This window comes from Helianthus annuus, chromosome 12 (assembly GCF_002127325.2).
Source record: "Helianthus annuus cultivar XRQ/B chromosome 12, HanXRQr2.0-SUNRISE, whole genome shotgun sequence".
NCBI classification, from domain to species: domain Eukaryota; kingdom Viridiplantae; phylum Streptophyta; class Magnoliopsida; order Asterales; family Asteraceae; genus Helianthus; species Helianthus annuus.
Genome location: NC_035444.2, coordinates 22,517,110 through 22,588,286, shown reverse-complemented (window position 1 = coordinate 22,588,286; position 71,177 = coordinate 22,517,110). Strand labels below are relative to the sequence as shown.

At 35.8% G+C, this 71,177-nt stretch overlaps 7 protein-coding genes and 1 pseudogene across 41 annotated transcripts in view; 7 read left to right on the top strand and 1 right to left on the bottom strand.

Moving 5' to 3' along the window:
• Window positions 1-4,867, bottom strand: part of LOC110894370 (50S ribosomal protein L21, mitochondrial) — a 5,206-nt gene extending 339 nt beyond the window's left edge. The window contains exons 1-5 of the mRNA XM_022141590.2: window positions 4,342-4,867; window positions 4,179-4,259; window positions 1,108-1,209; window positions 371-445; window positions 1-22 (exon numbers count right to left, since the gene is read on the bottom strand). The exon at window positions 1-22 is cut by the window's left edge and continues 339 nt beyond it. Coding sequence (XP_021997282.1) covers window positions 1-22; window positions 371-445; window positions 1,108-1,209; window positions 4,179-4,259; window positions 4,342-4,782 — 721 coding nt within the window. The 5' untranslated portion in view covers window positions 4,783-4,867. The remainder of the gene's footprint in view (window positions 23-370; window positions 446-1,107; window positions 1,210-4,178; window positions 4,260-4,341) is intronic.
• A 5,160-nt stretch (window positions 4,868-10,027) lies between these two features.
• LOC110894369 (putative SNAP25 homologous protein SNAP30) lies at window positions 10,028-13,414 on the top strand. The gene is made up of 6 exons (XM_022141588.2): window positions 10,028-10,180; window positions 10,964-11,437; window positions 11,864-11,954; window positions 12,414-12,553; window positions 12,681-12,778; window positions 13,061-13,414. The coding sequence occupies exons 2-6, from the start codon at window positions 11,021-11,023 to the stop codon at window positions 13,158-13,160; spliced, it is 846 nt and encodes a 281-aa protein (XP_021997280.1). The 5' UTR covers window positions 10,028-10,180; window positions 10,964-11,020; the 3' UTR covers window positions 13,161-13,414.
• Window positions 13,415-14,261: 847 nt separating this feature from the next.
• LOC110892593 lies at window positions 14,262-14,999 on the top strand. Its single transcript, XM_022139750.1, has one exon. It carries the CDS (start codon window positions 14,262-14,264, stop codon window positions 14,997-14,999), a length of 738 nt encoding a protein of 245 aa, XP_021995442.1.
• Window positions 15,000-22,092: 7,093 nt separating this feature from the next.
• LOC110894368 (putative RNA polymerase II subunit B1 CTD phosphatase RPAP2 homolog) lies at window positions 22,093-28,668 on the top strand. 5 transcript variants are annotated; one of them, XM_022141587.2, is made up of 6 exons: window positions 22,093-22,863; window positions 25,683-26,117; window positions 27,346-27,458; window positions 27,554-27,811; window positions 28,225-28,377; window positions 28,449-28,668. In XM_022141587.2, exons 1-6 carry the CDS (start codon window positions 22,317-22,319, stop codon window positions 28,545-28,547), a joined length of 1,605 nt encoding a protein of 534 aa, XP_021997279.1. In that variant the 5' UTR covers window positions 22,093-22,316; the 3' UTR covers window positions 28,548-28,668. The 5 variants fall into 5 exon arrangements, with proteins under 5 accessions (XP_021997279.1, XP_021997278.1, XP_035836734.1 ...); XM_022141586.2 differs by having other exon boundaries at window positions 27,322-27,458; XM_035980841.1 differs by having other exon boundaries at window positions 22,095-22,863; window positions 28,452-28,668.
• A 4,039-nt stretch (window positions 28,669-32,707) lies between these two features.
• Window positions 32,708-32,793, top strand: LOC118485319 (annotated as a pseudogene).
• A 1,113-nt stretch (window positions 32,794-33,906) lies between these two features.
• Window positions 33,907-43,570, top strand: LOC110894367 (protein TAB2 homolog, chloroplastic). 29 transcript variants are annotated; one of them, XM_022141583.2, is made up of 12 exons: window positions 33,907-34,192; window positions 34,411-34,483; window positions 34,567-34,652; window positions 34,832-34,928; window positions 35,010-35,098; window positions 35,176-35,224; window positions 35,454-35,522; window positions 40,091-40,262; window positions 40,504-40,660; window positions 41,811-41,875; window positions 41,999-42,186; window positions 43,262-43,570. In XM_022141583.2, the coding sequence occupies exons 5-10, from the start codon at window positions 35,067-35,069 to the stop codon at window positions 41,827-41,829; spliced, it is 498 nt and encodes a 165-aa protein (XP_021997275.1). In that variant the 5' UTR covers window positions 33,907-34,192; window positions 34,411-34,483; window positions 34,567-34,652; window positions 34,832-34,928; window positions 35,010-35,066; the 3' UTR covers window positions 41,830-41,875; window positions 41,999-42,186; window positions 43,262-43,570. The 29 variants fall into 29 exon arrangements, 5 of the variants coding, with proteins under 5 accessions (XP_021997275.1, XP_035836732.1, XP_035836730.1 ...); XR_004874553.1 differs by adding an exon at window positions 35,325-35,354 and having other exon boundaries at window positions 39,142-41,875; XR_004874554.1 differs by adding an exon at window positions 35,325-35,358 and having other exon boundaries at window positions 39,789-41,875.
• A 1,835-nt stretch (window positions 43,571-45,405) lies between these two features.
• Window positions 45,406-47,355, top strand: LOC110892592 (pentatricopeptide repeat-containing protein At5g66520). Its single transcript, XM_022139749.2, has one exon. The coding sequence runs from the start codon at window positions 45,534-45,536 to the stop codon at window positions 47,085-47,087; it is 1,554 nt and encodes a 517-aa protein (XP_021995441.2). The 5' UTR covers window positions 45,406-45,533; the 3' UTR covers window positions 47,088-47,355.
• A 9,289-nt stretch (window positions 47,356-56,644) lies between these two features.
• Window positions 56,645-61,572, top strand: LOC110894366 (clp protease adapter protein ClpF, chloroplastic). Of its 3 annotated transcripts, none has more exons than XM_022141581.2 (8): window positions 56,645-56,780; window positions 57,698-58,142; window positions 58,362-58,456; window positions 58,562-58,734; window positions 59,009-59,121; window positions 59,298-59,343; window positions 61,028-61,068; window positions 61,199-61,572. In XM_022141581.2, the coding sequence occupies exons 2-8, from the start codon at window positions 57,765-57,767 to the stop codon at window positions 61,352-61,354; spliced, it is 1,002 nt and encodes a 333-aa protein (XP_021997273.1). In that variant the 5' UTR covers window positions 56,645-56,780; window positions 57,698-57,764; the 3' UTR covers window positions 61,355-61,572. The 3 variants fall into 3 exon arrangements, with proteins under 3 accessions (XP_021997273.1, XP_021997272.1, XP_021997274.1); XM_022141580.2 differs by having other exon boundaries at window positions 57,682-58,142; XM_022141582.2 differs by having other exon boundaries at window positions 56,650-56,780; window positions 57,701-58,142.
• Window positions 61,573-71,177: the final 9,605 nt, after the last annotated feature.

Sequence of the window (71,177 nt, the reverse complement as noted above, 5' to 3'; positions counted from 1 at the left end):
TTATCCTCAGCTTTGTTAATTCCTGAACACCAATATGAACGGGTTGGGTAACGGGTCAAAACATATTCAGGTCAAAATCAATAAGTTCTTAACGGTGTAGGGTTGACTAAAAAGACTTCTTTGTCCACCTTTTAAAAAGAATATAACCGACACTGTAAATATGATTAAATAATAAACGATCATATTACAATATAAATTTAAGTGGTGGAGAAAGCACTTAAGGAGTGGGTGAATAAAAAATACGCTTCGGACAATTTAGACTGGCTCGACCAGTTTCCCTTTATTTTTTTTATTTTTACCAATTTGACCCAATAGAAATAAAACATAACCCAGATCGACCCATTTACGAGTAAATGGGATCTGATTTTACCTGTCTATGACCTTTTGTTCGTCGATAGTTCTTTCTTCTCTTTTTCTTAAATATGATTACTTTTGCATCCAAAGCCTGCATTGAAGAGAAAAAGAAAATGAAATCTGATTTTCATAATAAATTCAAAACTATTTGTAAGAACCTACCAAACTCCGTGAATCATTCATCAAATAAAGACAGTGACAAACGTTCCTCGTAATAAAACTTCATTCAATTGGGGTCTTGGTGCCATTACATCAATAGCTGCTTCCGGTTATCCTTCGTTTTCCGGTGATTTTTAGTTCTTACCAATAATCAAGGTTTAAAAGAACGGAAACGAGTTTCGAGGCGTTTTCCCTTCGCCTCACGAGACGTAAGCCTCGAGGCATAAGGCCGAGGCAGTATTAATAAATAAATAAATATAAAAATTATACATATTATAAAAATAATAATACTACTAACTAATTTCATCATCAGATTCATCAAAAACACACTTAAAAAGACATGAAATGCTTGAAATTGACACAAAAAGTCAAAAACATCAAAAACAACTATCTGAGGCGCATATACATTAAAAACACCATGAGGCGCGCCTCAGACTCGTTTTTTGGCCCTTGAGGCGCACGCCTCAAACGTTTTTTAAAACCATGCCAATAATCATATAGAATTTAAGTAATTTGATAATTAAACAGCTTCAATTTTATGTAACTATTATTATACGGGAAGAAAGGACATTTCATAAATCATAATGTTCTTACATGCTCTTCTACAACTGCATGAACAGCTGCCTCAGGCAATACAGGTCGACCAATCATCGTCTGAGTCTTGGAACCGAGCATGAGAACCTTATTTAGAATTATCTGCATCACAAAATTAATTGATATTGATTAATATATGAAATGTTTATATCCATAAGTGATAACTAAATAAATAAATAGCATTTGAACTGAATATATAATTTATAAGATCACTCAATACACTACAACAAGTGCATCAGCCAGCACCTATGGAAGGTGCACTGTGAAATTAAGCAATGAGATCAAAGCTCACAGAATAAAAAGCAATTCAAATAATAAGTAAAATCAAAACAATGTGACAAACAACAGAGTTTTTTTTCTAATACCAATACCTGTGTTATAAATATGAAAAGTGATGATTTCATTTAATATTATTAAAGTTTTCATCTCCTTGGCTTTACATAGCAGCGATAAGTGTATCGAGGCAACAATGGCTAAAAACAAGGCACAAAGCGCACCGGTGTGTACGCGCAGCGCAAGGTGCTTATATAATTTTTTGTATACATCTCATACGTTTTTAGCATCCCCTACCTAAAATTCAGCTATAAATATAAATTTATGCACAAATTACCTACATGTACAACCTAAAAAGCTTGTTGTACGACATCTTGATGCACAAAAACTCCCAATGTGCAAGAAACAAGCGGATATCGGTCAAGGACCGATATTTGAGATATAGGTTATTAGGTTATCGTGGTGGGATATCGGTGATTTAACAATTTAACACTAACAATTCAGTATACTCTCCTACCATTAACAAACTAACCTTTAATATCATGCAGTATTAATGTATATAGCAAGTAGGAACTGATTAAGACTAAAAACACTAATATCAGCAATAAGAAGCAGAGTTATCAAAGGCGTGAAGCACACAAGGCTCCGCCCATGGCCTAGGCGAAAGGCGCAAAAAAAGCGTGGGCTTCAGAAAATAAAAGCGCATTATTAAAAAATAAAAATAAAATATATTTTGGAATGGAAAATAACACATTCTTCAAATACCAAAATATCAATAAAACATAATCTTCAACATAAAGTACCGAAATCGTGTCAAGTACCAAAATACTCTAAAACTAAAATGCTCATAAACAAATAAGTAAATACTCGTCTCAAATACCAAAATACTCTAAAACCAAAATTTCATAAAGAAATAAATTAATACTGCAGAATTAAATCAGAGAACAAAAAACCACGAATACTGCAGAATTCGAACCTCGTAATACGAACTGGGATCTTAATACTTTGGTGATATATATATTTTTTTTGAAAGGCCGATACTTAGTGATATAAGCAGTTGCCAATAACCCATAAATACTGCAGATAACGAGGAATTAACGGATTTAAAAAAAGAGAGATTAATTAGCATTTATCAGTATGATACGCTCTAAATACCTGGGAAGCAGAAGTGCATTCAATGCGCTTCGCCCAGAAAAATTGCCTAGGCGCCAAAATCGACTGATTTTGATAACTATGATAAGAAGGAAGACGAACGGTAGAACTAAGAAGAAAGGTCCTGATATCGGGAAAATCGATGAAATATCAGTCAATATCGCTGAAAACATCGATACCGCTATTTTACATGGAGACCGATAACCGATAATAATTGCATAGCAAGCCATTTGTCGGTGCACCTTATAAACAACTCGCGCCTTAGGTAGTAAAAAACGTGGACCTGCACCTAGGCGCGTTTTTTTAAAACCAAGACTTGATCTCAAGAACCCAACTCCTTGATTAAAAAAAAAGAACAACTCTTTGGTAACTAACAAACGTTGGTTATGGTGGTTTCATGAAAATGTTTTCGTTATTTGACTTGTTGGGTAACATAATTAATTACAAGCAAAAACTGGACCAAAAGAAGATATTTGTAATGGCATAAAATGAAACATACAGATTGCAAAAGAAACATGCTACATTCACAAAATTGGTTAAAAAAATAATTACTTAAAAACAAAGAAAAGTATAACAGGACAATACACTTGCAGGAGACGAGTAATGAAGTGTAGAAAAAAAGAATAATAGCGGCAAAAGCAACTTGCCAAAATCTAGGCATCCGTTTCTTCTTAATAAAACTGAAACGAGTAGCACCCACCAAAGCATTGTCGACAACGAAACCAATAAACCTCTCGCTGCTTTTGTCGTCGGTAGGGATCTAGTGGCCGCTACTCGTTTCGATTTCCTTAATAAGAAGAAACAAATGCCAAGATTCCGACAAGGTGCTTCGGCAATTGTCCGCTCATTTCGCCCCTATACTACCTTTGCTGCTCCTCGCCCTACAAGTGTGACTTCCTTTCTATAGTCCTCTTTTTTCACAATTATTTTCTGACCCACATTTATTGATTTGCTAATGTTGCGAGTTTCTTTTACAATCAGCATGTTTCATATTATGCCGTTTTTGTTTGTAAGATCATTCCATAACAATAATCCCCCTTTGGCGGAGTTTTTACCTATAACGTTGCTATCCGTTGCAAATAACTAAAGTATCTTCATGAAGCCATCGTAACCAAAGCTTATTAGGTACAAAAGAAAGTTATTTGATGAAGAAGTACGAGTTTGGTTCATGAGATGATCCGATGCTATCAAAGCTTTTTCTAATTCTAATTCATGATCATGAGACCATCTTATACTAATCAAATTTTCATGGAGACGTTGGGCGGTATAATTTTTAAAATTTTTGGTGAGAAATGACAAGGTCGACAATCGAAACCAAAATGACAACTAAACAGTGATAACAACTTACTGTTACATACATTCTACAAAATTGTCATATACACATATCCTACGTTTCTAGGTTAGTTTTCCTTCTTGATTGCTAGTAAGTCTACGTCTCAACTGACGAAATGTCATCATTCAAAATTTGTAACCTTAATGCTTGACTTCAGACTTTTTTGATGCAGGCACATCATTTCAATCACCTTAAACTATACGATGCCAAAATCTTAGCTATTCATATGGTTATAATTCCTTAGATAACAACAACAACTTATAAAAGAGTACAAACATGATCATGTTTTAAAGTGAACTTGAGCTTAGCTCACCTTGTCATTCACTTCACAAAACTTCAACTTCTCCGTGTATACGCAATCCCCATTGCTCACCTTAAACTGATGTGCCCCAATCTACACCAACACAAACAAATCATTACACCTATACACACATTAATATATAACAAAATATTCAAAACCAAGAACTAAATACAACCTGAATAACAGCAAACACAGCTTCATACTCCTTAAAAACCCGGTCCGACCGCTCGAGCTGCCCAATCACCTTATATCCAATAGCAGCAGCCTCACTTTCTTTCTCTTCCGGTGTATACTCTCTCTTCGCAACACAACTCACCGAATTCATCTCCATTTCATCATCATCATCATCATCATCATCGAACTCACTTTCATCTTCTTCGCTTTCATTGTTATTATCAGATGAAAAATGGCGATACGTAGTGAGGTTAAAAGATGAAGAATTGAAATTAGGGTTTGAAAGCGTGTGGTGAGAGTTAGGGTTGAAGGGTTTTAGGGGAAAATTGGGGATCTGTGTTAGGGTTCTGAGGTGTTGAATGAGTGGTGGTGGGTTAGGATGAAGGTTTGATTTGAAAAGTTGTTGAGTTAGGGTTTGGATACATCGCCGATGATTCGCCATTGCTGATTGAAGCTTTGAAGTTTTTGTTTTCTCTGTTGTTGTTCTGGTTTTTGAGTGTGATAATTAGGGTTTATGGGGCCCTACAAGTGAAAGACTTCAAATATGTTTTAGAGGTTTTTAACACATAGTTAAAAATCAATATCTTTAACGCCCTATAGTTGTTATAGCTATTTTTCTTAATCATTTAAGTCTAAATTTTTAATTAGGGTAAATGATTTTAACTAGTTGGGTCTAAAAGCAAAAAATTTAACGACTTGAGTCCCTGTAAGCATTTTCCTTAATCATTTGAGTTCTTTTGAGTACAAAATTTAACCTTTTGAGTCCAACTTTTTGGACTCAAATCGTTATAAAATAAACAAAATTGGACTCAAAACGTTATAAAATAAATGGCTAGGAGCGTTAAACTTTTTGATTTTGGACTCAAATGGTTAAAACCACTAAAACATAGGGACTCAAAAAGTAATTTACTCTTCTAATTAAACACTATAAAAAAGCAACTTAATTATGCATATATGTGTTGTAATGTTGGCTTTGAGAGTTTTTCAAAAAAAAAAAAAATGAAAATTTTCCTTTTTAACCCTAGAGTTTTAGTGTTTGACAATTTAAGTTTAAACTTTTAATTTTTGTTTCCTTTTTAACCCTAAAGTTTTAATCTTTGACAACTTACCCTAAAGTTTTATTCTTTGACAATTTAAGTTTAAAATTTTTAATCTTTGTTTCCTTTTTAACCCTAAAGTTTTAATCTTTGACAATTCAAGTTTAAAGTTTTAATCTTTGGTAATTTAACCCCTTTGATTAATTTGATTTTTTTACTTCTTATTCAAAAGTTTCCATCTTTTGCGATTTAACCACTTTGATTTTTTTTTACTTATGTGTTTTAATCTTGGCTTTGGGGGTTTTTAAAGAAAAAATGGTTATGCATATGGTTGTTGTAACCTTGGCTTTGGGGGTTTTTCAAAAAAAAAAATTGATTTTTTTTTACTTTTCACCCAAAGGTATTTCATAAATTACTTTTAACCCAAAACTATTTGTTTTTTTACTTTTAACACAAAACTTTTTATCTTTTGCAATTTATCATCACAACTTTTTTTACTTTCAACTTTGGTCTTTTATAGTTATCATTTTCCGTAAATTTTTCGCTTTATGTTTCGTTCTAAATTTTGTGACTTAACACATCGCAACGTGCGTCTTTCGTTTAGCGTTTTTACGTTTCATTCTAAATTTTGCGAGTTAACACGACGCAACGTGCGTGTGTGGTTGAACGTTTTTACATCGTCTATTTTTTTCCCGTTTGACAGGTTCAACATAAGGTGCGCCTCCTAAATCGACTTAGTTATAACTAAAGAATCTCCGCCGCATTGCGGCCGGTCGTAATTCTAGTTCTATTTAAATTTTATGTTAATTTTTCACTAAAAGACTAAAATACCCCTGTATTATATTATTATTATTATTATTATTTTATTATTATTAAAAGTAAATAAATACTCATTCACACACAAACCACTTCCCTATGTATATTTTTTCTCATTACCCTCCTTCATCTTCACCACTGATGCACCACCTAGCCACTACCACCTCACCATTATTAAAAGTAAATAAATACTCCTTCACACACAAACCACTTTCCCTCTATATATTTTCTCTCGTTACCCTCCTTCATTTTCACCACTGATGCACCACCTAGCCACTACCACCTCACCACAACCGCAAATCACTTTCATTAAAATTGATTTCAGATCTAACACATGCATCTGAACCCTAACCCCCAACTTGATTTCAGATCTAAGCAAGAGAGGGTCGTGTTGCTGCTACTGAGAAATCTCCTACTTTCTCTCGGTCCATGAAGGATTTGGCGGTCCCTGCAGATACTCGGGTCAAAGTTGTCACTGAGATCTGTGATCAAACTAAATTTTCAAAAGTAACAAAGAAAAGTTAACTGTCATTTTTGTCCCTGTGGTTTAATGGAAAATGCCACTTCAGTCCAAAAAAAAATTACGCCAGTTCCATCCTCAACTATCTTGAAATGTGCCCCTTCAGTCCAAAAAAGATAACGCCTTGCGCCAGTTCGGTCCTTAACGTTTTTAACGGCGCGTTATATTTTTGGACTGAAGTGGCACGTTTCAAAAATGTTGAGGACGGAATTAGCACAAATTTTTTTTGGACTGAAGTGGCATTTTCCACCAAAGCTTTGAAGTTTTTGTTCAATCTGTGGAATATGGTTATCAATTCAGAAAACAAGAAAGAATGAATGTTACGCATACGAACTTAATACGTACTCTTTTGCCATAGCTATAAAGCGCGATTATATTTGGGACGATATGTAAAAAAGTCCTTGTGACTGAAAGCAGAAGTTATCATAGTATGATACCGTCCGCTGTTAAAGTTATCCAGATGTACCTGCACAGATGAAATAACTTGTACAGAAGAACAATAATGTATATTTTATACGGGTCCGGTTGATACCTTTTTTGGCCCAGAATAAACTTTTGGCAATCATGCATCATGTGGTGGCGTTGATAACTAAAAGACAAAAGGGTACATGCATTAATCAGTCTTTATCCCGATTGTTGAGTGTTATGTGCCTTATGTCCAAGGCTTGTGTCACACCCTGACTTTTGCGGAAGCGTATGATGAGTGACTTGTTCAATACCATTGCATTCAATTATAATAAACAACTATATGATCAAAATGATGTTCATCCATTCATAAAGTTTAAAATATTACAAACACTAGTCAATTAAGTTTCAAACGATACAACCTCTTATTAAGTTACAATCCAACAAAAGTGGATAACATCTAAACTTGTTATTCATATCCCGAAACAACACCTGCGCCCATGATCCAACTTGTTTCCTGAAATACATGTAATTTTGGAAACATCAACAAAAGTTGAGCGAGTTCATGCGTTTTGTATAAATACTGATAAACTTGTAAACGTTTGAGAGACTCATTTGAAAACAGGTATGAAAAGCATCTATGAACAGATCAAATTAATGATTTGCAAGGACATTAATGTATGTGAAGACATAGGGAGCACTCAATATGAGTAGGCTTATACTCTCGTCGAATCCCCTCAACTGTGTCGAATTCCCCTCGACTGTGTCAAATTCACCTTGACTGTGTCAAATTCCCTTGACCGTATCAAATCACCTTGACTGTGTCAAATCACCTTGACCGTTGTCAAATCACCTCGACTGGGACACCAAAGCACTCAAAGTGGTCACATAAGGACCATGAGTGGGGCTCGACCGTACCCTTAGATCTAACCTTTGTCCATATTTCTTATGGGAGTTAATGGCATTTCTATGCTCACATGATCTAATAGTTCATTTCATAGTCAAATCATACCATTTGAACATTCGTAACATGTATTCCACCCCCGAGAGTTATAAAACCGAAAACAGTTAAGAGAAAAGGGGGGACATGAACTCACAAGTTTGCGTCCTGCTATCTCCTATGCTCAAGGTCCTCCTATGAGTCGTACAACTACCTACACATGTGTCATATTTTATTAGACGCTTAGGTCGTGTAACGACTCTTTGTCTTAGTTATTCATTAAGACTTGTTTTGGAATTCTTGGTGTATTCTGAGTTACGTCATTGATGTATATCATACAATTATGCGTATGTGTTCCCCCAAGGATAGGTATAGTCATACTTGTGTATATTAGACTGGTGTATTGGCCAAGTATTGATGGCGTATTCCGGTGTATATTTATACGTATGAGGATACGTATTCTTATTGTGTTTATTTAAGAAAATATATATTTTCTCCCGAAAATAATATATCTCCTAATAATTGAATCGATACCGACTAATTTCCACCAGAATTCAATTGCTTAACACTTAACACAAAAAATTGATTCGTTAACAAGTACACATAAAGCCAAAAACAATATTATTATTCCATATATAAATAAGCAAGTTTTTTTATGCATAACCACTTCTACTTTGTGCTTTGAGAGTTTTTTTTTTTTTTTAAAAAAGAAAAACTTAATTTTTAACTTTTAACCCAAAGATTTTTAGCTTTTCTAATTTTAACCCTACATAATTTGTTTTTTTTTTAACTTTAACCCAAAACTAAACTTGATCTTTTACTTTTAATCCAAAACTAAACTTGATCTTTTACTTTTAACCCAAAGGTTTTTATCTTTTGCAATTTTAATTTTACATAATTTTTTTTAACTTTAACCCAAAACTTTTCATTATTTGCAATTTAACTTTACAACTTTTGTCACTTATACTTTTCATCTTTGGCAAATTTTTGTTTTACGTATAGTTCTAAATTTTTTGACTTAATACAACGCAACGTACGAGTGTGGTTCAACTTTTTTATGTTTTGTTTCAAATTTTGCAGCTTAACACGGCGCAACGTGTATGTGTGGTTCAATGTTTTTACCTCTGTTTTTTCATGTTTGACAGGTTCGTCGCAACACTCAGATCCTAGGTCGAGTCAGTGTTGGTGGTCGATGACGGTTGTGTGACATTAGTACTATTTGACACCGTTTTACACCCCGCCGCAACGCAGGGTGTGGTTTGGGGGGGGGTTTCTAAAGAAAAAATGGTTATGCATATGGTTGTCGTGACCTTGACATTGGGGGTTTTCCAAAAAATATTGACTTTTTTACTTTTCACCAAAAAGTATTTCATAAATTACTTTTAACTCAAAACTATTTGTTTTTTTTACTTTTAACCCAAAATTTTTTATCTTTTGCAATCTATCCTCGCAACTTTTTTTACTTTCAACTTTGGTCATTTATAGTTTTCATTTTCCGCAAATTTTTCATTTTATGCTTGGTTCTAAATTTTGTGACTTAACACATCGCAACGTGCGTCTTTGGTTTGATGTTTTTACGTTTCGTTCTAAACTTTGCGAGTTAACACGACACAACGTGCGTGTGTGGGTTAACGTTTTTACATCGTCTATTTTTTTCCCGTTTAAAAGGTTTAACATAACGTGCGGGGTCCTAAATCAACTTAGTTATAACTAAAGAATCTCCGCCGCAATGCAGCAGGTCTCAGTTCTAGTTAGCTATAAAAAGTAATAAAAATTGAAAAATAATTCATCAATTGGTTAGAAAAAGTAACGAAATTGGAAAATTATTGAAAAGAAAATGCATGGAAAATGAAGACCAACAAGGGTGAAGAAGCCTCCAAATATGGAGGAACAATCAAATTTATTGAAGCCAGCAGGAATTGTCGCAATGCCTCTCACTAATCTTTGTGATTTCAAAACCCCAAATTTAAATCCTAATCTCCCACACATCTCTCAGGTCATTTATTCACCGGAGAGAAGACTCTTTGGTTGTTTTCTCTCCCCGTTAACCGAAAATAAATCGATTCACCGGAGGTTAATTGTTACTTGATTCTGTTTTTTGCTCTTATTTTTACAGATTCAGGTGATTATCTTGTTTATTTAAAAGGTTTAATTTAATGCATGTATCTGAATTTGATGATTCTGCTACCAATGTTACAACAATATCTAGTGATTTCCATAGATTCATGTGACACCGAGCGAGATCACATATGATAAGAGATAAGCTTCGGGTTTGGTAAACATGCTAAATGTACCTCGTATTGAGTAAAAGTAGAGAGATGACACTAAGGTGGTGTTTGTTTTATTAAAAAAGATCTGTATGCTGTTTGTTTTTCCAAGACGTTTCATTAAAAAACGTCTGCGCAAACTCTTCTTGGTGCAGACTTGGCCCAGTCACTGCTAAGATCTTCTAAGGTCTGCAGAGGGTTAAGCACCACCACCACCGTCCACCACCAACCACCACCGTCCACCACCTGCCACCACCGTCTACCACAACCACCGTCCAAGCGTCCAACTTGTTGAGAGTTTTCGGTCATATCTTATGGGCCATGTAACTCCAAACGGAGCGAAATTTATGTCTGTCTTAAGTTGGGCCTTTTTCCAGTCCACTTGCTTTTATCCGGGTCGACCAAATATAAGTCATCTAAATGTTGCATTGGCTTTGTATCACCTCTAGAGTTATTGTTCATGAAAGAAATTATATTATTTTTCATTATGGCTGGACAAATAACATCTGTTTTGCGTATACTGCTTAATGAACACGATCGGATTGTCACACCTACGAATTTCCCTTGCAAAACCGAGTTATATCAGGTTCAAGTTCGACATAATTTACTCATTATGCATTTGTTTTATAAACTTTCAGGTAACACTCCTGAAGAATCTAGTCTTAGACTATAGTTATAACTAACTAGTAAAAGAAATGCCTTTGTTTAGAAGAGCCGCTACACCCGCTCCTCCAACGGAGGGCGAGACAGAAAAGAAAGAAGCGCCTGCACGAAGGACTTCTTCTGAACCACCCCCCATGGCAGACTCCAAAAAAGGGAACAAGTTTGATGATGATGACGACGATGATGACTTTTTTGGAAAAGCGAAAACAACAACAACCCGGAAGGGACAAAAGAGTAAAGCTGAGCTGGATAACATGTCTACTCAGGAACTAGAGAACTATGCGGTGGATCAGGCTGAAGAAACTACAAAAAGTGTACAAAATTGTTTGAAAATAGCAGAGGATATTAGAGAGGATGCTAATAAGACTCTAGATACTTTGCATGCTCAAGGGGATCAGATTCATAGGACCCATGAGAAGACCGCCGAAATGGAAAAAGAATTGAGCAGGGTGAGTTTTTGCATTTGATTAGTGTGTTATGTTATAATGCAGAATCCTAATATACCCACAAGTGGAAACAAGTAACTTCTTACTATCAAATCTTGTGCGGAACCTTCAAGGGGTGACGCAGTGGTAAGCGACTGATTCCCCTTGAGCAGAAAGGGGAATCAGGTTTGAATCCAGCTTCCACTGGTTTCTTGCCTTAACCCCTTGAAGGCCACCTCCCCAGCGTAAACTGCGCTTTACATGGGCCCACTGTAGCATGGCATTGGTGGGCCCAATCATGGTTACCAAAGTTTTTATGACTATATAAGTTTTTAGGACTTTATCATCGTATGCTAAAGAAAACGATCTAGTTGTTTCTTGTTTAGGCATGTGAAGTTAGTTTTGGAACATAGTTAAGGAATGCGTTTTTTATGTACATGTTTATAACAGGGTGAAAAGATATTGGGGAGCCTTGGAGGCATGTTCTCTATGACTTGGAAGCCAACAAAGGGCAAGGAAATCAAAGGGCCAGAGCCAAGAGGTTTGCATTTCTTCCCTACATGCATAAAAAGTCTAAGTAAATGCACATATCATAAATCATAGCTAAAATAGTGACATCATATAAGAAAATTACTACTTATTCCCGGTTTCATCGAAGCTCGTTTGATAGATGTCTTAATTTCAATCCGTTTATATGGGTTGGTACGGATTATGTTTCTATCTTTAACGGTCACAAGCGTAAAAAAAATTCTAAAAGGGAAACAGGTCAAACGGTTTGAAACTTGAAAGTCATAAGAGAACTTTTGATACATAAATATATTTTAATTTTTTTTTTTTGTTATTGAAATAATATGATTTTTGGATAGTATTTGACAGATTAATTACTTAACAAAAATCAACATTTTCTTTGAAGAAAGTGTTATCCGGTCAAGCCAACCCGTTTCGACTGTATAAAAAGTTACCATTGTTAATATGTTACCTGACCCACCCATATTACCAGATAACGATCACCACGGGAAAGGAAAAGAGAAAGGAAGCAAGGAGGACCGAGAGAAGTTGGGTTTGGAACATGGACACAAGGGGAAGAAGGGCTCTAAAACCGCTCATGGTGACCCGAAGGATGCCATGCAAAAAGTTGAGGTATGAGTTATTCAAAACCATGATCCACCGTTCAACAGCACCATTCACACACACCTCGTCTTATACTTTTCTTACACGCAATAAATTTTGTTTTCTTTATATTTATTTGGGTGTTTATTAAAATCAGATGGAGAAGGAAAAGCAAGACGATGCGCTCGATGATTTAAGCAGTGTTTTGGGTGATCTGAAAGGAATGGCTAACGACATGGGATCTGAACTCGACAGGTCAGTTTTAATTATAAATGTGGCAAACGAGTGAAATGGGTCCAACGGGTTGAAAGTTGCCAAAAATGTATTTTCTGATACGTAAAACTAGAGCGTTACTATAATTATAACCATATCAGACACACCAATTATCGTTACAAAGTTACTTTTATGGGCAATAACGGTTTCGGGTCAACCCAAATATATGGCATACTAGTTGTTTATATCAAAAGTGAACAGTTTTGACCATTACATAGCACATTTGGTATCTCTAACTAAGTGCACTATTTGGATGAAACACAGGCAAAACAAAGCTCTTGATAATCTTTCAGAGGACGTTGACGAGCTAAATAACCGAGTCAAAGGCGCTAATAACCGAGCACGCAAGCTGGTCGCGAAGTAAAAGATGTGCCATCCAACTTCATCCCATTACATGTTGTTGTATTTATATATATATTTTTATATTTTTTGTATATGAATAACTTGCATTATATATGCAAAATATTTTCGGCCCAGCCAAAGTTGCATCTTGCAAGTTCAGGTTTGGCTTATGCATTACCAAACCTAAGCCCAACTCAAGCTATGAGTTCTCTGTATACATTTAACATATATCTAATTGTAACATTTACCGATTGATTTTTCTTATTTTACTTTGACAAAATTGGCATTATGATGAGGAGAGATAAATAAAAAATGAAAATCGAGTTGAAATTATTTACGGATTGAAAGCTAGAGGTGGCAAAATGTACTTGCCGGGCTCGTTATGTTTCGGGTCAAATGAGTTCTCAGCAAAATGCAACCCTAGATTGTGTTCATTATATAAGATTCCATAAACAAGCCATTTGACTTTTGCTGAGTCAAACGGGTCAAGCGAAAACCAAAAAAAAAAAAAATCATTCGAACTTAATAGATTATTCTGTTATGTTGTAAATATAGAGATATATCTTGTAATTAATTTAGTGTTATCTCTTCCCAAAATAGTGGAGAGTCTCATGTATTTATAGGGATGTTATCAATGAATAAGGGCAAGGAGAATTATATTCTATCATGGTATCAAGCTAAATCGATCCCATACACAACCCTAAACTGCAATATTTTTTTTCCCTCCCTCCAGCAAATTAACCCTGTTTCTTTTCCTTCTACGATCGTAAGCAAACCTACCCTTTCTTTTTCCTTTTTCAACTTCTAAACAACACAAGGAATTAAAGATATTGAATTAGTTTGGTTGTTTTGGTGGATTCTTACGTCACAATCAAAAGCCAAATTCAATTCACTTGTTTGGACATCAGCAACTACTGAAAGCTGGGAACGGTTGGATTCAATAGTCCTCCAATGGATTTACGGGACTATTTCAACAGATCTTCTGCATACCATCTTAAAACCGAACACAACGGCTTTCGATGCTTGGACCGCCCTCTCAAATCTCTTCCAAGACAACAAAGCCACCAGAACTATTGACCTTAACAACCGTTTTGCAAGCACTCGACTAGAGCAGTTCACGTCCATGTCATCTTATTGTCAGGCTATGAAGATAATATATGATCAACTCGTTAGTGTTGGTTCAGGTATTACAGACGAGCAGCTGGTACTTCAGATTCTTACAGGACTCAACGAGCAATACGAAAGTGTTGCCCTTATTATTCAACAAAGTAAGCCGCTTCCTGATTTTTATGAAACCCGTTCTAGACTATGTATGGCTGAAACACGGAAGGTTAATCAGGCCAAGCAAGCGGCTCAACTAGCTGGTACCGCTCTATCCGCAACATCATCAAATGATCAGCATGCCTCGCGACAGCAAGATTCTCGCAATACTGACACACCAGCGGATCGTGGTGGCCGTGGTCACGGCCGTGGCCGCGGTCGTGGTCGTGGTCGTGGCCGTGGTTCATCATCTAGGGGACACGGCTCCTGGCCCCAATCAGGTCAGCACAATTCTTCGAACCAGCCTGCTTCACATTGGACTCTTCCATTTAACTACTGGGCTGGCCCAAATCAAAGTTTCTCTCAACAATCTTGGGCCCCTTGGCTGGTACCACCATGCCCCTATCCTACCACCACCAAACCCAACAGTTCGGGCCCAGGTATTCTTGGTCCAAGACCAGCCCAAAGCTATGCTGCTAGTCAGGCCCAGTCGTATGCAAATGCCTACACCCCTACGGATCTCAATCAGGCACTCTATAATATGTCGCTAACCCGCCAGATTCAAACTGGACCATGGACACAGGTGCGTCTGATCATATGACTCAAACTTCGATTAATTTTCCGTCTTTATTTAATAATAGCATGTTTCGTAACATAGTAGTCGGTAATGGCAAAACTATACCAGTCATTGGACATGGTGACCAAACCTTACCCCCACCCTTTCCACCATTTAAATTAACCAATGTCCTTTATGCACCATCTTTAATCAAAAACTTACTTTATGTCCGTCGTTTCACTAAAGATAACCAAGTTTCTATTGAATTTGACCCCTTTGGTTTTATTGTGAAGGATCTCAAGACCCGGACCCCTATCCTACGATGCAATAGCTCCGGTGATCTTTACACGCTTGACCCCACACAAGTATCCAAGTTCACCTCCCCTACCACTTTTGCTGCAATAAGTCAAGACATTTGGCATCAACGCCTTGGTCATCCGGGCTCAAATTTATTAAATTCACTCAAACATTCTAGTTTTATTGATTGTGATTCTTTGAAACCTAAATTTTGTCAATCATGCGTGTTTGGTAAACATATTAGACTTCCTTTTGTGGATTCACTTAATACTACATCTTTCCCTTTTGATATTATTCACAGTGACTTATGGACTTCACCAATTTTAAGCGGTGGCGGTCATCGCTATTACATATTATTTCTTGATGATTTTACTAATTTCTTATGGGCATATCCTATTAGTAACAAGTCACAAGTTTTCTCCATCTTTACCACCTTCTCGACTTTCATAAACACCCAATTTGAGCGTAAAATTAAACAATTCCAATGTGACAATGGAAAAGAATATGCTAACATTCAATTTCAACAATTTTGCAAACAAAATGGCATGCACTTTCGATTTTCTTGCCCACACACGTCATCTCAAAATGGCAAAGCCGAAAGAAAAATCCGGACCATTAATAATGTCATTCGCACCCTACTTTCTCAATCCTCCCTACCAAACACATATTGGCATCATGCTCTTGAAGTTGCCACTTATCTCCTTAACATTCTGCCTAGCAAACTCCTTAACCACCAATCTCCTACTCAACGTCTCTACCTAACTCCCCCTTCATACAATCATCTCCGAGTATTTGGATGTTTATGCTACCCACTTATTCCTCACACCACCATCCACAAACTTGAACACCGTTCTATGCCATGTGTCTTCCTTGGTTATCCCCCCAACCATCGAGGATACAAATGTCTTGACCTCGTCACTAAGAAAATCATCATCAATCGTCATGTCATATTTGATGAAACCACTTTCCCTTTTGCTAATCATCCTCAATCGACCCCACATTCTTATGATTTTCTTACACACCCCATTAACCCAATATATTGGTCTCATATCCAAACCTCACCAACCAACTCGCCCCCTAACTCCTCAACCACTAGCCAAGATCCCTCTGGTCCGACTCTCCCCACCAGCCCAACTTCTCTCGCTTCCCCTCACGGCCCACTGCCAACCTCCTCCCCGAGCCCAACCACACCATGCCCTCCCTCCATTACGGCCCAACACACCGCTGGCCCAACCCCAGCCATCTCGCCCCCAGCCCACCCCACCCCCTTCACGCACACCTATGCCCGACGGCCCAAACCGTCCATACATGAACAACCACCTCCACTCAATCCTTCAACTGTTACACCTCAGCCCCCTTCTCCACCCGTCCGTACCATACGAACCCGCTCCATGAATGGTATTTCCAAACCAAGGCACCCCTTAAACCTACACACCTCTGTTATCACCCCACTACCTAAAACACCAACCGAGGCCTTGTCCAAACCAGATTGGTATAATGCCATGACTACTGAGTTCAATGCTCTTATTAAAAATAAGACGTGGGAATTAGTCCCGCGTACATCAGATATGCATGTTATACGCAGTATGTGGTTATTCCGTCATAAATTCCGTTCTGATGGCACTTTGGAGAGGTATAAAGCACGATTGGTTTGTGATGGCAGTACCCAACAGGTGGGTATTGATTGTGGGGAGACTTTCAGTCCGGTTGTCAAACCGGCTACTATTAGAACTGTGTTAACTCTGGCGTTATCGCAGTCCTGGTCTATACATCAGTTGGACGTTACTAATGCTTTTTTGCATGGGAATCTTCGTGAAACAGTATACATGTATCAACCTATGGGGTTTCGTCATCAACAGTATCCTAATCACGTGTGCCGTTTGAAGAAATCTTTGTATGGATTAAAACAGGCACCACGAGCATGGTACCAACGATTTACTGATTTTGTGTTAACTATTGGTTTTCAACAGAGCAAGTGTGACAACTCGCTATTCATATATCACCATGGCCATGACATTGCTTACTTATTGATTTATGTTGATGATATTATCCTCACTACATCTCATGATGCGTTACGTGTTCATCTCATGCAACAACTAGCGGCTGAATTTGATATGAAGGATCTGGGCCCTTTGAGTCATTTTTTAGGAATTAATGTCACCCGACAGGAAAATCACATGTTTTTATCCCAACAGTCATATGCTATGGATATTATTGACCGTGCTGGTATGTCTTCTTGTAAGTCAGTGGCTACTCCTGTTGACACCAAATCCAAATTAGGTGCAACCTCGAGTTCCCTCTTTGATGATCCTACACTTTATCGTAGTCTAGCCGGTGCCCTTCAATATCTTACGTTCACCAGACCTGATATTAGTTATGCAGTTCAGCAGGTCTGCATGCATATGCATTCTCCTCGCATTGATCATTGGAATGCTCTCAAACGAATCATTCGGTATCTTCAGGGCACCTCCTCTTATGGACTGACGTTAGGATCATTCACAGATTTTTCGTTACGAGCTTATACTGATGCTGACTGGGCCGGATGTCCTGACACAAGACGTTCAACATCTGGTTATTGTGTCTATTTAGGCACCAATCTCTTATCATGGTCCTCAAAACGCCAGGCAGTTGTTTCTCAGTCCAGTGCGGAGGCTGAATACAGAGGTGTCGCTAATGTAGTTGCTGAACTGTGTTGGCTTCGAAATTTGCTTTTGGAACTACACCGGCCCTTACGGACTGCAAGCATTGTTTATTGTGATAATATTAGTGCTGTCTATCTCTCCGGGAATCCTGTTCAACATCAACGTACCAAACACATTGAATTAGATATTCATTTTGTTCGTGACTTGGTACAACGTGGCACAGTTCGGGTTCTTCACATTCCTTCTCGTTCCCAGATAGCAGACATATTCACCAAAGGTCTCCCTCGGGTATTATTTGATGATTTCAGATCCAGTCTCAGCATTCGGCCTCCTCTTGCTTCGACTGCGGGGGTGTAATAGATTATTCTGTTATGTTGTAAATATAGAGATATATCTTGTAATTAATTTAGTGTTATCTCTTCCCAAAATAGTGGAGAGTCTCATGTATTTATAGGGATGTTATCAATGAATAAGGGCAAGGAGAATTTATATTCTATCAGAACTTTAGATGAAAATAAACCAGCCTTTTTTGCTCTTACAATTTAAAGTAACGCCATTCTCATTTTTTTACTTGTGTTTGTTGTTGTTACTTGTGTTTGATAGTTACAAAACATATAATGTTTGTCAGATTATACATCTGATTTCAATCATTACGATTCTCATTTTTTTTTACTTGTGTTTGTTGTTGTCGTTGTTGTTGTTGTCATCTCTAACAGATTTCAGAAAATAGGATTAAAAAAAGAAAACAAAAAAAGTATAGAAACTAGATCTAAGTCATTGGCTCTGATACCATAAATGTGTAAAACAGAAAACATGTATGTATCTTTGTGGTGAAACTGAATCTGTAATATCATAATGATAATGTAACTGCACGTATATATACTCTAATAACAATAAACATCAGATTTTTGTGTGAGATAACCGGTATTCAAGTCGTTTTGTCTGGATCAATTAATCTCTTGACAACTCGAGTACTTTAATAACAATAAACATCAGATTTTTATGTGAGATAACCGGTATTCAAGTCGTTTTGTCTGGATCAATTAATCTCTTGACAACTCGAGTACTTTAATAACAATAAACATCAGATTTTTGTGTGAGATAACCGGTATTCAAGTCGTTTTGTCTGGATCAATTAATCTCTTGACAACTCGAGATCAGAAACTTTAGCTTTCCAGTTTGCATCCAAAAGAATGTTTGAGCTTTCATGAAGGTAACTTAACCCACGAGCAACATCTAGACAGATCTGAAGTCGGTTAGATCTACGCTATTTAGATGTTTGTCGAGACTTCCGTTGCTTTCATACTTATAAACAAGTATCTTGTTAGCATCTTTGACAGTTAATCCAAGAAGAGAGACTATGTTTTCATGTTTATATATTGAAAGCAAAGCAATCTCTGTCTTGAATTCATGGTCTCCTTGCCCTTGCCCACGATCCATCCGCTTTAACGCGATGCGACCGCGATCTTCAGATACGGCTTCATACACCTCTCCAAATCCACCTTTTGCTATGGGATTCTTGCCTGCAAATCCATTAGTTGCTAATGATATGTATTGGATATGAATCTGCAAGTGCTTCACTCTGTTAGTGGAAAACATGATCTTGATCTACATATGATGTAGATCTAGATCAGAAAAAAAGGCAACAACAATCAAAATGGGTTTGGATCTGAAGAAGAAGATGGATCTTTTTTTTATAGTGGGTGATGTAAAAGAGATGAATGTGGTCAAATTGTGTTGCTCATGTTAAGCATTATATAATTGTTATGTTCAGAAAACCAATGGTAATAAAGACAACGCACAAAATTTATTTAATAAGCCGGCAGGAGCTCAATTAGATCGTGGGGCGTGGAGTGATTTAGGTTAGGGGCATTTCTTCATATGTGGCAGTTGTGGGTTTTACTAGTTCACACTTAAAAAAGTAGGGTGTGGGAGAGGCGTGATCAGCTGGCGTGGGATGCCATGTGTTTTTTTAAGTTGATCACAACTTATATTAATTTAAAAAAAAAGTTACATAAAAGACAATCCTAAAGTATAAAAAAAAACCTACTTAATAAATCCTCAAAAATAAACAAAACCTACTTATTAAGTCCTAAAAAATAAAAAAAATCAACTTATTAAATCCTAAAAAAAAATACGAAGTACGGTAAATATTAAAGTGGGGAACCCACTTAAACTCCGTATTCCCGTCATGCTTGTACTCGACCTTTGCGATCTCCACTCGATCGTCGTAGGTCAAGTCGCCCACAGGGACACAGTCGAAGCAAACTTTAAATCAATCCAACCTCGGTTTGAGCTCACGCTATTTGTGTTGACACGCGTTTAAGTTGTGACGCGTGTTCGCAACGTGTTATTATTGGTATTGTTGGAACGCTCGCCCCCAATACCCGGTTTGACAGCGTTGTAGGGTACGTTGTGCGTCTACAAACGATGTAACTAGTGCTATTTCCTTTTCTTCGGTCCAATGCACCATTTTTGACTTTTTGGTTTAGGTTTGGTGGAAAAAGAATGGGAAAAAAATGTAATTTTTGGTTTGGGTGAGTATTTAAAGGTAAAAAAATGTATTTTTTTTTTTTAATTTGAGTTACCATATCTAACCGCCACCCCTAACGGCTACCCCAAACGGCTACCCCCAATCAAAGCCGGCCATGTCACACTGCTCCCCCCTCGCCCCACGCCAGGCTTAATCTCCACACCAGCGGGCAGTGGCGGATCTAGAAGACAAGTTCAGTGGTATCCCAAAACTTTTTTTTGGATACAGAGGTATCCTAAAATTTGCTCAGGGGTATCCCGATACATAAAACGGAGAGAAAATATTTTTTTTGTACCAATTTTACACTCCATCGACAAAGTTGAGGGGTAGCCCGTGCTACCCCTCTTTGTACATTAGATCCGCCCATGTCAGCGGGGCCACACCATGGCCAACGCCAAGTGTGGACTGTGGTCTAGCCAGCGTTTTGGGCATTCCGCCACCCCAACCCACGCCCCACATCCCACACCCCGTGCTCTTATATAGTTGTAATTTGTTTTTGAAAAAAAAAAAACTAATAGAGATGCAGAATTTTTGTTGCATAAAATTAAAGATTATATGGATGAAAATGCATTTATTGCAACACGACTCCTGCTGTCCTGCAGAAGGAAAATACACATGAAATTTCCTAATGAAATTTCCTAGTAATGTATATTAGCTATGACCTTTAAAAAGTAAATTTTCTTTTACTTTTTAGATTTTGTTTGATCCTATGGAGATTTGTTGCATCAATCACCTTTAAAAAGTTGATTTTTCTTTAAAATAATTAGATAAGATTTATCTAATACAATACTATTTCTGGTAAACATTTCCTTAACATCATTATAAAGCTAAAAAAATGTGAATTTAAAAATAGAAAAAACAGTATTTTCACATATCTTCTCAAATATAATATAATATAATAGTATTATTTTTAGCTAAAAGAAAATTTTAACATCGAATACAACCTCTTTTCCATAACATTTATGTCTTTCTCTTAAAATTTACATAAGAGTTATACCATTCTCTTAAAATCTACATTAATACAAGAGTTCTACATTTGTCTTATAATGAACACGTTAAGATGAGAGCTTGAAATGTAATGAGAAACAAAATAAATTATCACACTTAAAAAATGCATTAACTGGTTAACAAAAAAAAAAAAAAAAAAACCCAGTTAATAACCGGTCCTCACTCTAGATTTCATAATTGGTCCTTAATCTACGGTTTTTTCCAACCTAAACCAGTTTCTTCTGTATCAATTAGGGTGAAGGGAGTGGTTACCTATTTGAAATAGGTAAACTCCCCATTCAACCAATCAAACAGTGCCACGTCAATTCACCTAATGGGATTTAGGTGAACTATTTAAAAAAAAGAAAAACGTGTGATTGGTTGAGAAGGAATGGACCCCACCACACACCCATCCCCCCCCCCTCTTCCCTCCCTCACTTTATTACCAGTCGGTAAACACGGTACGTCGAAGGTGTTACCGCACGGTACCGACGTGTTTACCGGTACCGTGTTTACCGACCCACCCTGCTCACCCTTAGTAACCGGTTTCAGTTACGGTTAATAACAGATCGGATATAAAATCAGTTTTTTTTTGCACGTCTACTTAAAATTGGGTTATTTTGAAGTGGCTGGACTCTCTTGGGTCAAGTATTATTTCTAAGTGGGTTAATAATGGGCCATGAATAAAAAGGAGCACAGGTTGTTCTTAAATCATCTTCTCCACTCGTTGTTTATTTTAGGGTTTCATCTGCTAAATCAACAACCAACGATTGTTCTTACACCATTGAAGACTGTTCTAAATCACCAAATTCAAATGAATCTTGTAGTCATTAACCATTAACGATTTCGACTGTACGCCTGTATTGAATTCATAACCTAGAAAACCCCTAAAACTGTTGACCAATGGCAAATACATCATCAACATCACCATTAGCTTTGAAAGATGTGATATACAAGCTTCAATTATGTCTACTAGAAGGCGTACAATCCGAAACCCAGCTGTTGTTAGCCGGTTCCTTGTTATCCAAGCCAGATTACCATGACATTGTAACCGAAAGATCGATAGCTCAAACGTGCGGGTACCCGCTTTGCCACAACTCATTGGCTTCTACAGAGCCTGCAAAAAAGGGTAGATACAAAGTTTCTTTGAAGGAGCACAAGGTTTATGATCTTTTGGAAACGCGCATGTACTGTTCGACGAAATGCCTAGTTGAAAGCCGGACGTATTCGGAGAGTTTGCAGGAGGAAAGGTCATTGGATTTTGATAGTGGGAAGATTGATAGGGTTATGAGGATGTTTGAGTTGAAGGGTGAAGAGAATTCGAGTGATTTTGGGTTGAGTAAGTTGTCGATTAAGGAGAAGGATGATCGGAGTGGTGGCGTTGTGTCGATGGAGGAATGGGTTGGCCCCTCGAATGCGGTTGAGGGTTATGTTCCCAAAAACAGACCAGGTAACAAGTTCACCCCACCCTTTGTAGTATTATTGTATTGTATTTCACATGTTTATGTTAAATATGTCTTTTGTTATGGTTAAGGGCTTTTAGGAGGTTAGTGCCATTTTGTGTTAGATTCTTGCCTTAGGAGTTTAGCTTTCTTGTTTGTTTGGAGGTCTGTGCATGTTTTTGCTTGCCTGTTTGGCTATACTTTATATGATGTGTTATCCCTCCATATTATACATTTTCACAGTATTCTTGTTTGGTAAGTTCCTAAAGTATATTTTTAATACACTTTTTTTCTACGTATACATTTGCTTCACTTATGTCTGTTAAAGACCTGCTTTATGCCTCTCCAAGTTTTTACCGAAAAAAACACAGATATCTAAGTAGTTAATGCGGTAAAACATCGGATATCGGTCAAGGACCGATATTTGAGATATTGGTTATCGCAGTGGGATATCGGTAATTTTAATATCATGCTAAATTTATATATATAGCAATTTAACACTAACAATTGTAACAAGTAAGAACTGACTAAGACTAAAAACACTAACATTTAACAGTAACAACTAACAATTAAGACTTAAAACACTAATAGCAGCAATAAGAAGAAAAATGAACAGTAGAAATAAGAATGGTACTGATATCAGGAAAATCAGTGATTTATCGATCAAATATCGGTCAAATATCGGACAATATCGCTGATATCATCGGTACCAATATTTTGACCAATATTTTGTACCGCTATCTCGGCAAGGGACCGATAACCGATATATCACTGATATATCGGTTGATATATCGGGATATTAACTACATAGACAGATATATTATGTGTCTCTGTTATGGATAACTAGTTCAAGTATATCTTCTGATGCTGTTTATACTTTGTCATTTGTTAATTTTGCTAATTGAGTAACTGATTATTTGGTCTCTACTCTCTCTACAAGATTATGATATCAGAGAGGAACTGATGAAATTTAGAGAGATTGAGACAACTGTTAATACTCAATTCATAACATAAATAAAAACGTATGTATCATTTTTATAGCCAGTTACTCAAATGACGAAGAATTTAGTATATTGACCCGTTTCATCATATTTCCACTTTAGATATAGACACCATGTGTGCAGCTGATTTAGCTGAGTGGGTCTTTTCTTAATTAGTAGAGATGATTATAAGAAAATTTTAAATAAATTTAAGTAAAACAAGACCCTTTAGTTAAGGTGTGAAATCCATTTAACTGAAGCGGCTTACAACAAATAAATGTAGCCATTTAAAAGATGTAAAAACACATACTTTACTCCACTAAATGTCCATTAAGTTAAGGTGAAAAGATGACCCCTTGGAGAACTAGTATTACCCGTTTGACCTATTTCATTTTTATTTTCTATATTTGACCTGTATAATATTTATTCACTTTATTTGGACATGTTATATGTTAAGTCATTATATCTTTGACCCGTTTCTTTTTAATTCACTATGTTTGGTCTGTCTAATTTTCGTTCCTTATGTTTGACCTGTTTAATTTTAGTTCACTATGGTATGACATGTTTGATCATAGTCTTGTCGGGTTGACCTCAACCAAGTAATTGCAATTTGCAAGCAATTTCAATAAGATCGAGCTTGCCTCTATGATGGATCAATCAGTTAAATTGCTGGCAGTTTAAATAAGAACAATTAAACAGACTCAAATAAAAAATATAGATTATTCATGGAGATAGATGTTAGTTTTCCAAATAAAAAATATAGATTATTTTTAGTTTGATTTTAACAAAACTACGTAGTTTTGAGGGTTTCGCATCTAACCTTACATGCCTAAAGCCCCATATTCACTTTCCCCATATATATATCCAACAAGTATTGGTAAATAAAGATGAAAGTTAGTTCTTTTTCGGTTTTGAAGGTATGATTAGTGAAAAGCATCACCCTCAGTCAAGGGCAGGTTAATCCTGGTAACAACATAAAGGATATATATGTGTGTGTGTATGCATATATTTACACATAGAAGTCATCAAAGTAATCATGTACGTTAGTTTGTATGTCCGTAAAAAGAATGTATATATAGAGGGTGATTATAGGTCATACAAGAACATGTTTCAAGCTAAGTAGCACTGGAACGGGTACGGGATCGGGGTACGGGAACGATACGGGAACGAGGAACGGCAAAACTCAAGATTTCAAGATACGGGTACGGCAATAAAAAATTTAATAAAAATAAAAATATATTAAACAAATTCCAAAAATACTACATCTTCCAAAGGTAGTTAATTATCAATAATCAAATCATTTTCAAATTCCGGTTCATCTAGTGAGAGATCAGCAATCGATAGAGAATTAGAGATGATGAGACTTGAGAGTTTAGAGATTAGAGAAGCCGAATATGATAGGTCAATTTATTTAATGGACGGTTGTGGAATTTGAAAGGGTTAAAACCCTAAAATTAAATAGAAACGGGCTGGATACTTCTACAAGATACGTCCCCGACATTGGAAACATTTAGGAAACGTCCCCGACGAGTACCCATGGTGTTTCCGTCCCCGACAAGTACCCGATACGGGTACGGCCACATAAATAGAGTCCCCGTGCTACATAGGTTTCAAGGGTCATTGTAAATGTGGGTCTCATATACTTTAAGGAAAGTAAACCGTTATTAGAGTTACGTCTCAAATAGAAGCTTTATCAAGTTCTTTTATATTCATATGTTCTATATACGTTTTGGTTTTATTGGGTATTCATTATCAAAATCAAACTATCATATAATTAAGGTCGTATTTTATTAACTTATTGATGTTGATATTGTGGTATAATGAGTGTTTATATTTGTGGGTTTCAGGGTCTAAAGTAAAAGTTGGCAAGCCGAAAAGGGATGGAAAAGAAATTGAGAGCATGTTCGACGAGTTAAATTTCATGAGTAGCATAATCATACAAGGGGACGAATATAGCATATCGAAAAACCCTAGTGGCCAAACAAAAGAAAACAAGAAGCATACCCAATTCAACAATGAAGAAGTAAGTAAAATCGGCGAGCCAAGTGGCGAAGCGGTTGATCAGCCCAGCGGTAGCAGTGAGCTGAAATCTTGTCTGAAATCAAAACCTCGTTCAGTCAGAAGAAACGTCACTTGGGCCGATGACGATAAACAAGTCTCCGAAAAGGAAAAGGAAAAGGAAAAAGACAACGGTTTTGGCATTTCAGAGGACCAACTTGCAGCCGTAGAGGTCTGTGCTCAAGCCGAAGCACAACATGTTGCTTCTGGGGATGTAGTTCCTGGTATGTTGCACTTTTGGTGCTCGTTTGTAGGGGTGAGCAGAAAACCTATTTTACTGAAACTGGAAAAAAACCGAACCGAAATTTATGGCTCGGTTACGCTTTTGCATTTTATGAAAACCGAATCAAACTGAATAACCTAAAAAATCATATTTTTTTAATGTTTTTTATATATTGATTTAAGAATTAGTAGTTTTATGGTTGAATGTTAAGTAATTATAATAAAAACATTAACATGTATATTAATCTTTGAAATGATTTATCCATTGCCTATAAGAAATAACAAAATTTAACATGAATTAAATGATTTTCAAAGTATTATAAAAGAAAATGTGTTAATAAAAACTTTGGAGAAACATAAAAATAGATTAGAAGGTTAAGATTTATGTGAACAATATTAACTAAAAATGTTAAACATAATAACTTAAATGTAAACATCTAAGAAAGATTATTAAATCTTGGATTATACATTTTACTTTTGAATCTTATGTAATTTTGTTCCAAAAACCGTAAAAACCGAACCGTTGCTAAAACCGAAAAAACCAAAACCGAACGGTTTTCAATAACCGATAACCGAACATTTCGGTTACGGTTTCGGTTTTGCCATAAAACCGAACCGTGCACACCCCTTTTTAATTGCCTTCTTACTAGATTAGGTGGCAAAAAGTTCATTCATATTCTTGTATATTATTCTGTGGGTCAAGTTATTCTACAAAGGCTTCTAATTGTAAGAGGTGTAAGAAGGATTTATAGAGTTACAAGTGTCCAATAAGCTAAAACTAAACCCACTACATCACCACCAAAAACCTAAACACCCACCCCCACCCCACCCCACCACCACCCAGAAACCTAACACCCCCCCCCCCACCCCACCCCCAAAAACCTAAAAAAAAATCTAAAAAAAACTAAACACCCACCCCCACCCCCACCACCACCCAAAAACCTAAACCCCCACCCCCTCGGCAAAAAAAAAAAAAAAAAATTTTTTTTTTTGGGGGTGGGTGATTGGGGGGGGGGGTTAGGTTTTTGGTGGTGGTGGATGTTCAAGGTTTTTTTTTTGTTTTTTTTTGTGTAGTGGGTTTTTTTAGGTTATTGGACACTTGTCACTCTATAAATCCTTCTTACACTTCTTACAATTAGGATCCTTTGTATTTGACCCTAATCCATTATTCTGTATCTCGAGTTGATTCATAAAATGCAGTTTCAGACACTGGAATGCTACCTGGTGCAGTTATTCCAGAGCCAGCCCAAATAAAGTGGCCAAATAAAACCGGCATTGTAGAGTCTGACTTTTTTGAGTCTGATTCTTGGTTTGATACTACACCAGAGGAGTTTGTTGTGGATGTAAGCTTGCTTACTTGATATATATTTATATATATATATATATATATGTGTGTGTGTGTGTGTGTGTAAGTTTTTGTTTTGTGTTTTGTTTTCAGCTGTCACCATTTGCAACAATGTTCATGTCAATGTTTGCGTGGGTTTCTTCATCTACTTTGGCCTACATATATGGAGGCGAAGACAGTTCTGATTACGCATCAATTAACGGGAGGGAGTATCCACAAAAGATCATATTAACGGATGGTCGGTCTTCAGAGATCAAGCAAACTCTGGCTGCTTGTCTTGCTCGTTCTTTGCCAGGACTTGTTCTGCATCTCAGAATTTCAACTCCAGTTTCCACTATCGAATATGGGATGGTTGGTTTCCATTTCTCCATCCCTAAATTAGTTTAGAGTAAAGTACACAGATAGTCCCTGAGGTTTTCCAAAATTTTGGATTTGGTCCCTAGCTTTCCAAAAGTACACGGATGGTCCTGGTGGTTTACACTTTATAACGCATTTAGTACCCAACTTTTGCCAAAAGTACATGGATGGTCCATGTGGTTTGCACTTTGTAACGCATTTCGTCCCTAACTTGGACCTCCTGAAACCTTTAGATTTGTTAGCTGGGGACTAAATGTGTTACAAAGTGTAAACCACAGGGACCCATCCGTGTACTTTTAGAAAGTTGTGGACCAAATTTAAAATTTTGGAAAGCTACAGAGACTATCCGTGTACTTTACTCATTAGTTTATATGTTTTACTAATTCAAATCAAACCTACATTAACAGGGTTGCCTACTGGAGACGATGTCGTTTCTTGATCCGCTTCCGGCTCTTAGAATGAAACAATGGCATGTGATTCTTCTTTTGTTTCTCGAGGCTCTTTCTGTGTCTCGTATCCCTGCTCTGGCCCCACACTTGACGACTAGTTACTTAAACAAGGTTGGTCCATCCGTTGATTTATATCTCTCTCTCTGGTATATAATACGACTTACACATATGTATGGTTAAAGCAGGTGTTTGAAGATGGGCAAATAAGTAGAGAGGAATACGAGGTGTTGAAAGATTTGATACTTCCATTGGGACGGTTCGGCATGCAGAGTGGAGCCTAAATCCTTTGATCATTCGTTTGTATATGAACTCATTTTTGGTTTTCGAACAAGTTGCATGTCTTCTGTTTACTGGATGAATGAAAAATTTCTTACAACTCGCCCTTCCAGTTTTCGTTTCAAACTGTAATATATGTTTTATTAACTAGGTTAGAACCCCGTGTATTACACAGGTTGAATAAATGCAATTTTATATACCAAATAATAAAAAATTATATCTTTAAAAATCTCGTTTATTACACGGTTGAATAAATGCAATTTTATATACCAAATAAAAAAACAGTATATATTTAAAAATCTCGTTTATTACATTGGTTGAATAAATGTAATTTTATATATTAAATAATAAAAAAAAGTTATATCTTTAAGAATCCCGTGTATTGTACGGGTTGAGTAAATTTAATTTTATATATTAAATAATAAAAAAGTTACATTTTTAAGAACCTCGTCGAACTGTGGAGCGAGACTAAGTTCGACCGTTAGGGAGACTAAAGCGGGAGGCTGTGTTATACGGGTTGAACACATGTAATTTTATATATCAAACAATAAAAAGTTATATCTTTATAAATCCTATGTACTATATGTATTGAGATAATCTAATTTTATATATCACATAATGAAAAAAGTTATATTTTTAAACCCCGGGTATTACACGAGTTGCATAAATGTAATTTTGTATAGTAAAAAAGAAAAAATGTTATATCTTTAAAAAACCTCGTTTATTACACGGGTTGAATGAATCTAATAAAAAATTATATCTTAAAAAAATAACGGATATACTCGATATACGATGGATGGGGTGATTGCGGTGATTGTTCTTATAAATGTCACGTAAACATAGTGATTATCGTATTTGAGTTGAGAATTGAACACGAAAATATAAGTATAGAACCAATAAACACCTTTTAAACATTTTTGAAATAGCTTCTACCCTTAACTATTTTAGTTTAATAAAATAAATAAATCATTTAAATTAACTGAGTTAGGGCTAAAGTACATAACTTGCAAGGGTTTGCAAACATCGAGTACGTTTTCTGTAATTATTGAAGACAAAAGACACAGTTTGCAATAAGTGACATACATAAAGGACGATTTTTGTAATTTACTCTATTTTAAAATATTATATGTATATTATCTCCTATATGAATTGTTTAAATTTATATTAAATTTAATTGTATAATTATCTTTTAATTTATATTAATTAATTATCAATAAAAATACATGGCTTCAATGAATGACACGTGTTCAAAACTTTATTTCTTTTATAATAGTAGACTAGGTTATAACCCTGTGTATTACACGGGTTGAATAAATGTAATTTTATATATTAAAAAGTTATACATATATAAACTATATGTATTGTACGAGTTGAATAAATGTAATTTTATATACTAAATAATAAAAATATTATATCTTTAAAACCATGTATTTTTCTATCTATCCCAATTTGATTTATCAAACTCCTCTTTATCCGAATTTTATTTTTAAATAAACATATAATCTGTTTGATTTAAGATATAAATGGAATAACCTAATCTACGTTTATCATCATTCTTTTAGGAAGTTTAATTGTATTAGTTATGAAATTCTTTGATAATCTGATATTAAGATTTTAAAATCTAAATGACTAAAAGTAAATATATAATAAAACACATACAGTAATTAATGTTTAGCTTTTAAAATTTCTAAAAAAATTGAGCACATGTAAATGGCAGGTACGTTGTCATCACTTATATGCTCGTAAAGTTTAATGGTTCAGGAGAAATATTTTGAGACTAAAGTATATTTATATTTGTAATCGATTATATTTTATTAGTGTTTCTTTAATTTGTATTTATATTTAAATGTTGTTATGAGTAAATATTATATATTTTTTTAATTATAACTAATAATATACATATGACAAAAAAAATATTGTTTTTTTATTAATATCATCATTAGCAGTGTTACTTGTATTATTATGTTCTAATTATAATTGCTACCATTAATACATTTTTATTTTAATTATTATTTGTATAGATATAAACATTAATTATCTAGAATTAGGTAGAAGAGATTAAACTAAATAATATTCCGTAGGAGAATATCTATAATTAATTAGAAGATATTAAACTAAATGATAATTATCCACAGAGTAGATGGCCTAATACGATAACAAGTGTCCCAAACATGGTTTCTTTTATTATTTTTTTATTTTAATTATTATTTGTATAAATATAAATAATAATTATCTATAATTAGGTAGAAGAGATTAAACTAAATAATATTTCGTAGGAGATTATCTATAATTAATTAGAAGATATTAAACTAAATGATAATTATCCATAGAGTACATGACCTAATATGATGATAAGTGTCCCAAACATAGTTTCTTTTATTATATAGTATAGATTTGCCTAAAACTATAGTTATTTATTTCTTTTTCCTTTGTAATTTAATTTGCCTAAACCAAAATTAATTTGGTCTAGGCTTATGGGTTTCTTTGGTATAATAATAGGAATACAAATGTAAAATGTACTTGGGATGAATGGTGTACTGTGATATGTTGTAATTTGGTCGTCTAGGTCCTCACCTTGGGGATCTAGCGGCTTTTGTTTTTTTTGGTGGTTATGAAGTTCATTTTCAAAAAAAAAAAAAAAACAAAAAAAAAAAACCAAAATTAATTCATAAAAATATAACGACAAAATGCAATGGAAGAAAGGTGGTTGTGAAGGCCCATCTTAAGATACTCTAGTAAGCGGAGTATACTTGTAATTCACTACTTTTGGCATTTTTGGCATATGCAAGTTTATTCCTACATGGTGCATGTTGGTGTAAAAAAACACACAAATACACAAAATTAATAAAAATATATATATATATATAATAAACTAATTCATAATTATGAAAAAGAATAGAATAAAAAGAATAATAAGTTATTGAGAAAATAAATAATAAACAATTTGATTGAAAAGTACAGAAAAAAAGTACGTAGTATTTAAAAATTAATCTATTGAGATTAAACTAAATAATATTTCGTAGAAGATTATCTATAATTAATTAGAAGATATTAAACTAAACGATAATTATCCATAGAGTACATGGCCTAATATGATGACAAGTGTCTCAAACATGGTTTCTTTTATTATATAGTATAGATTACTTGTGCACTGTAGCGTCTATTTCTATTTCTATTCTATTTTGGTCTCTGTAGTCATTCATCTTTGCAACCATAAACACCTTTTTAACCAACCGCTACTTCTTTTTGTAGTTTTATTTAAATCTATAAAAACATTCACAACACAATTGAACGTAAGTCATTTTACAGGAACAATATCGAAACTTGGTTACCATTTCATGATTTAACCTTTACTCTACTCGTGTCTGCTCTAAATCTGCTGCCTCTGCCACTTCTTGGCAGCATCCATCTCTGAGATCTGGATACGCCGATATGATCAAACAAGTGGCCCCGCCACGTTTTACGCTCACCCAGCTTGACTTGTAACCACCCTGAACGGGCCCACTAGTTAAAATGTTTTGACTGGACCGTTGATGTCTATGAGTCCCCTGACCAACCAGTTGGGAGTAGTTTCATATACTCTCTCATAACCTGATGTTGCCAATATCTTCAAGAATTACAAGGATGGTATATCTATTTTAATCATATTAAAAATGTCCGAGTTATTGTTCAAGTAAATGACAAGTTTATTTAAACATGTTGTGTCCGAATTCAAAACTGATGATAAACATATTGTCTTGTTATTGTTATATTTTGTTAATACCTTGCTCGATAAACGTCAAGGACACTAATGTCAACAACCAGTAGATGCCTCTCTGGCTACTAGAAAGATGCAAAAACTTAAAGCAACTAAAACAAGTTCATTTTTTATGGTTTTTAATCGATGTAAAACGCATGTCGATATCTTTTGGGCATATCAAAACTTTTATTTTTATTTCTTATAGAAATAACTTTTGTCAATCAAATATAATAACATTTTACATAAAACTTTTTTATTTTATAACATAGTGTAAATTTAGTACTTTTAGTATATACAAAAGCTCATTTTATAGAGTAATAAATATCTGAGGTCATTAAAAGGATAAAAGTTAAAGCAGTTTGTCCCACATCGACCACAAGACAAACAAATGTTGGGTTTTTGTAGCAGAGCTTGGTAACAAGACTCGTCCCTTCGGGGACATCCGATAAAATTGGAACGATACAGACTGCGCAAGGATGACACGCACAAATTGAGAAATGGTCCAAATTTTTTTTCCGGTTCGTCCGTCGATCTCTGTTTTTTTTGTTCATTGTTCTGCATAGTTTGATTCCAAATTTAAGTTTCATACTAGTTTTTCCTGCTTAATAAAGTATTCTGCAAGTCATGATGTCAAATTTGTGAAAGTTTAGTTGCTATAGAGTTTATGAGGTTATGTTTTTAAGATGAATTTAGTTGATTTTTAACCTTAAAGTAGCAGCAAAACTAAAGATTTTGTGAGAAAAATGTGCTTATTTACTACAACATCCTGTTTTGAACCTTTTTCCGACCCATCCGTTTTGTCAGGATTCAGTTTAGTATATTTTGGTTGTATTTTAACTTCAGTTACCTGCTTTAGTTCTCTGTACACTGTAGCAGTTAAATTGGGGCATGATTAACATGTTTTGATCGCTTACACGACGACTTTTGTACATGGTTAACCACTCATTTTACAGTATCTACTCAAACTTTTGATCAATGCAACCCCTTTACATTTTTTTTTTGCTTTTGGATCCTTGCTCTTTGCTGAATACAAACATGGTTTTCTGCATTCATTTGTTCAATCATGGGTCCGGGACTAAGGAGGGAAGTTTCCATAGTAAGTTTATTGAAAATATTTGTCAGGAAGATTTAAAGCATGAACTTCTTGTGATATAATAATAAGTAGGGATAGCAATTAAACCTGAACCCGATGGGTAAACTCGAAACTTGACACATTTAGGATGGGTAATCAGGTATGTAACCAGGTTTGGGATTAGTTTTAATTTTTTTCTTTGGTTTGGGATTTGTTGATATACCCATTTACCCGACCCGAGTATCGATAAAGTGTACCCGGTTGTATACCTGATATAATTATTTTTTACTTTTTAAAAATCTATATATATTAATAAAGGAGATGATTTGGGCTATATGTCCTTGAATGGTGAAGCCAATATGATGATGTGGCAACCATTTGTTTAGTCAACCTTCATTTTGGGAGGGAAAATGTCTAATTCTTCATAGACAAACCATTATTGAGAATACACAAACCACATTCTATATTTCTACGCGGGATCCGGATACATTCGGGTCGGATATGTTTTCAAATGGATCATATATATTCCTTTTAATGCTTTCTTCTCTCTCATAACTTCACTTTTTTCAGAAACCCTAAATACAAAGCGCTTTCATCAGCTCCGCTGCTTCATTATTCTTTGCAGATTCGGGTAAACCCTAAACGCAACCCTTGCTGCATCCGGTTCTTCGACGATTCATCAATATGTTTTTCGTTCTTGATCTTTGATGTTTTGGTTCTCTGAGTCGAATCGTGTTGAGCATCCCTCCCCACCCTTATGAAAACCTTGACGCACACGCGTATTTTCTTTCACCCACTATAAACAATTTCGTCTCCAGAAGCTTCAACCATGATATCAGGTGTGCACATCTTTATTGTTATGTTGTGATTATAAAATGTAACGATTATGATTTTGTTTGGTAGTTTGGGCATCTTTTAATTTGTTAATTGTTCTTTGTCTTCGATTACCAATCATTGTAATAGGATTTAGGGCTACCAATTTTATATATTGTCATTATGAAATATGAAATTTGATGATTCAGTTTTGTTTCTGTTGTTCTGGTTTTTCGATTACCAGTCATTATAATAGGATTTAGGGCTTTCCATTATGGCAGTGCATTTGGGGAACATAAAAAATATGAAGACATAAGGTGCAATCTTTCTCTGATTTGATAATTTTATCTCAAATTAAATATGATTGCACACCATAAAAGACATTTCATCTCTTAAACAGTTGACAATCATGTAAACCCTAGCCTCCCTCACATTCAACGCTCTACTGCTATCATCATCGTCTTCTGCAAATGATTCAACAAACAGGTACACTCTTTGACAAACCCTAGATATCAACACTCCCTGTTCTTCTTCTACGTTTTTCGGTATAATCATTATCATTTTCTTTACAGCTATAATCATTATCATTTTCTATTATCTTGAATCAGAATGAAAAACATGGGGGGTTTTTTAATGTAAACCTAAATATATGTATATTTATATAGGTTCGGGTAAGTGATGTGTGAAGAATGCAGATCTTAGTTTACTCCAGCGTCGGTGCGTGATTATCCAACTCATTCTAAGTGGCTCATATATGCAGAGGTACATATTCTTTTTTGCTGTACTTGATGTCTGTGATCAGGTTATGATTCAACTATCTTTGGTTCCTGTTTTATCTTTTAGTCTTCAGATGTAATTTCACCAATATTGTCGTTATGGGCAACGCTTATCGATCTATATATGGATAATTTTGTTGTGCAAAGATCAAGCGGGTAAGCGGGTTTATATATTGTATGATTAATTATTTAATTTGTCATCTTTTCTAATTACTGGCCTTTGTTATCATCAGATGTGCTCTTACCCACCCTCTGTCAGTCGAAGAAATCAAGAAGTTAAAGGTGGAGCAGACGCACCCTAATTTTTTTGAATATGGTTCCTTGGTACTCTGGGTCTAATTATGGGAAATTCTACGCTGGTGATTCGTACATCGTATTGTAGGTGCTAATGATGTGATTCGTACATCGTATTGTAGGTGCTAATGATGTTTTACACTGTTCTTAGTTTCCCCTTATGTGCATCGTATTTTAATACTTTCGAGTTTACATCTTTTCTAATGTGTTTGTACAGACTACTTCCGATAAGGGCGGTGCATACTTTTACGACATACATTTTTGGCTGGGAAAAGATACTAGCCAGGTAAAAACAATGTTATTTTATTTGTTATTTTATTTATGTTATAATGGGCGGTGCATACTTTTACGACATACATTTTTTTTTCTTAACTTAAAAGCCATTATTCGTTTTTGTTTTTCAACTTCTGAATTCCGTTCCATTAATTCATTAACTTTACTTTGCAAACCTTTTTTATCTATTCAAAATCGAACCTCTTTACCACTCACTAACTCGTTTTTTCATGGATGCCCTCCAACTGTTTGGTGAAATGCCTGTGTTTAATTTTTGGTTTTTACATCCAAATTTCGTCTCAACTTGAATCGTGATTTATTTAGCCTTAATGACAACTCCTTCTACGCCTTTGAGTGGCTCCTGGCCATGTCCTTTTCGTATGTTTCATTGTTGCCCGGATGGTGAAGTGGGAAATAAGGGGATTTCTCGGTTGATCTCTCATCTCAAGAGATTGCACCTTTCTAGTGATGAACGTAGAAGTGCGTTGCGTGAGGCTATTTCTACGGACCATGGGCTGTTCAAGAACGTAGAAGGTACTTTGAAGTTTTTTGGCCAATGGATGTGTGGGAAGTGTTTGAGTATACATGCATTGAGTCGTGCATGCCATCACCCCGATGGGCTTGTCCGTTTTACCAATCGTGATAATGACATAGATAGCTACATTATAGGGATTTCGAGGCCCTCTCCCAAGGCGCACGTGACCAACGTTCATGAGTCGTTCTTGTTGGATACCGTTCTACTAGATCGTGTCTTTAAAGCACCCATTGTCACCGTAAAGAGCATCCCTCATAGCTGTCGGTTGGTTTTCTCTCAGGCGTTGAAAACCGCTCTTTATAAAGTGGTTGCCCAACCTAGATCCGTTGAAGCGTGGGTTAGGTTGTTCCTTCTTCCTCGGTGCACTTTGCAAGTGGTCAGGCCAAAAAATAGGCAAGAAAGAAGGTCTGGGAATAGGAAGGCATTGCAACAAAGATCAATTCTGAATTCTTTAGCCACATGGGGGAAAGAAGATGGTATTTTTATGTTAGTTAAAAATATATTTGATAGTCCTACGGTGGGGTCTCTAGGTCCAAGAGGTGTTGATAATCCTGAGGAGAGTTCTGTTAGTAATACCAATGTTAGGCAGTGCCTTCGAAAGGTTGCCGATGGCCACTTTACAGCTGCAGTGAAGGTGTTATGTTCATCCGGTGTTGCTCCGTACAATGATAATACCATACAGACTTTAGAGGCTAAACACCCGTACAGAGAACCTCCATCTATACCAGGTACTATATATTCTGAGCCTCCCCTTGTAGCAGAGGTGGATAGTGTTCTTTGCTGCATTAGATCGTTTCATAAAGGAACCTCATGTGGGAGGGATGGCTTGAGGGCACAACACATTTTGGATGCTTTTTGTGGAGAGGGGTCTGCTATTGCCACTGATCTCTTATGCGCTATCACTGCGGTAGTCAACTTATGGCTAGGGGAAATGTCCATCGTGTTTGGCAGAGTTTGTCGCGTCTGCTCCGCTTACACCGCTTTTAAAACCCGACAATAGAATTAGACCTATTGCAGTGGGTACTATATGGAGGCGTTTGGTTTCTAAGGTTGCTATGAAGGGTGTTGGTAAAGAAATGACCAAGTACCTTAATGATTTTCAGTTTGGAGTCGGCGTGTCGGGTGGCGCTGAGGCCATTTTGCACAGCGTCAGTAGGGTTCTAAGTGAACGTCACACTGATGGGTCTCTTGCAATGCTTACGGTAGATTTTTCTAATGCTTTTAACCAGGTGGATAGATCAGCCTTACTTCGGGAGGTCAGGATGAGGTGCCCTTCTATTTCTTTGTGGGTGGAATTTCTATATGGGCAGCCAGCAAGATTGTATCTTGGAGATGGGCACATTTGGTCTACCACGGGAGTTCAGCAAGGGGACCCATTGGGACCACTTCTTTTCGCGCTTGTTTTGCACCCCCTTGTGCATCAGATTAGAGACAAATGCAAGCTTCTCCTTCATGCTTGGTATCTTGATGATGGGACTGTCATTGGAGGTTCAGAAGAGGTGGCTAGAGTGTTGGACATCATTAAGGTGTCGGGTCCAGCATTGGGTCTTGAACTTAATATTAAGAAAACTGAGCTATTTTGGCCTTCTTGTGATGGTAGCAAGTTTCGTGAAGGGTTATTTCCTAAGGACATCGGGAGGCCATTAGTGGGGGTGAAGCTTCTTGGGGGGGCTGTTAGTAGAGACGCAAGCTTTATTAGTGGGTTGGCAAAGAAAAGAGCTACTAAGGCAATAGATTTGATGCGTCTTCTACCGAAATTAGGTGACCCGCAGAGTGAACTACTCTTGCTTCGATCCTGTATGGGCATTGCCAAACTTTTCTTTGGCCTAAGGACATGCCAACCTGTACACATGGAAGATGCAGCGTTGTTCTTTGACAAAGGTTTGCGTGAGGCGATTGAGGAATTGGTGGTTTGCGGAGGTCCTTTCTTTGGAGACCTCCAGTGGCGACTGGCTTCTTTACCTATTAGGTTTGGAGGTTTGGGGTTGTATTCGGCTGTAGAGGCTTCATCCTATGCTTTTGTGGCCTCGAGGGCCCAATCGTGGGTGCTACAGGACCACATTTTAAGAGACAGTGGCATATGCGGTATGGATTCTGATTATGTTTGTGCTTTGGCTTGTCTTCGTGATACGATTCCAAGCTTTGACTTCAGCGGTTTCACTAATAAGGACACCGCCCCCCTAAAGCCCAACATGCATTGGCGAGTGCTCTTTTTAGTAAAATTGTCCACGAAATTGAAGTACAGTTTGACTTGACCGTTAGACAAAGAGCCGTTTTTGAGTGTCTCCGAGCACCACATGCACAAGATTTTCTTCTTGCTATACCTATAGATGGGTTAGGCCAGCATATGTCGCCGGTGGAGTACCGTACTATTCTTAAGTATCGCCTCATGATTCCTTTATTCCCAGTTGATGAGGTATGCCCGGTTTGTCATAAGGCGTGTTTGGATTCTTTTGGTGAGCATGCCGTTCATTGTAAAGAGCTCCCGGGGTTCAAATACCGACATGATTTGGTTAGGGATGTCCTTTTTGACATATTCAGGTGCGCTGGCATTTCTGCTAAGAAAGAGGCACCCGTTAATTTCTTAACAGACCCGTTGGAAGGGAGATCTACCCTTCGACCAGCTGACATTCTGGTCTTTGGATCGGTAGGAGGAAAACACGCATGTGTGGATCTAACAGGGGTTTCTCCGCTTGTGGGCTTAGGGAGTAGTGCTTTCACAGTGGGTCAGGCTGCTTTAAAGGCTGCTTCGGGTAAGGTGATCAAGCATGAGAAAGCATGCCTTGACAACCAGCACGTGTTTATCCCATTTGCTTTTGATACTTTTGGTTTTCTGGCGCCAGAGGCTGTGGACCTACTTAGTCGAGTTCAAAGGGTCATGCATAGTAATGTTATGACCCCGAGATCTATGGACGTAGTTTTTAAAAGGCTTAGTTTTGCTATTCAAAAAGGGGTAGCGGTGCAGCTTGTAGCCCGTTTACCAACTATCTCGATGTAAAGTGAAACAAATATGAAAAGTCAAATTCGAATAAAAAAAATTAAAGAACTAAAAAAAAAAAAATTTGCTTAAGTGGCATTATTTCATGACGAAAATCAGGATGAAGCTGGAACAACAGTGGTAAAAACAGTCGAACTTGATGTAATTCTCGGTGGGCGTGCAGTTCAATATAGGGAACCGCAGGGTTATGAGTCTGATAAGTTTAGTCTGATAAGTTTTTGTCTTAGTTCAAACCTTGTATTATACCCCTTGAGGGCAGTGTTGCTTCTGGGTTTAAGGAAACCGAAGAAGAAGAATTTTAAATACGATTATACGCGTGCAAAGGAAAACGAGTTGTCAAGTTGAAGCAGGTGTGTGAACCCATATGTATATACATGTGTGTGTGTGTATGTTAAGGGCGTGTTTATATATATGTGTGTGAAAGTATAAGTTGTGCTCTTTATTCAGGTCCCTTTTTCTTGATCCACATTGAATCACGATGATGTCTTTATCTTGGTTCAATATTAGGCTATGTGGAGGCAGGTTATGTTTTTGTTATGTTTCTTTTGGTTCTGTTGTTGTATCCCAATTTCCCCAAGCATCTTGCTATGGGTTCTGCTTTGTTTTTGGAATTATCAAAATGTTCTTTGGCTGGCTAAAAAAGTAAATGTGTCATTGATAATCCATAATCTAGAGCCAGGTCTATGAGTGGGTTAAAATGTGGTTTATTTTTAGCTAATTACATTTTGTTTTCTTGGGAATTTTAGGTAAGAATCAATGGCATCATAGCAGAGGAAACTGAATGTGTGCAGGGACCTATAGATCAGGGGTGTAGTCAATCCATATATAAATTTAATTTTCATGAATCAATCCATTCTTTGCGGTATCGGTCATAAATTCATGATTGCCACAACTAAATTTTATTCTAATTATCTGCCAACTGAAATGTGTAAAGAGACATCTTGATGCAAGATGTCCATGAGTTTAACTGTAGGATTATCAGTTTTGATCATGATTATAGTAAACTAGCATAAGATGTACATTTGTGTTTGAAACTATGCGATTTCAGTGTCTATCTCTTCTTATTTGGCTGGAAGAATGGTATGAAACAGTATATAAACGGCATCCTGGTTTCCGGAAAGGATCTAAACCTCTTCTTGCACTCGATAACCTTTTTCCAATGGATCTTCCCGACACTTTGTATGGAGAAAAATGGGCTTTTGTTCAGTTACCTTTTTCAGGTAAGTTCTTTATTGTGTTTGATACAGATTGATATAAAATTACTGTTATTTTAAGTAAAAGATTGTTGTGGATTGGAATCTATTTCGGGGACTGGAGTACCATGTTTCTGCAAAGATTTGAAGGAACTATTCTATTATGGTTTTTATTAGTTGAATATATCTTGAGATGTTAAGGAGCGATAGACGCTAGAAAAATCATTTGCCTTTTGTGTAACTATGGATTTCGATTTACTGGGGATAGAAATCGATGACAATATGCCGATTCCTGGATTAGCTGTTGCATCTTCACGGGCAAGGCCGTTGGCAGGTTGGTACTTTAATTCGAGGTGGCAACACCGAAGAAGCCACCTATGCAACATTGCAACAATAGTATGGTCAGCAACAATATCCGTCTCAATGTATGTCTTTCTGGTCCCCTTTTTTTGGTTTTTTGTTTTTGTTTTCAACCTATTTACTTATGAATCGGTCGATTCATCATTCAGATTACGTTATGTCTCTTAACAACTTAAATAGGTAATGTAATAAAAATAGATTAATGGATAGAAATTTTTTCCAATGCATAAAACCTCCTAAGATGTTTATTCAAAAGATTAGATTATACTTGCAATATAAATTGCACTATTTATTCACAAGAGTCCTTATTTTTTATATAAAAAATGTTTCTCACCAACTCAAGGCTCGGTGGTAACGTGGGTCGGGTACAATCGATGATGGGAAACAGATCTTTTTACGATCTTGAAAAGATTATTGGGGTTGATTATTGTGAGAATTTATATTGATGATCTGTTGGTTTTAAAGGTTTCATGGTTTTCGGATTGAGTGATGGTTTCACTCTCTAGGCCTTATCTTTTTTTGTTTCTCTCCTAGAATTTTTTATTCATTGTTGGCGTTAGTCTCTGTAATGGAGAATAGAGGTCCAACATTATTTTGGTTGAGTTTTTTTTTTAATTATTATTTATTGGTCTGGCATTTTTTTAGTTTGGCATTTTTTTAGTGTAGTTGGATCCATAGAATGTTAGTTGCTGCTTTTTTTTTCCACTTTATACATGCAATATAGATATTTTAAAAAAAGTTTCAAATAAAACCATCTAAGGTTGTGATTTTATGTTTGGAACCGAATAAATGTTTGCAGAATATATAAAAGGATATGCACACTATAGCAACTTTTATTTGAGGGCTAAGGCTATGGGGTATGAGGGTGGTGGATTAGATCATGGATATCCACGCAAGTGTCGGGACATGGTTCTCGCGGTACACCGTCCCTTTCCCAAACCATGGTGGTTAGCATTGTTTAATCCATGGCAACTGTGACCCTCTTTCAATTAATTAGGGGATTTTGATTGGTGGGGGAGGATAGTGGATGATCATGCGGGTCATGGTCCACCATATAGGATGGTTTATTAGGTTGGTAGATGAGGGTGGGGTGACATGGCGCTGACGTGGAGGATGGTGGTGGTCATTTGAGTCATGACCACACCACATACCCTACGTTTTGTATATGGCTTCATTCATATAATTTTAACTTTCACAACTTGATTGGTTTTGCAGGGTGGAATTCTTTGTTTGATTTGTACCTTTGTGGGTAATGAGTATAAATCTCTATATAACTTAAGGTAAAGTTTCATTTTTTTCTAAGAACTTTCATGAATTATAATATTAACTATTGTTGTTTTCTTAATTTATTTTATTTTATATGGTGTTTGACAACAATAGTTATTAAAGTGCTTTGATTACAGGTGGTTGTGTCACGGCGTAGACAAACTACGGACGCGAGACAATGGTGATTAGCAATGGTAGTTGCTCGGTTGGTTTATTCGTAGATGTTTAGAATCTGTATGAATCGATTACGGGGTTGTTTGGGATGAAGGAAACAGTGGGCATGAGTGAGTCAGTTCAGTCAAGGTTGGTCAAACTTGGCAAGATGGTATGTGTCTTTATTTTATTATGGGCTGATACAAGTTTGTGATGAATGCTTTGCTTCATTTTTTGTGTATATCAATGTTTTAAAATCGGTTTTTATACTGTACCGGATTTGGCTCAAAAACGGTTCAACCGGGTGTACCAGACGGTTTAAACGGTTCTACCGGATGGTTGAACCGGTGCAACTGGCCGGTTTGAACCAGTTTTTAAAACATTGGTATATATAAACAAAGTGTTGTAATATTTTTATTAATAACAAATGTTATAATGTTGGGCTTAAATTAGTAAGATATTCTTGATGGTATAAACTGAGGATCATGTAAAGTATAGATACAAAGTAAAAAAAAAAACATTTAAGGAATTACAACAATGTATCAACTATCAAGTGTGATGGATTATAGGTTGGGGACATGTGTTAACTTCACCCAAAAGTTGCACCTGTGTTGTACATTGTTGACTCTGTGATGCTTGGTTCCATAAATGAACTTCTCTTATCGTACGTTGACCTAATGTAGGATATAATAGTAATACCCAATTTGGCATGTCCTGTATCCAACCTTTATGTTTGATGATTGTTGCTTCCGTAAATCATATCAAGTGCTTCCAAAATAAAAACGGAAAGTCCGAATATAGGGAAAAAGAATTACCAAAATTAGCACAGGCTTTGGTCTTTAGAGAGAGTAAACTGCAAACCTGTTACGACGGACAGAAAAATTAGTTCGTTTATATTTTTATATAGCGTATGTATTATAACATACCTCAAAGATTATACACCTGAAAGAAAAAAACTTAATTATATACTTTGATATAGGCTTTCTATGTTCTTTCATGTAACCTTTCTTCCATGTGTAGATAGAATTTATTAATATATTATGACATGTATTATGCATGCCATTGTCATGGGTTAATATTAACTCTATTAATTGTATAGTACTTATGTATACTGCAATGTGCTTACCATTATTTTTCATAAGTTATATCACTATTTTTGTTTTCTTAATTTATTTTATTTTATATGGTGTTGGACAACAATAGTTATTAAAGTGGTTTGATTGAAACTATGGTAGTATTTTTTTCAGATGGTTGTGTTGTCTTTAGGCGGCGTAGACGAACTACGGACGCCAAACAATGGTGATTAGTGATGGTAGTTGCTCGGTTGGTTCACTCTGTACCGTTTAAGGGGTTGTTTGGGATGAAGGAAACAATGGGAATGAGTGGGTCAGTTTAGTCAAGGTTGGTCAAACTTGGCAAGATGGTATGTGTCTTTATTTTATTATGGGCTGATACAAGTTTGTGATGAATGGCTTTGCTTCATTTTTGTATATATAAACAAAGTGTTGTAATATTTTTTTATTAATAATCAACGTTATAATGTTTTTGTTTTTTTATTGTACTTTATTAACTATGGCATGAGGGCACAGGGAACGTCTTAGCTACCATGGGATAACGGTTCTGCCACTTTTTTTTTTCTTTTGTAATTTGAATTTTGAACTTTTAATATTTGTTTGATTAGTTCAATAGCATGTGATAAATCTGATCCATTCTTTAGGCAGCACTTCCACTAGAGACAACTACATGAATGATTTAAAGGTTTTGGAGTAGATGTTGTATAAGGTAGTCATCATCTCACACTCTCATGGGGTGAATAATTTTAAGTAGATTATTGGTTTTGTTTAATACAAGGAATCTACTTCTAGAATAAGAAGACTAGGCTCAATAACCATCCACATTCCAGGAGGTAACTGAATTAGACGGGATAACAACGTTGTTATCCATCTTACCAGACAGATTTGGCGTCGACATATGGGTCTGGAGTTCGGATGCATCTGGTGTATTTTTACTAAAGAACTTCAAACAAAAAATGAATTCAACATCTTTTTCGGAGCATGGCACGGTCTTTGAATGGAACAATTGGGTATCACTTAAAGTCATTTTTTAGCGTGGAGGTTGGGGTTGGATCACTTGCCTACGAGTACAAATCCGACAAGACGAAGTGTTAGTATTGTGTCTATTATGTGCAGCTTTTGTGGAGCATATGAGGAGTCTGCAGAACATCTTTTAGTATCGTGTGGGATGACGCAAACTATTTGGGACTTTATTAATACATGGTACATGCTTTATGGTTTCTTTTTCTTTGAATTCAAGGACCGGTTGAAGTTTTATAAGCAAGCGAGAGGCTCTGTGAAGTGGAGAAATGTTGTCTACTCCATTATTCTAACGGTCGTATGGTGCATTTGGCGAAGTCAAAACAACATTATCTTCAACCGTAAACAACCTAAGGTGGAGAGTTTAAAGTATGAAATTAGAGTTTTGGCGTACCTATGGGTTAAACATCAGTCAAAATCTGTTGGTTTTTCATGGGAAAACTGACGTAATTTCGTGTTAATTTTTTGGGTCTATGATGTAGTTTGTTGTCTGGTTGTTTTTGGATGTGGATTAGCACAATGCTAATATCTTTTTTAATAAAATTTGATTTGTTGGCTGTTTATAAAAGGAAATATATCTCAATTATCTTCTTTTAATGTGTTTAAAAGTTTTGTTGTGGAAAGTTTGATGTTGAAAGTTTTTGTTATGTTTTTACTTAGGTCATGTGTGGCTTCATGTATAATTGTGTTAAATACTCGGTTTAGGTAGCATTGGGTTAGGTTTGGTAATCGGGTTTCGGTTAAAATGGTAAAAACAAATGTGCCTTTATTTATTTGAGATTATGGTAAAAAATGGTTTAGCTCAACTCATTTCTTCATAAGTGCTTTGGCTTAACCGCTACCGTATCACATAGCATAGGGGTGTGTGCACATGTAAAGAAAAGGAAGGAGGCGCCCCATGGAAAAAAAGTGTTATTTTACGGCAAATAACGTTTGAAAACATGTCTTTTAATTTCAACATTGGTACCGCATAGTATTGACACCAAATTTTAACTTATTTATTTAAACACTTAATAACGTTTGAAAACATGTCTTTTAATTTATTTAATGACATTATTAGATTATAAATTGATTTTTTCTGCCCGGGAAGTTTCCGGGTTATAAAGATTAACAACTACATGGTATATTTTTATTAATTAATATATATAGATGTATATTTATTTTTTTAGAAACATAGATTAACAACCCGGGAGTATTCCCGGGTTATAACCTAGTATGTATATACATGATATATCAATTATTGGTACACACTATTTTTGTCGTCTATACATATATACCCGACGAGTTTTATGCGGGTTTGAGACACGCTTATCAGATCGGGTTTAGGGTTGAGATTACTTAAACCCGTCCCAAATCCGGCCCGTTATGATCCCCAGTAATAACCAAACTTATAATTTCAGAAACTAACTACACCATTTGTTAGCTAATGTCAACAACCAGTAGATGCCTCTGGCTGCTAGAAAGATGCAAGAACATGAAGCAGCTAAAACAAGTTCATGGTCAAGCAATTACATGTGGCCTTGGAGAAAATCACTACACTTTAAGCAGATTATTAGCTTTTTGTTCACAACCTCATCATCATGGCACCTTATTCTACGGATTAAAAATCTTACAACACAGTAAACAACCCTCTAATTGCCTATACAACACCATGATCAAAGCTTGTTTGCTTCGAGACGAATTAAACATGTCATTTCAGTTATACAAACAGATGCTTGAGAACAATATGTATCCGGATAATTACACGCTTCCGTACGTGTTGAAAGCGTGTGCGTACACGCAAAGTTTTCGTCTTGGAGAGGTGGTTCATGGGTGTTGTGTGAAATTAGGGTTTGTGTTTGATAGATTTGTGGGTAACAGTTTGATGGTTATGTACTCTTTGTTTGGGAAAATAGGGGATGCACGCCATGTGTTCGATGAAATGCCGAGGCATTGCGTTGTGTCGTGGACGGTTTTGATATCCGGGTATGCTAAAGTTGGGGATGTTGAGGTGGCGAGATTGGTTTTTGACGAAGCGCCGGTTAAGGATAGAGGAGTTTGGGGTGCGATGATTTCCGGGTATGTGCAGAATAATTGTTTTAAAGAGGGGTTACAGATGTTTCGGTTAATGCAATCGACCGACATTGTGCCGGATGAGGCTATGTTTGTGAGTGTACTTGGTGCTTGTGCGCATCTTGGCGCACTCGAGATCGGCGTTTGGGTTCATAAGCTAGTGGATGAGATAAAGTTGAAGTGTAGTGTGAGGTTAGGTACTGCGTTGATGGATATGTATTGTAAATGTGGGAAGTTGGATGTTGCTGAGAAGGTGTTCGATGAAATGTCTGAAAGAGATACCATTTGCTGGAATGTAATGATCTCGGGACTAGCGATTCATGGGGAAGGAGTACGCGCTCTTAGATTGTTTTCGGAAATGGAGATGACTGAAATACAACCAGACGATGTTACCTTTATTGCTGTTTTTACTGCTTGTAGTCATTCAGGTATGGAACACGAAGGTCTACGATTGTTCAACAAAATGTGCGATGAATACAACCTCAACCCAAAAACCGAACATTACATATGTATAGTCGATCTTCTTGGCAGAGCTGGTTTGTTTAACGAAGCAAAGGATATAATTGAAAAAATGCCAAATTCCTGTAATCCGAAAGAAGTAGCGGTGGCATGGCGATCTTTATTAAGCGCATGCCAGAGTTATAAACAAATAGAACTTGCACAAATGGCAGCGGAGAGATTAATGGAGTTAGAAAATGATGGTGGGGTTTATGTACTAATGTCTAATTTATATTCGAGTACAGATGATGTTGACAGCCTGCAACGGACTAGAAAGTTGATGAAAACGCGCGGGCTGGATAAAGTACCGGGGTGTAGTTCTATTGAGATTGGTGGTGTTGTTGATGAGTTTGTGGCTGGTGAGAAAATGAATCATAGGATAGAAGAAATTCATGCGGTTTTGGAGAATTTGAATAGGCAGTTGGATTGATTTTTGCAGTAGGTACCTACCGCCTTGTGTTACCACCACCAGCCACCGCATGCCGCCACGATAAACCGAACATTTTTGCTACCGTGTGCGTGGTTTGAAGCTTGCACGCTATTAGAGCTTTAGAAGATGGATTCAGTGAGGATATACAACAAATGTACAACCTATATATTCGTTTTAAATATTTTATATATAAGTAGAAGAGTTGGATTTGTAGATACATATGACCATATATCTGTTTGATCTTGATTTATTTTAGCATCATATCATACCTTATTGTGTTTAAATGGTGAAAGAAGTTAACTTTTTTTTCAATATGGAAGTGTTTTGAGAACTACCTTAGAAGTATTACTATATGCTAAAAATCTTGTAACTAAAGTCGTAAATAAATACTACAAATAAATGGGTTAAAAAAAATATATCAAATGGGTTAAACATGTCAACCTGAACACGGTGCGTTTAATCAAATGGATTTATATCAATCGAATACGACTGGTTGTTAAATGACTCGGTATTCAAGTTTCTGAATTTCTGAATATTTGTCAATGTTTATCGAAGATCCGTCAGCTTCGTCTTCTTTGGGAGAAAGTAGTGGAAAAGTTTTTAGATTTCCTGTTGATCATGAAGTTAACTTAAAGATTTATCTTTGGAATGGAACTCCTTGGAGTCTTGAGGTTGATGCGGCTGTAAACTCCACAAATGAGGTGAGCAGTTGGTTCTTGTGATTATCTGGTTTTTTTTTTTTTTTTTTTTATATAATTGTTTTCTATGCCATATTTGCATACTATTGCAATAAGTAAATGGCTTTCGGAAACGCATTTGTTAATTGTTATTGCTTGGTTATTAAAAGCGGGGGCGTGAGGAAATGCTTAGAGTCAACCCGACCCAACCTGTTTTAACCTAAAACATATCGACATCTCATCAAAGGTATTTTGTTTAGGGTCAACCCAACCCAACCTGTTTTGACCCGTACATTTGGAATCATATTTAGATCCTGCTTTCATGTCTATGATTAAAGACCCCGATCAACGACGCCAGGAGCAATAGGAAAGAACCGCTCGTGCCCAGAACAACAGGTTCAAATCCATGTTTAAGAACTGCAAGAGTCTCATAGTCTACAAAAAATTGAACAATTTGATGCTTTCAGGATAGTAAATTGTTTTCATCAACTTTGATAGTTACAAAACTAGTAATGTTTGTCAGATTATGATTATGATATTCTTGATTTGCATTGTTTGGTGCTGTTGTCATCTCTCAACAGATTGCAGTGAAGAAGATTAACAAAAAAACAGAAACATCTGAATCACAATACTAACAATATAACTGCTCATATATCTATAATCTAATAAGAGTATAAGAGTAAACATCGAAATTTTATGTGAGATAATCGGTATTCAAGTAGTCTGGATCAGTTTATTTATTTATTTTTTTGAGCTAAAAAATCATGGCGATATCATTCCACACGAAAAAGGGCAATTACAAAGCAATGGCAGGTAGTCGGGCAACAAGTTGCGCCGCCACCCCCTTTTGAATAGAAAAACCAATTCTACTAAATACAAAGTTTGAAACCTTTTGCGACGAAGAATTACTGTTAACGACTTTTTGAACCCGATTCAAGAGTCGCATAACGTCAGGAGCGAGACCACCAAAGGTATCAAACGCAAACGGGACAAACACATGTTGATTCTCCGGCAGGCTTTCTCATGTTTTGCCACTTTGCTGGCCTCTGCCTTGAGCACCGCTTGCCCTACGACAAAGCCCTTGTCCTTGAGCCCGACAAGGGGGAGACTCCAGTTAGATCTACACAAGCGTGTTTCCCCACTTCCCATCCAAACACAAGGATGTCCGCCGGGCGTAAAGTGGACCTCCCCTCTAAGGGGTCAGTCAGGAAATTTACTGGAGCCTCCTTTTTGGCACAGATCCCGGCCCGCTTAAGAACATCACATAACACATCTCTCACCCAATCATGCCGATATTTAAACCTTGGTAGCTCTTTACAGTGGATTGCGTGCTCGCCGAAAGAATCCAAACACGCTTTGCGGCATACCGGACATGGCTCGTCAACTGGGAACAAAGGAATCATCAGTCGGTATCTAAGGATAGCACGGTATTCCACAGCCGACATGTGTTGCCCCAAGCCTTCAATAGGTGCGACAGACAGAAAATCCTAAGCATGTGGGGCACGTAGACATTCAAACACAGCTCTTGCCGAGGGGATAAAACAAACTTCTCTTCAAACCTCTTTACAGTTTATCCAAGGGACTAACTCGAGATAAACTTCAACTTCCCAGTTTGTAACCAAAAGAATGTTTGAGCTTTTGAGATCACGGTAAATAACTGTAATGAAGGTAACTTAACCCACAGGCAGCATCTAGACAGATCTGAAGTCGTTAATGTTAATTGTCGAGACTCCTGTTGCTTTGATACTTATTACCAAGTATCTGATTGCCATGGTTGTGAAAAAATCCAAGAAGTGAGACTATGTTTTCATGTTCATATACCGAAAGCAAAGCAATCTCCGTCTTGAATTCATGGTCTCCTTTCCCTTGCCCACGATCCAACCGCTTTATCGCAATGTGACCGCGATCTTCAGAAATGCCTTCATACACCTCTCCAAATCCACCCTTTTCTATGAGATTCTTATCTGCAAATCCATCAGTTGTCAATGATATGTCTTGGATCTGTAAGTGTTTCATTTTTTTAGTGGAAAGCATGATCTTGATCTAAATATGACGTAGATCTGGATCAGAAAAAAAATGCAACAATAAAAAAGGTGGGTTTGGATCAAGATGGATCTTTTTTTATTAATTTTTTATTTTTTATAATGGGGGTGATATAAAAGAGATTAGTATACAATTTGTTTTGCTCATATCAAGCATTATATTATATTATATTATATTATATATATATTGTTAGTGAACGATGATGAATAGTAACTTTATTTTTATAATAATATATAGTTTTTTTTATTTTATTATTTAATGTATTATAATAGTTTATTATTATATTTATTTTTAATTATATATTATATTATATAAATACTTTTTACGAAGGACGATAAATAGTAATTTTATTTTTATAATAATATATAGTTTTTTTTTTATTTTATTATTTAATGTATTATAATACTTTACTATCATATTTACTTTTAATAACATTAGTTTTAACTTTTTTTCTTTTTTTTAAAACCATATAATATTTTCTTTAATATTTTTTTAATAATCTTTTAGAAGATATATTAATTTATCAATTAATTTGATACTTCTTTAACAATTTACGTTTATAACTTTTTTCTAAAAACTTAAGTACGTCTATATATATTGTTAGTGAACGATGATGAATAGTAACTTTATTTTTATAATAATATATAGTTTTTTTTATTTTATTATTTAATGTATTATAATAGTTTATTATTATATTTATTTTTAATTATATATTATATTATATAAATACTTTTTACGAAGGACGATAAATAGTAATTTTATTTTTATAATAATATATAGTTTTTTTTTTATTTTATTATTTAATGTATTATAATACTTTACTATTATATTTACTTTTAATAACATTAGTTTTAACTTTTTTTCTTTTTTTTAAAACCATATAATATTTTCTTTAATATTTTTTTAATAATCTTTTAGAAGATATATTAATTTATCAATTAATTTGATACTTCTTTAACAATTTACGTTTATAACTTTTTTCTAAAAACTTAAGTACGTCCATTCCGTTATAAGTTTTGTTAAACACGAATTTGTACTCAAAATAAAATAAAATATTTATTTGGTATCACAAAAATGGTACCATGATAAACTAAACCGTTCTAATGGTTTGGCTTTCTAAGCACCATGTTTTATTTTCTAATCACTTTTATTTTACATTATCATTTGCTCGGTTTCGCCGCAACGCGTGACGTAAAAAAATCTAGTTATTATATATTAATGGTTGTATGATCAGAAAAACAGTCTTTATTTAATTTTTTTTGAATTGCAGATTTCTTTTATTCATGTCGTTTGTGGGACTTGAAGCCAAGATCTTCCCCTTCCAAAGTATTTATAGGCTTTGCATTTGCCAATGGACCACCATCCCGTTGGTCACAATCATTATTTAATAAGCCGACCGGCTTGCAATTTTATATAATTGTATTGTATTCTGTTTTTGAAAAAAAAAAAACACTAATAGAGATGTATAAATGGAAATTCATGTATTAGCAAAAGTCTGTTTTCTAATAGTGTTATTCCTTATCTTGAATTTAAGGATGTAAATGGCTGTCATGAGTCGGTTCAGTATCAGCCAGTCTTAAACCACTCAATTACAAAGATGAAGAGAAATTAAAAAAATGAAATTACGTGAATTTTGCATAGATAGTATAATGATGATAATAAAAAAAATAATTTTTATAAGTGGCTATAGTTAATAACTAATTACGCTTGTAGTCTGGTGGTATTAAAGTGTCGAGATAAGGTGTCTTTTCTCATGAGGTTGAGAGTTCAAGTCTCGTAATAATATGTAGAGTTAAGAGTAGAAATAGCTATGCTATGCAGTCAATAGCGCTATAGCGCTTAGCGTACATACGGTGCTTTTAGCAGTTTTTGTATTTTAGCCTAAAAGCCCACATTGTTTGAAATAAACCAAAAAAATAAAAGCCCAAACTCAAAATTAAACCCAAATCAAGGCCTAGAGTCTTCATTTGCTGGACGTTGGTTGCCTGGTTCTTCATCGTTTAACAAAATAAAACCTAAATCTAGAAATCGCTGGACTTCCACTTCCTACATCTTTGGTGGTTCCTAAATTGCTGGAGTTTGAACTCTCGTGGCTAGACTTCCTAAATCGAATTTTAATATTACCATTAAAAATTTTCAAATATATATATAATATATAAATACATAAATTATGCATGATATAAAAGTTACCGCTATACCACCGCTATAACCTATATATCGTATAGCGAACCTTGACTGCTATTTGATTTTGTATTGTTAGGTCCATAATTTTACGCTTATCTTTATTACGTTTATTTGTGTTTATTTGGTTTAGATTAGAACTTGGGCTTGGGCTAGGGCTGTAAACGAACCAAACGTTCAGCGAACAGTTCGTGAACCGTTCGGCGGGAAGTTCGTTTATGTTCGTTCGATTAGCCTAACGAACGAACACGAACAAAAACTTTCGTTCGGTTAGCTTAGCGAACGAACACGAACACAGGTCTCGTTCGTTCAACTACGTTCGTGAACGTTCGGTAATGTGTTCGGTTACGTTCGTTCATGTTCATTTGTTTATATTAAAAAAACAATAAATAATAAACCTTTTATCTAAACATATTGAAAACTTGAAACCATATTTTTTTTTCTAAGTTAGCTAAAATTTGGACATTCTAAGACATTTTTGGGGATAATTATGTCTAAGTTAGTTAAACTTGATTCATCGTTTCGTGGTGTAGTAGACTTCTTGTGTTTTGATTTATCATTTGATGGTTGTATTTAACTACTTATATCAAATGTTTAAGGATAACAATGTTTTTGTGTTTTATTTTCAAGTTAAATGTTTGTTTGCGTTCGTTTTTATTTGCTTTCATTCGTTTGTGTTCGAGACCAGTGTTCACGAACTGTTCGTGAACAACTGAATTTGCTTAACGAACGAACATGAACACAAACTTATGTTCGGTATGCGTTCGTGAACATGTTAATTTCCTTAACGAACGAACACGAACATGGCCTTGTTCGTGTTCGTTCGGTTCGTTTACAGCCCTAGGCTAGGCCATGTGAGCCAATGGGGTAGAGGCTCCTATATATAGTCTTGACTAGATTATTAGTAGTGGAGCTCTCAAATAGTGTCACTATGTAATCCCCAAAGGAGAACCTTGTACCCGACAATCCTAAAGATTGTGTGAAAGTTTCTCGAAGATCGTACCAGACAGTCCTTGAGACTGTGTGCGATCTAAGCAGCGGCACTAAGATTTGTAATGAAAAATTTCTTTTTGTTCATACGGTTTAATCTTATATTCCGCGTTCGATTGAACTGTTGAGTGATGTCACGTGTTTTTCGGGACTAACATCTATAACAACATAGAGAAATAAAATGACTTGTAAACCGTAAGAAAATTTAATAACTAATTTACCAAAATAACTATAAATTAAATAAAAAAAATTATATCTCTCATCATTTGATATTTAAATTTAAATACTGATATTTAAATTAAAATACTAACTGTAAGACTTGAATGAATCTATAATCACCTTAATTTAGGTGCTTCTAGAAATTTTGATTTTCCCCTTAAGATAACAACCACGATGATAAAATAAGTACCATATGTAAAAGAAAATTATTTCAAAAAGTTTGTCACGTTGCGGCAGATTTCTTTTGTTATTTAGTCTGTGTTTATATATGTTTTGAAATCACTACGAGCGTGTTGCGAATGGAACTGCTGACAAGAATAAAAAGAAAATGTAGAAAAAAAAAACACTAAAACATAACCGAAAGAAAATCAACAAAAAAGTTGTATGATAACGATGTTGTTCGTATGAAACTCGTGGTCAGAGATGAGCAAATTGTTCTGGGTACCGTTACCAAATTTGCCGAACCGAAAGATCTTAAGTACCAATTCGGTACCGACTTTTGGCGTTCCTGGTACCGGTTCACTACTGTTTTTTACCATCATATACTGGTACCGTAACCGATATTTTCGGTATCAGTACCGATTCTGTATCGGTTGGCACCGAGCTTATCCCTACCACTGAAACTAAAAAAAGAAAAAAGTTAAAAGTTGAAGAAAATCAATAAAAAATAGTTGTACAATACCGTTGTTCGTACGGTAACTGTGATCAGGGATGAGCAAATGGTACCGGGAAACAGCTCTGAATTTCCCGAACCAAAAGATTTCCAATATCAATTCGGCACCAACTTTTGCCGTTTTCTGTATTAGTGCCGGTTTTTACCTTCATGTACTGATACTGAACAGGACCATCCAGGTATTTTCGATACCAGTACTGGTTTAATACCGGTTGACACCAAGCTTATCTCAACCTCTGATATTAAAAAAGGATTAAAGTTAAAAAGTAAAGAAAATAATTATTATTATAATATTAAAATAATAAAAGTATTAAAAAAATATATATTATTATAATATTAAAATTACTATTCATTTCAGTTTACTTATTATTTAAACTAGCTTTTTTACCCGTCGCGCGTTGCGGCGACGTTGTACGCGTATAGACGACAATCAACCTGACTCACTTCCGAACTAAAGTTACGTTAAAACTAGAATAATCCGAATTCATACTGTTGAATGAAAATGTATTTTATTTGACCTGACTTGTTTACAAACAAAATTTACGTCTAAACGGAGACCAACTCAAACCGTACATACAATAAACACGTGTGTACGGTCGTACGCGGTGTGATAAAGTATAGACTACAATCGACCTGACTCGTTTCCGAACCAAATTTACGTCGAAACGTATAATAACTCAAATTTATATTCTCGGATGAAAACGTATTATGTTTGGCCTAATATATTTCCAACAAAATTTACGTCAAAACGCACCTAAAACCAATAGATCCTGAAATTGGCTCGACTTGTTTCCAAACCAAAATTACGTTAAAGCGTAGATATACACCAAAATTGCGTTAAAGCGTAGACGAAATCGAATTTATACCGAGACATACATAAAATAAAAATAAAAACGTTGCAAGAAATTAATTTTAGAGTAAACCCCAAACTTTAGTATTTTTAGGGGATCAAAGTGACATTTCAAAGTTTAAGCGTTAGTTTTGATACTATTGCAACGTTGGGGTAAAATAAGTATTATAAATCAAACAAATTACCACTAAACACTACATAAATTACAAAAATACCACAAACCACTATTCATTTACTTCACCTATTAATAGTATACAAACCCCAAACTTTAGTATTTTTAGGGGATCAAAGTGACATTTCAAAGTTTAAGCGTTAGTTTTGATACTATTGCAACGTTGGGGTAAAATAAGTATTATAAATCAAACAAATTACCACTAAACACTACATAAATTACAAAAATACCACAAACCACTATTCATTTACTTCACCTATTAATAGTATACAATTAAAATTAAAATTAAAATACTAACTGTAAGACTTGAATGAATCTATAATCACCTTAATTTAGGTGCTTCTAGAAATTTTGATTTTCCCCTTAAGATAACAACCACGATAATAAAATAAGTACCATATGTAAAAGAAAATTATTTCAAAAAGTTTGCCAAGTTGCGGCAGATTTCTTTTGTTATTTAGTCTGTGTTTATATATGTTTTGAAATCACTACGAGCGTGTTGCGAATGGAACTGCTGACAAGAATAAAAAGAAAATGTAGAAAAAAAACACTAAAACATAACCGAAAGAAAATCAATAAAAAAAGTTGTATGATAACGATGTTGTTCGTATGAAACTTGTGGTCAGAGATGAGCAAATTGTTCTGGGTACCGTTACCAAATTTGCCGAACCGAAAGATCTTAAGTACCAATTCGGTACCGACTTTTGGCGTTCCTGGTATCGGTTCACTACTGTTTTTTACCATCATATACTGGTACCGTAACCGATATTTTCGGTATCAGTACCGATTCTGTATCGGTTGGCACCGAGCTTATCCCTACCACTGAAACTAAAAAAAGAAAAAAGTTAAAAGTTGAAGAAAATCAACAAAAAATAGTTATACAATACCGTTGTTCGTACGGTAACTGTGATCAGGGATGAGCAAATGGTACCGGGAAGCAGCTCTGAATTTCCCGAACCAAAAGATTTCCAATATCAATTCGGCACCAACTTTTGCCGTTTTCTGTATTAGTGCCGGTTTTTACCTTCATGTACTGATACTTAACAGGACCATCCAGGTATTTTCGATACCGGTACTGGTTTAATACCGGTTGACACCAAGCTTATCTCAACCTCTGATATTAAAAAAGGATTAAAGTTAAAAAGTAAAGAAAATAATTATTATTATAATATTAAAATAATAAAAGTATTAAAAAAACTATATATTATTATAATATTAAAATTACTATTCATTTCAGTTTATTTATTAATAATTAATAAAATAATAATTATTAATTATTAATTATTAATATTAATTATTAATATTAATTATTAATATATAGTAAAAGTAAATAAATAAATATATAGTAAATATATAGTAAATTAATATATAGCAATAAGTACGATATGTAAAAAAATATAAAATGAGTAGTAGCATATGTAAAGAAAATTATTTAAAATAAGTGCCATATATATTTTTTTTGAACGGCGAATTCGGATCATTATCGGACCACTAGAGTATCATCGTGCCACGAGCGGAATCACTTGATTATATTCATCTCCACTAGGTATAATGCCTATACATCAATTCAGAAAGAAACACAATCAATATTAAAAAAACCCTCTTACAAAAATCGAACCCAAAACCTATTAATCATAAACCCTTATCACATTACTAAAATACCACTAAACTACCATGTAATAAAATAAGTAGCCTATGTAAAAGAATTTTTTTGGTACACTTAAAAAATATTTTATTATTAATCGTCGGGTCACACACACACGAGTACGATAGATATTATTCATTATACACCCGTCAAAACCTCAGCCTCTAATTCTAAATCATTTCACAACCCCAACCAATTAGGGTTCCAAATTCCAACAATTCACGCTCTTCATTTCGTTTCCCGGTAAGTAATCTCGCTACTCAACTATCATTTGATCGGTTATAGTTTCTTTTACCTTTCTTTTCAAAGCTGATTCTTGAATATTTTCAACTTGTATGTGTTTTGATTACTCAAATTAGTTTCAGCTTAAAAATTCATTTGAGTTTGTTATAATGGATTATCTTTACTTTTATTCTGATTACTGCATGAAATTGTAACTATGATTGTACTGTAACTTGGAACTTATATTCAGTTCTTCCATCTGTTGATATTTATGGATATTAGATTTTTCTATTATGAGCACACGGGCTCATTAGGTATCTAGGGTTTGCATTTCGTTCTGTATATATTGTAATGCATTATTCAGTAATAATCAGTTCAGAATTTCACCATCTTACATGGTATCAGAGCCACCTTAGGCTCTCTACCACCTCCGCAGAGGTGGTGCGGGTGGCTATAATCTTGGTTTAAAAAACGGGAAGCGCACAAAAGCGATGAGGTCTAAAACCGAAGCGTAAAGCGCAAAAGCGGTGAGCTTTTCGTACGCAAGGCGCAAAGTGATTATAAAATTTATTTTATATATCCCATAATTGTTTAGCATCCGATACCTATGATTTAGCTATAACGAAGCTTTATATGTGTTTTAAAATGAAAAAAACATAAATGTACAACATAAAAAGCTTGTTGTACAACGCTCAGCTGCACACTCAGCTTTTTTAAACCAAGGCTATAATACCACGTTAGATGGTGAAATACAAAACTGATTATTACCGAATAATGCATTACAATATATACAGAACGAAATGCAAACCCTAGATACCTACTGGGCCCGTGGGTTAATAATAATAAATCTAATATCCAATAGTTTTGTTATCAGTTATAATAGATGTATTAGTTACAGTATAATAAATCAAATTGGTAACAGGTTTGTATACATACAGCAGGGTAAAAGCATAGTTCACTTAAGGAATATAAAAGCTGTGATTGTCGGTAGTGTCATACAACAGAATGTCAGTAACCACCATTACAGCATCCACAAACAGTAGTGTGTGTGGATCTGCAAATGCTTCAAGAAGGCGTTTAAGACTGAGGAGAAGTCACGGAAACTTAATATTCGGGGCTGAAAGAAGATTCCTTTCACATCAGTGTGTGCGGAACCTCTCGTCTTCTGATATATCTGGACAAGAAAGTACACGGGTTGAAGCGGGTTGGTTTTTTAGAGGAGGAGGTGATCAGAGTTCAGATGCGAGTTCAGAGCGTAGTGAGAGCGCAAATGAGGATATTCTCATATTCTTTTACCAGTTGGATTTGGCAACGAGAGTACAGTATGCATTGAATTTGGAGGAGTATGAGATTGCAAATCAGTTGAGAAACAAGCTCAATGAGGTTTGATCATCTAATGAATGCTTGTTATACTTTCTTTCCATGTTAGGTTGGAATATATATCTTCACACATAGTCTAGTGAGGTGTATGACGGTGTCAAATATGAAAAATATTCAACGGTAATGACATAAATAAATAAATAAATAAAACATGTAGACCCAAATGAGTATTATGAAATATTGTTTGTATGAGTTAAGCTTACTTCGAAATGCTTATAAAAGGTTGAAGTTGAAGTTATTAAGCAGCAAGAATCGAAAAGGGGTCTATCTTCAAAAAGTGAAGCTCAAGACAAGGGTATAAGCTTGTTGCGTTTACGGTGAGTTTTTCACATAATATTGTTCTTTTAGCTTAGTCGGGGTGATTCGATGTTATAAATATGATATTATGTTAATCTTTTTCATGTGCTATCTTACTTCTGCAGAGCAGACCTGCAGAATGCAATAGAGAATGAAAATTATTCGCTGGCAGCTGAAATACGTGATCAGATTTCCAAGCTGGAGGCCGATTCATTGGCTGCAACAATAAAGGCCCAAGCCTTTGAAAAAGCCCAATTTGAGTTCCGTTTAGGCCAGAAAGTTAGGCACAAAAAATTCGGTATATATCTTTCATCTCTTTACTGTTTTTCAGATTATATTTTTGTTCTCCACAAAAGAAAATAAAATCCTTTTTCCTCCTTCTATTTCAAGTTGTAATAGCAAATTTACTCACTGAATTCTCTTTTATTTATTTATTTATTTATTTATATATTTATGACACTTGAATTAATCTAATTTCCCAGTCAAATGGTGCATTTGTTTAATTGCATATTCAATTGTGTTGCTTTCTATTTATTTTTTCTATTTTTCTGAACTTAGTTTGGTTGCCATAGGATACAGAGCGGTGATTTGTGGTATGGATCCAGTGTGCTGTGAAACAAGCACATGGATGGAAAATGCACATGTTGACCAGCTGACTCGTGGTCCTGATCAACCGTATTATCAGGTCTCGTAATCCTCCCTATTTTATCTGCTTTTTCATCTATAAAATACCCAAGTACCAAAAGCATGTACTCATCCATTGCTTTTTATTTCGACTTTTTTTTTAAAAAAAATTCTGAATGCTTGTTATATTTGTACTTCTATCGGAATAAACGACGAGATTGGGTTATTTTGTTGCAGGTTTTGGTTGATGTACGTGAAGACCCCAATTTATTGGTAGCATATGGTAAGTAGCTGATTCTTAGTACTGTATTTCGTTTTTCCTCAAAACAGTTCTTTAACACATTCCCATTATTAAAATAAAGAGTAAACTGCTATTTTGGCCCCTGTGGTTTGGGCACTTTTGCCATTTTAGTCCAAATCTCAAACTTTTTACATCTGGGTCCCTGTGGTTTGCATTTTGTTGCCATTTTAGTCTAAAATCCAAAAACCCTCTATTTTGACTGTTAAAAACTGATTATTTTGTCCTTTAGTGTAAGGGCATTTTGGTCATTTTTTAAATTTCATTTTTTTTGCAATAAAACCCAGATCAAACATCATCATCATCATCATCATCATCATCAAAACCCAGAATAAACATCATTTTTTGCAATAAAACCCAGATCAAACATCATCTTGGACGGAGAAATTAATCCCAGACCTCCACCGACATCACCACCTTCGCCTTCACATTTGACCCGTCCGATCTCGAATCCCACATCAAATGAAATCAAATGACCCATCCGATCTCGAATCACACAATAAAAAATCAAATCAAATGAATTTGCAGTGACCAATATGAAAACACAAAGATCAAGATCTGGAGGACTCACGAACCGAAAAAAATAAGTATAAATAAATCAAGGACTCTAAATCAAGTATAAATACCAACCAATCACCATCAAAAGTTAGCCATCAACATGTTGAAGTTGTTGTTGAGACCTTTGAAGATACCCCAGTAACAATACAGCCTTTCATTTAGCCCGTTCTGTGCCATTGTTAGCAAGCTCCATTAACGGCCTCAACACCCCGAGCCTGCTTATAACTCCAAGATTCTCATAATATCTTTTACAAAACGAAAGCAAAATCGAAATAGCATTTTCAAGAAGATGAACCAATAGCGGAATTGCAGATCGGAAGTGGATGATGGTTGTGGTTGAAGGTGGTTTGCTCCGAAACCGCTTGCAACGGAAGTGTGTGTTTTTGGGTGTTTGTGGTTTGCTCCGACACCGCTCCGTCTCTCTCTCTCTCTCCCACCAGTTGTGGCGATCGGAAGTAGATGATGGTTGTGGTTGAAGGTGGATTACAGAGAGAGGAGGTAGAAGATCGGAAGTGGATGATGGTTGTGGTTGAAGATGGATTATAGAGAGAGGAGGTAAAAGATCGGGTGGATGATGGTTTTGGTTGAAGGTGGATCACAGAGATGAAAGGAAATGAGGTAGATCTGGTTTTGTTAGCAAGCTTGGAGTTCTTATTTGGGTTTTTCTTAAATATCCATTTACCTTTTAAAATCAGTTCTATCACATTATATTTATGAAATGACCAATTTACCCCTGGATAAAAAGACTTTTATCCAAAATAGGCAGGTTGTAACAGTGAAAAATTGAGGTTTTTGAATTTTGGACCAAAATGGCAACAAAAACAAAACCACAGGGACCTAGATTTAAAAAGTTTGAGATTTGGACTAAAATGGCAAAAGTGCCCAAACCACAGGGACCAAAATGGCAGTTTACTCTAAAATAAACCTTTCTCAAATTTTTAGTCCTTTATTTCATGGATGTTGTTGGGGGCCTTGAGTATTCCTGGGACAGGTTCTCATGATTATTAAAAAAGACATGGTGTATAAAGCCTGTTAAACTTCTTTATAAAGTAATATTATTGTTTACTTAATGCCCCTTGCTTATTGACGTATGTCTCTTGCGTTTTCTTAGTTCCAGAGGAAAACTTATTGGCTCCGGAAGAACCAGATAAGGCAAGTGTAATTTATTGTTCCTAGAGATAAAAGTATTTGGCCCGTTATAGATGAAAGTAACCTAGATTGACCCATTTATAAGCAAATATGACGATTATGCTTATGCCCCCTTGGGTTATAACTTTTGCAGGCTAGGTTTGATCATCCATATGTTTCCTTCTTATTCTATGGTATGGATTCGGCTGGAGACTTTATTCCGGTGAAGCAACTGCGTGAGAAGTACAATAGACCTAGACATGAGGTGCCATATGATCCACAGGATGAGAAGTCTGGAGATGATGCTTGAACGTATGTAATCCAGGCCGTTGGTGTGATCTTGCGGTTATGCTGCCAAACCTTATGGCTTGTATAAATAGAATGTGTATATATATATATTTCCTACTACAATTGAGGATGGTTTCTTCTTGTTATTGAGGAGCAACAAGTTGAATGTTGGAATATTCGAATTGAATTCATGATTTTGTCAAGATAACCAACCAAAATGATGTTGGAATTTTCGAATCAGTTGATTTAGATATGTGCCATTTGGAATTTAGATGAGACATGGCTGGTATCGACGCCATAGCCATTTCAAGGATGGTGTAAATAGTTGCAAACCGAAAATATTGTGAAATATGGTATTCCAAAGCATCGAAAATGGTTCCTACAAGAATCGGTTCCATTAACACTCACTTAAGAACCGGGTACGGTTAGGAACCGGTTCCGGGTATAAAAAACCCGATTTGCCCATCTCTATTTCCTTAGATGCAACTAATGTGGTCAAATGACAGTCCAAAGGAAGGCTCTTCAGAAACGGAACCCATCTTAAACGAGTCAAAAATTGTTCATCTACATTTGAAATGACAAGCGATTGTTTGATAGCTGTCGTCAAGTGCGTTCAGAAGTTACAAAATGCACTTCAATTAAAATTCACCAGACAAGCGAGAATATGTTGTAGGTTGGTCTAGACAACCCAGGTTCAACTACAATGGTCGAGGAATTGAGATAGGCTATGACTACTTAGAAAACAGATACACCAACAGTAGGGCCTGAATTTCCAAACCGTAAGCTACAGTTAGGTTAGGAAAATCGGATAAACCATCATCACTCAGATTCATCGGGTCAAGGTAGGGATATATAGAGGCTATGTGTAATGTAACTTGAGATATAGACACCCCACTTAAGTTAATTCACAGGGAAATTCCAAGCTAGGATATAGATTCATAACTTAGATTAAATAAGGTCCTAAGATCACCAACCAACTTACTTGACAAGGTATGACCCGGTTTGCATGACCCGAACCAGTCAAACACCTATTTTGACTATAATAGATATCAATGAATAACCGGGTCCCCATAAAGTTGGGAAGATATGCATGATTTTCTACTTTTCGGGTGCAATCCCAACACAAATACAATTCATAAATACGGGGAAACCTAACCACCGATCAGTATAGATAGACGAGACCAAACCAAAGGTATGACATATACTCTCCCAATACTCTCTCTCTCTCTCCCCAATTTACTACCACAAACCGAATACTCATTCTCACGCCGGAGGGTGGCCACAAGGATAATCCCATTCATGTGACGAGTCCTAACGGTGTTCCGTTTTGCAGACCTTAGCTCCGATTGCCATCGTGGAAGATAACCCAGGTTGATTAAGGAGATCCGAGATCCATACCACAGATACACGTTTCTTCATTAGCGCCATTCGTGGGATGGAATTTCATACAAGAAATCTTCAACTATCGCCAAAGTTTATGTACGACAAGAAAAATCGGTGGCCGCTAGTCATGCAACAAACCGAAAGAAAGATCATCTAAGAATGTAGAAGAGCAGGATCAGAGGAACCCAAGGGGGAATTATAGAAGTGGCAAATTTCAAAGGAATGATGTCGATATGACAGGTCAAAAAACACTCTAAGACCATGGGGTATGGTGGGGCTTGGGTTGGGCATTGGTTGACACGTGGAATGGGTGGCAGACCTTGGCTAAACCCACATTCAACACGGTATGGTGGGACGGGGGTTTGGGGCGTGGGCTTGGTGGGCTTCGTGGGCTGACCCGCTGGGCTATTTTAATATTATTTAAAACAACAAATTTATTTTTTTTAATATTTTTAAATAAAGAAAATTACAAAAAAAAAAAAAAAAAATTCCTAACTTTTATATTTGTTTTTTATCTCTTGTCTCAACGTCAAGACTAGTTCTAACTCGTCACCCTGTAGGTGATCAATGGGCTGGGATAGAAATTTCAAATCATCCCGTTTTTGTTTCTGGGCATCTCTAGCGGCACCTCTAGCTTCTTTGCTCCTTCGTATTTCGGCCCTTTTTGTTAGAATACGTTGAATGTATCCAACTTGCATGGAATACATTGAAGATGTATAGAAGATGTGGTTGAATGTGGTAAAAAATGGAAGAAAAAATGTGAGTTTTATAGTGAAAAAATGGAAGAAAAAGTTATTTTTTTTAATATAGCCGTTGGCCAACGGCTAGCCCAACGGCTCTTTTCTTTTGGCCATACACAGCCCGCCATGTCACCTTGCTCCCCCACCCCACGCCCGGCTTGAAACCCAAGCCCCAAGGGTCATGCCCCCAACCCAAGCCCACCCGGGGTGGTGCCTTGGGCGTTTTCCCCCAACCCAAGCCCCATACCCCATGGCCTAAGGGTGACCAGCAGCCCTCCAGAGGAAGGCCAGATTACTCTTCCCTCAACAAAACATCTGCTCAAATCTTAGCCTCTGAAAACTTTAAACTAAACACCTTCCCCCCCCCCCCCCCAAAGATTCGCCCACAAGAGACACAAGTGATCCAAATTTGTTGTTCAAAAAAAAAAAAAAAAAAAAACAAGAGACACAACCGGTGGTGAAGCTTGAGATTTCCGACCGGGGGGAGAAAGCCATCGGATTTAAAAATTTCTATAAAACTGATGGTCGAAAACGTATATACCCAAAAATTTCTATACGAAAATTACATGTTCGGGGGTTGGCCGCCCCCTCCGCCCCTTAAAAGCTTTGCCATGGACACAACCAAGTTTTGTGAGTATCACAAGGGGAGTGGGCATGATACCAATGATTGTTACGAGTTAAAAACACAGATCGAGTATAACATAATTACATAAAAACTGGCAAACTAGCTCATTTGGTGAAAGACATAAAGCAAGGTCGTGCGCCTGTGAAAGAAGAAAATGAGAAAGGGTCAATCAAACAAATGGTTGTGCGACATGAACATGGTCTACACGGATAAAGAAAAAAGGGTGAAACAGTAACACTACATTGGAAGTTGCAATAGAATTTGGTTTTCACAAAGAAATATCTCAAATTCATATTCATATTCATATTCATATTCATATATATAATAAAAAAGCAACGGAATGAACAGTGATTTAGTTTTTATTTATTTATTTATTTAAAAAATCATATATATGATAAAAAAGCAACGGAATGAATAGTGATTTAGTTTTTATTTATTTATTTATTTAAAAATTCATATTTATATAATCTTAAAGAGAAAGGTCGGTGGCTTTGCCACCTACCCTTTCTCTCTTAATCTCTTAAAATACACGTGCGTGTTGCCAGTTGCCACTACCCTTTTCTTCCAGATCTTTCTTTTTCTTCATCTGCTCTCACTATCTGCCTTTCTTCCCATCGATTCTCACTCCTCGATCCATCGTCTTCACCGCTGCATCATCTTCTCTTGTAAGTTCATATTCTTAACCTACATTCGATGTTATTGTCTTCATTTTCTTCATAGTATGAGCTCTTGAACCCTAATTTTTCTTAACAAAAATTGTTATTCTTTTGCCAAAAATGCAATGGCATAGGCTATCTTTACCAAATCGATTCCATTCTTCTTGAACCCTAAATCGATCTTCAGAAACCTTTTTTACCACCGGATCTCCTCAGCGTGTCTTCCTTAAAGTCGGGTTTGCCAAGCCTCGATTTTGCCTTCATATAATGGGCAGGTAATTGTTTTTATGTTATTAGCATTTTAATTTCTCTAGAAAGATGTATTGATCGTGATTTGCGATTATTTTTAGGGTTTAGTCGATTGATTCGTTTATGTTAAAACACTGTTGGTTATCTCCATCAGTGCGATTTTTTGTTTGATGACGAATAAATCCAGTATTAGCATTTTATTTGATTTGGATATCATACATATACATCGTACGAAAAACAAATTAAACGTGTGTGTACCGGCTGCCTATTCTTTTATGTGAACATTGATTTTGAGATAGTTAATACTCCATTTCTGTAGTTTATCAAATCGTTGGGGTTTTAGTAGAGGTAGAGAAACACATATACAATTAGAACAAAGATTTTCTTGAATCAATTTGAAGGATTTTCTTGGCATTTTCAACATGCTTTTTGGAGGGTTTATTTAAATAGCAAAAAAAAGTCTAAACATTAAAAAATCACATGATAATTGATGGAATCATTGATTGAATCACTCAAAGTTTTCTGGCAATTGTTTATTATATTTATACTGAATGTCTTCCTCTAATGTTTCTTGGCATGGAATTGGAACCGGAATCATTTGGTCATTTTATTTATCAACATTTATGGTGTTATCACACAACTTATTTTGATGTGAAACCTTTCAAAATAAAACTATGATGTTATAGTTTATTGCATCAAAAAGAAAAATAATGCATAGAAATTGTTTTTCCAATTTTAATCTACATTTGATCACCATGCGTTATGGACTTGAAAGGTTATACTCATCGCTACGTAAACAAAAGGCGTTATAGGAGAAACACTGTTAATGAAATATAATTGATATGTAGAGATTAAAATGAGGGGTAGAAATTTGTAGGTATTTAACTAAAATTAAAGTGATTGAGTTTTGATGTAACTTCGTGAAAGGTTTTAAGAGATTTCACATCCAGGTGAGGGAGTATGATAGCTCTTTAGGGAGCCCTACTACATTATCATATTATTTCTTTTAAAAGAAGCTATTTTTTGCTACTAATGTAACTTTTCCTTTTGAATACTATAGAAGTTGGATTGTTGATGGTAGAGCTATTGCATGAAAGGATGAAACATGTAGTCCGCCTTTGGTAAATCAAATCAAAGACTGGAGCAATTCAGGATTGACCACGATGCCATTTCAGGATTGATAGTTGTGATGTAAGAAGTCTAGCAAATCATTCCAACTCTTTTTAGTCACTCATGTGACATGCATGACTTTAATTATATTTCATATTGCAGGTGTCAGTAGAGTAGTGGCCTGGGCTTACCATTGGTGTGAAATTGGAACCCACTGATCTGATCTTGAGCTCTTAGATCATTCGGCAGCCAAATGTGGTGTGGGAAATCAAAAACCACACCAATTAATTAATGAGTTCATCCCTACACTTGATGTAGATGAAGGAATATGTTCCAAACATCCTGAAAATCTTCCTGGTGAGAAGAGTGCTTATGATGCAATGTTTTCAACAATTAGTAGAGCTGGAATATTTGGCGGATTGGGCAATGGGTCAAAATGGGTAACCTTTTTGCAACAAGTCAGGTTTGGTCGACCTGATTGACCTATGTGGCACATTTTACATGCTTTTTTAAAGCTCAAGCTTATCTTCTTTTTTTTCCTACCTGCTTACTTAGTTTCAACAATGCGGTTCATTATATCTAATGTTTTGTCTTTGATGTGTAAGTACAAAACATTAGCTAAAAGAAAAAGTGAAATGAGTTGAGTTGGTCAGAGATGTACTGAAATGATTATGAACTTATGATAGATCCATTTTTATTATGCAGGATAGTGAAGTTGAGAAAATATTATATGGACTCGGCTATATAGGAGCAACTAATGCATCATTGTAATATTTCATCTTGAAACATACTTGTAAGTCTACATCACATAGTCATTCTTTGTTTAATTTTTATTATTGCTTAACAGGTTGGGGGTGAGATGGACAAACTTGCAATTGAAGAAGAGGTTTAAAGAGCGGTGGTGTTCCTCAAAAAGTTTCTTACAAGGATTAACCATCTCAAAAACAGGTATTAGTTTAATTTTAAGTTCAAATTAGATCATTTTATATTAATATTTTGGATAGTAACATAAAATTTTGGTAAATATTAGGATTATGGATTTGAGAGTTATACAGTTTAATAAATACATATCGAGTATTAATATGTTTTCCTAATATCTTGATTTGCCACTGTATGTTGTGAACTTGTAATGTGTTTTAGACTCCCACATCGCGCGGGAGAATTTCACTAGCAAGATTGGTATGCGCTGGTATTGTATGCCGCACAACTCCTATAAACATAAAACATGAAGTACTGTATGTTTTTAAGACTATAATGTCCGCAATTATAAACAACTAAGACGTCGCAACAACTAAGACGTCGCCGCCGCAACGCGCGGCCTATGACAACAACCTAGTATATGATAAAAAAGCAACGGAATGAACAGTGATTAAAATTAGAATGAAATGAATAGTAACATCATTAAGATATAAGCAAATGGTATCGGGTATAGGTATCGGTCTCAAATTTACCAAACTTTTCGGTACCGGTTCTGCACAGGTATTCATCGGTTTTTACTCTCAAATACCGGTGCCTTACCAATACCGACCGGTACCGAACCGTGAACAGTGATTTAGTTTTTATTTATTTATTTATTTATTTAAATTAAAATTAGAATGAAATGAATAGTAACATCATTAAGATATGAGCAAATGGTATCGGGTATAGGTATCGGTCTCAAATTTATCAAACCGGTGTATTTTCGGTACCGGTTCTGCACAGGTATTCACCGGTTTTTACTCTCAAATACCGGTGCCGTACCAGTACCGACCGGTACCGAACCGTACCATACTAGGTATATTCGGTACCGGTACTCACTTTTGGGGATTTCGGTAACGGTATTTTCGGTACCGGTTGGTAACGAGCTCATCAAATCCTGTAGCAACGCAACAATGCAAGTAATTTATTTAAATTAAAATTAGAATGGAATGAATAGTAACATCATTAAGAGATGAGCAAATGGTATCGGGTATAGGTATCGGTACCAAATTTACTATACCAAATCATTTCGGTACCAATTTGGTACCCACCTTTGGCGTTTTCAGAATCGTTACTTTCGGTTCGACACCGGTCTAGCACCATACCTGTATTTATTGATTTTTACCTTCAAATACCATACTGTATTGTACCGAGCATTTTCGGTGCCGGTACCTAATTTCGATGATTTTCCGGATCGGTACTTTCGCTGCCATTACCGGTACCGAGCTCATCCATATTTTAACATGTTAGCACTGTAATAACTGAACTGAAAACAACCGAATTTCCAACGTGTAGGACGTGTGAGTCCTATTATTATATATTAGGTTATTTAAAATCGCTTTATTATGACGGAGTGACTATCCTTACCACGTCATTTTATTTATGTTTTGATATTCGGTATCTGTTTGCCGTTGCTGACACGCCTTTTGTAGTCATTGGGTTCCGCCGCAACGCGCGGGATGAAAATAACTAGTTAAGGTAACATTCAATATTTCACAAAGAACTAAGGGCCATGTACACAACTAGTAGTATAGAAAGGAAATATAAACAAAAAATAAAAAAAACAAAACAAAAGATGATCTTCGAATTATTTCCCTACTCTTTCTCCGAAATGTCCTAGGGTAGTGACATACCAACGACATGAATGGAAGGAAGGAAGCATTCAATAAAATCTTTGTATATATTTCACTTCACACTATTATTGACTTCATATGTATCCCTTTCAAGTAACTTTCAATAAAATCTTTGTATATATTTCACTTCACACTATTATTGACTTCATATGTATCCCTTTCAAGTAACTTTACTTGAAACCACATGTATCGCTTTGACCATTAATCACGGGACGTGCACACCAACTTAATATACGTATTTATTTATTTTTGGGGAATTGGCCTGTAATAATCTCACCTAGGCCATTAATAATCCCACCTCAAAATATTCCCTCCACCAGTCCCACCTTTCATCTATTTTTCCTACAATGGTCCCCCGTTAAAAAAATTTAACGGAGTTAAGTTTTTTTCCAAATTACAAACAGATTTTTTAGGGCTCTTGATCAGAACGACGATACGAGTCCATTGATGTAAAACTTACTTCGAAATGGTGCTCCAAGTGACTTGATTTTTGTTAATTGGAAATTTAAACACCCGAATTGAAGCGCCGTTTTCATCGTTTGGAGCATGGTTTCGAGGCAAGTTTTACATCAATGGACCCGTGTCGTCGTTCTGATCAAAAGCCCTAAAAAATCTGTTTGTAATTTGGAAAAAAACTTAACTCCGTTAAGTTTTTTTAACAGGGGACCATTGTAGGAAAAATAGATAAAAGGTGGGACTGGTGGGGGGAATATTCTGAGGTGGGATTATTAATGGCCAATAAGTTCTAGGTGGGATTATTACAGGCCAATTCCCCTTTATTTTTTAACATTTCTTTTACATTTTGTTAATTTTAACACTTGTGTTTTATACAAATATAGTATTCATGGGTTTCCCAAAACTTCCTCACAAACACTTTTTATAAAACATACGGTTTTCACACTTTTTCAGTTAAACAGACACCATGTTTATTTTGGGCCATATCCACCTAATGGTCGGGTGGGTGCTTTGACAAAACACTAATCAGATCTAGCTTTCATGTCCAAAGGTCCAACTGGGCTTTGATAAGCTTTCACGCGCACTAATCAAGCCCAACTTTGATGTCGAAAAACCTCCTATTTACCCGATAGCCCTCATCATATCGGACACATTATCCCAGTCTCGTATTCATAAGCTCATTTAGATAAGTATGTTGTTATAAAGGCTATGCGGTATGCTGACCATCCTTCCTTGGAGGATGATCCGTCACCTATGCGCCACGTCATAGTTCCTTTGATGATGGTCCAACACACTAAAACAATGGAAATGGGAGGATGATCCAACCCCACAAGTTTACTTTTTTTTTTTTTTTTTAAATCATCTACTTTTTTTTAACATTTATCAAATAAGATAGAAAATATATAAATTCATTAATATTAAAAAACATTACATAAACTTAAAAAAGAGTTAAATGCCGTTTTAGTCTCTGTGGTTTGGGCCATTTTGCCAGTTTAGTCCAAAGGTTTCATTTTTAACCTGTGGGTCCAAAAAGGTTTAACAGTTGCCATTTTAGTCCACTGAGTTAACTTCATCCATTTTTTCTGTTAACGAGAAGGCCAATTCGGTCATTTTATATGGCCGAATTGCCCTTTTAGTTAACAGAATTACATACAAAATGACCAAATTGGCCTTCTCGTTAACAGAAAAAATGGATGAAGTTGACCAAGTGGACTAAAATGGCAACTGTGAAACCTTTTTGGACCCATAGGTTAAAAATGAAACCTTTGGACTAAACTGGTAAAATGACCCAAACCACAGGGACCAAAATGGCATTTAACTCCTTAAAAAAACATAAACTTAAAAAAAAATTCCTAACTTTGATACTTCTTCATAATGTCTTCTTGCATTTTCTTTAAAATAGAGCGTTTTGGTTCGGCATAATTATCAACATCAATCGTCAATATCTCCCACTCTATGAGCCGAACCTTATGATCGACCACGCGTATCTTTTCTCCCGCCACGCGTACCCTTTCTTCGACCGCCCGATTCTTCGTCTTCGCCTTTTGGGCCGTGACCTCCGTGTAAGTTTTAAATTGGGCCATAAATGCCTCCATCTTCGAATCGCTTTTTCCGTACCCTTTTTTCTTTGAAGCCGCCTCCCTTTTTGATTTGTCCCGGCCCGGGGGACGTTCCTCTTCCCTTACGGCGTATTCTTTTTTGTCAAACTCGGCGTCGTCGTTTAAACTAATGTGACATCTTGCGTCCGAGCCGCCGACACTAAAACTACCGGTCTCCAAGGTTTTTTGACGTTTTGCCATCTCAACTTCATTCGGAACCGGCGCCCACTTTGGGGCCTTTCGCATAACTTCCCAAGCCCGAACGTGTGGGAACGCGGCTTTATGGTTCGTCTTGTATTTTTCGAATGCCGCTTTAAAGACATCCTCGGCGCTCATCTCACTACAGCGCCCACTTGTATATATTTTATTATATTCCTCCGAAAACCGGTTGACGGCCCCACTCATCTTTCGCCACTTCGAAGATACCGAGTCGAGAT

Bases quoted from the DNA above. Each gene is read 5' to 3' on its own strand.
- LOC110894369 (XM_022141588.2), top strand. From the start codon at position 11,021: ATGCCTTTGTTTAGAAGAGCCGCTACACCCGCTCCTCCAACGGAGGGC. The intron at 12,554-12,680 runs GTATGAGTTATT...TATTAAAATCAG, and splicing joins ATGCCATGCAAAAAGTTGAG to ATGGAGAAGGAAAAGCAAGA. The intron at 12,779-13,060 runs GTCAGTTTTAAT...GATGAAACACAG, and splicing joins ATGGGATCTGAACTCGACAG to GCAAAACAAAGCTCTTGATA.
- LOC110892593 (XM_022139750.1), top strand. From the start codon at position 14,262: ATGTCATCTTATTGTCAGGCTATGAAGATAATATATGATCAACTCGTT.
- LOC110894368 (XM_022141584.2), top strand. From the start codon at position 22,317: ATGGCAAATACATCATCAACATCACCATTAGCTTTGAAAGATGTGATA. The intron at 27,459-27,553 runs GTAAGCTTGCTT...TTTTGTTTTCAG, and splicing joins CAGAGGAGTTTGTTGTGGAT to CTGTCACCATTTGCAACAAT. The intron at 27,812-28,224 runs GTTGGTTTCCAT...CTACATTAACAG, and splicing joins CCACTATCGAATATGGGATG to GGTTGCCTACTGGAGACGAT.
- LOC110894367 (XM_035980837.1), top strand. From the start codon at position 35,839: ATGACAACTCCTTCTACGCCTTTGAGTGGCTCCTGGCCATGTCCTTTT.
- LOC110892592 (XM_022139749.2), top strand. From the start codon at position 45,534: ATGTCAACAACCAGTAGATGCCTCTGGCTGCTAGAAAGATGCAAGAAC.
- LOC110894366 (XM_022141581.2), top strand. From the start codon at position 57,765: ATGTCAGTAACCACCATTACAGCATCCACAAACAGTAGTGTGTGTGGA. The intron at 58,457-58,561 runs GTGAGTTTTTCA...TTACTTCTGCAG, and splicing joins ATAAGCTTGTTGCGTTTACG to AGCAGACCTGCAGAATGCAA. The intron at 59,344-61,027 runs GTAAGTAGCTGA...GCGTTTTCTTAG, and splicing joins CAATTTATTGGTAGCATATG to TTCCAGAGGAAAACTTATTG.